The sequence below is a fragment of the Artemia franciscana genome, chromosome 6 (genome assembly GCF_032884065.1).
Source record: "Artemia franciscana chromosome 6, ASM3288406v1, whole genome shotgun sequence".
Taxonomy (NCBI): Eukaryota; Metazoa; Arthropoda; class Branchiopoda; order Anostraca; family Artemiidae; genus Artemia; species Artemia franciscana.
In genome coordinates, this window is record NC_088868.1 from 27,971,858 (window position 1) to 28,033,058 (window position 61,201).

At 34.7% G+C, this 61,201-nt stretch overlaps 2 protein-coding genes across 9 annotated transcripts in view; one reads left to right on the top strand and one right to left on the bottom strand.

Annotated features, from left to right (window-relative positions):
* Positions 1-2,332, top strand: part of LOC136028275 (probable RNA-binding protein 19) — a 112,496-nt gene extending 110,164 nt beyond the window's left edge. For all 6 annotated transcript variants that reach the window (XM_065706016.1, XM_065706014.1, XM_065706015.1 and 3 more), the window contains one exon: positions 2,226-2,332. In XM_065706016.1, the coding sequence (XP_065562088.1) occupies positions 2,226-2,287 (62 nt within the window). In that variant the 3' untranslated portion in view covers positions 2,288-2,332. The remainder of the gene's footprint in view (positions 1-2,225) is intronic.
* A 13,173-nt stretch (positions 2,333-15,505) lies between these two features.
* LOC136028271 (WD repeat-containing protein 89-like) lies at positions 15,506-60,098 on the bottom strand (the record flags this gene model as incomplete). Of its 3 annotated transcripts, none has more annotated exon segments than XM_065706009.1 (8): positions 15,506-15,680; positions 22,878-22,992; positions 30,125-30,219; positions 33,468-33,614; positions 48,526-48,657; positions 54,594-54,772; positions 58,234-58,337; positions 59,987-60,098. In XM_065706009.1, coding segments are annotated over 5 exon segments (623 nt in total), but the record flags the coding sequence as incomplete, so codon positions are not given.
* Positions 60,099-61,201: the final 1,103 nt, after the last annotated feature.

Here is a 61,201-nt window from a genome sequence, read left to right on the forward strand (position 1 = left end):
AGGCCTTGAATAAATTGTAACGCCTGAATAAAAAAACTCTTTGACGCTAAGATGATATAATAGCAAACTTGCTATATCTGTAAGAAAAATAAATAAAATACTGGAAAATAATTATGCTTTCCTTTTTGTAAGCACTAGGTGACTGAGCTTCGGTCGGTAAAAAGAAAGAAAGTTATTTTTCTGTAATATCTTTCACAAAAATCAACTTTAATTTCATTCTTTTTTCTCATAGAAAATGAAAGCATTAGGGCATTGGATGTCTGGGTATTTGTAAGGTCATTCGTGTAAGACTGCACGGAAACTGTGTTTCAATCCCACTTGCTAGGGCTATAACGTGTGAAAGGTTGAGATGGCTATTGCACGTTCTGCGGATGAAGGATGACAGATTCTCAAATGTTATTCTTTTTAGTCATCCGAAAAGGGAATGGGAAAATAAGGGAATGGGAACTTCCTGGGAAGGTGTAAAGAGGAAGGCCTTGAATAGATTGGGATGAATTCGGAGCGGGCATAGCTGTGTTCGCCTCAGGCGGTGTGCTGCTCCAGTGAGCTATTAGTAGTAGTTGTAGCATTAGTATAAAAAGTGTTTTTCCAAAATTAATTCACACCCTTAACAAATTTTTCCTAGGTTGTAACCTATTTAGATGGTTTTTCCCCGCTGGATGATAAACAATTGTATTATTACAATGAACGTTATCAAACAAAATAACATCCAATTGAAGCTTGGTTCCCTCGCATACAGATTCATTATTGTAATTTTCTGCCATAATGCGTAGTATTTAATGCGAAACAATTAAGTGTCCGACACTCACTTTACAGCTATCAAACAGCAATGTCTATCTTTAAAATCTCAGAGCCAACTGATTTTTTAACAAATTAATTGCGTTTTGGAACTCTTCCTGCTTATGCTCAAGGCTTTCTACCTTCAGGGGTCTCTAATCTCAGTCAGCAGGCGATTAGTGAAAATATTAAGGTCAATGGGAAGGGAAAACGAATTTTCCCAAAGTTTGGTAATTCCGAATACTACCCAACGGTAATATGACGCGTTTCAGGGAAAAATATAGAACCATTTTGTAGAAAAAATGAGAGGTAAATAAACATTATTACAATTATTGCTCTTTTAATATGAATACAGAAATATCCAGAAAAGTAAGAGATGAAATTATATTTTAAGCAATACTAACATCCTTATCATAAGTGTGCAAGCAAATTTTCAAAGATGAAGACGGGAGAAGACCAGTTCGACGTTTCAGTTTCTGGGTATATTTGCAGGGACAGAATGCAGGCTTATCGCTCAACTTTGCAGTAGCAGAAACTAAGCCCCAAAGTCCATATTCCCAAGAAAAGCAACAATCCGCTATGCCGCTATAGGATAAAATTATGCTTTAATAAGAATTTGAACCGGGGTCTCTACCCTCTCGTAGGGTCCTAGAACTAGACTATTAGTCTGTTTTTACGAGCTGGAGATCAAAGTGAGCTTAGCTTTCATATGTTTGTTTAGGTTATTCAAGACCAGTAGAAAGCTGTTAGACTGTGTTATCCGCAAGAAAATGAGAATTAGCTAGATATGAAAACGATTCTTGAATGCTAATACAATGTTTCTGGCTAGTAGATTTCAACACTAAATTGAAATTATAATGCTGATGAAGATACAAAAACTTCTAATATTGACTCTTTCCTCTTGATTTTAGTCGCATTATTGGTTACTTCAAAATTAAAAGAATTTTTGAAAATGTTCCAGGATAATGACTAAAATCAATTATTAACGATGTTTTATACATAACCATTGACTGTAACAATGAAAATGTGGTCAGTTTTTAAATAACTTAGTTTTTCTCTCGTTATTCACAACTGGCCGGTGTGATTTGCACTTGTCTGATAAGCCACCTTTGCTTCCCATTAATTTTTGCGACTGGTAATTTTTTGTCACGAGAACATATCTTGTCACTAAAACTCCCTTTTAACGCGCTGAATTCAGTTCTTATAAAAATTTGATTATTGAAAACAACTGAATTTAAGCTTTGGAAAGAATTATAGTTATTTGGAGGCTGGGATGATTTTGTCGTTTGTCCTATACAGTTGATTGTATTGCTAAGTGAACAGCTTGTAAGAGGTAAATAAATATTTCTATGGCCTAAGAGCAAATTTCAATTTTTTTTTCTTGAATGTCGTACGTTTATTTGACAGTTTTTATTTTAAACTTGTAGAATAAATAATTATCGTTTCAGGTCCTAAGAAGAAGAAAACGAAATGGAACAACGAATTTGATGGTGTTTTGGGAGACGAATGATTTATGTTATTTCGATTTTGACAAATAAAAAATTCCTATTGATAAGTTACAGAAGTTTAGCTGACGACCCCTGGCCAATTTTGTAGGACATTTCGGCTACGGTCATACAGATGACTATGTGATTCTTTTGCACAATAATTACAATAGATCTTTTTACCGAATCCAACTTCCAGCTGAGATTAGCAGTGGCCTTTAAAGTACACCCTCTACGGCCAAGCAACTGGATCAAGTGATTCTGTCAATCGATTGACGTTTGTTCCAACCATGCTTCAATCAACCCTTCCATCGGATGCAAACGTATTTTCCATTTGGTTTTCGATTCGGTTTGTGAAGTCCCTGATGTGAAATTCTAACACAGGCCTGGCCTTTCTTGCCTTGACTTTGGCTGTCCCTAAGCCGATAAGAAAGTTGATAGCGTTATATTATAAATTATATTGTGTTATATTATATATATATATATATATATATATATATATATATATATATATATATATATATATATATATATATATATATATATATATATATATATATATATATATATATATATATATATATATATATATATATATATATATATATATATATATATATATATATATATATATATATATATATATATATATATATATATATATATATATAGAGAGAGATACTTTTATTTTTAGAACGGAATCTTTCAGAACCTAAGGAGAGTCTTCTATCCACTGTAATGTGGCAAATTGTAATATGAATAAGCCATTGAGTTTATGGTATCTATATGTAAAAAATTAACCCGTACAACAGTAGAGAAGTTACTAATGGTTGGAGCGACAGCTACAACTTAGAAAAAGCCAAATACGTCCCGTAGTAACAAAACAGCAGCCCAAAGCTCAGAAAAATCGTATTAGATCGAGACACAAAGTACACCATCAGAACTGTCTGGTCAGAAACTCTATAAAGGACACACAGTTACTTACAAAGAAAAAAAAAACGATGATTCAGTATAATTGTCATATACTGATATTTATTCCTTAAAATTGTCAAAGTTTTTATTTATGAAAGTAAAAAAAGTTAAAACATTTGAAACATATTTTGTTTTCAGTAAAGCAAAAATTTCGACTTGGCTATTTATTCTAGTTTCTGTTAGTTTTGAGTTACATTTACTCTTTGATAGTGATTTGTGGTAGTTTTACAGTTGGAAGATTATTTGACTTTATTTCTGCACATTTTTGGCTTAATGGAGCTTTTTTTTTCTTTGAAAAACTTGTTTTGTGGGAATAGTTTTTCAAAATTAATTTTTGTTTGCTTTTATAGACATAGTCTTTTCCTTAATATCATTCCCAAGAGATTGTATCTAGGCTCTTTGACAACCTGGATACATTTACGGTCTTTTTATTTATCCAGACTGTAAGAGCAGAAGTAGTAATAATAATAATAATCCCAAAAGTTTCAACTCGATACCCCCATTCGTTCTCGATATATTGCTGAGATGTCTTATTCGCAACCATAAACACAATGCCTTTATATCCCTAAGAATATAGTTGCTGGACCATTCCAGAGGCACCATTCGGGGGGGGGGGTGGTCAAGGGTGGGTAAATGCCCACCCTAGATTTTCCAGGGGGGCCCAAGCTTCCACCACAAAGGGCCCTTCGCCCCATTATAATCCATTATGTCCAACATAATCCATTCTCTCCAATTGATTTGAAATTACTGCACGCCTATTAACCAAAGAGCGTAATTACTTAACGACCCTTGGGGTAATTACGCTATTTGCTATTAATTATTGTAAACTTTGAAAGTAGGTAAGATACATAATAAAATTCTCGAGTTCTGTCAAATGCCCATTTCCTTGATGATTACGCGACACGAAGTGAGTCGGGGGGGGGGGCAACATGGAGTTTATGCCCACCCCAAGATTTAGTCCAAATGGCACCTCTGAACCGTTCTACAACACTGAACAAAATGACCGTCAAAATTTTGACTGGATGGGTTTGAAAAATGAGTGGGCTTGAAAGACCTATACTGATGGGAATAATGTACAACTTAATTTGAGTCTGGAATTTGATAGACTTGTAGCTTGGTTTACGGCGAATAGGCTAGCATTTAATACTTACTAACAATATATTCACGTACATCACCAAGCAAGAAGGTGAAACCGCCAGACCTTCAAGACCTGCACCTTATAACAGTGAAGCTGCTAGACTTTCTAAGCTCCCAATGCAAGGCCACGATGTGCCCCCGTAGGCCCTCATCATGCAAGTTTAATCTTAATGTAAGTGTAAATTTATTGAGAAGCTTATATTCTCTTTGAATGATTCGATAAGCTTAATGTTTCAGTGGTAGCAACGTAATATTTTCAGCCTAATGTATATTCTAGTTCAGATTAACAAAGAGAAAAACAACTGGAAAGTTTGGGTAGCCATATTTGGTGCAAGTGGAAGGGGGGATTTCATTCCGCATCCTGATCAGTGCAAAAGTAGCACATTCAATTCTCCTTAATAAGGGGAAAATAACCAGGATCTTGGTGGTTCTAGATATTATCCATTCTTTGAAGAGTTTTTCACTAAAAACACCAAATTCCTGGAAACTATTAAGAATATTGATGCTAACCCCCCTCCTATCTTTCAAGAGTAATGCATTCCTTTTAGTTTACTATAGGGCCCCTCGGTTCTAAAGGTAATGGAGTTTTCACAATGCTTTTAGTTATTAACTAAAAGCAAGGGAGTTTTCACAATGGAGTTTGAGGAGGAAAAGGAGTTTTCACGATGTATTGAAAATAAGCTTTTTTTTATAAATCATGCATTCTACTGTAAAAAAAGCTCTAAAATGGTGATTTGAGCGGTGTTGCCCAATAGGTTTCTTTTTTTAGATTAATAATGAGGGAGAATATCAAGGTCACTCAGTATAGTTTTGAGTGGGGCCCCAGGGATATACACTAAAACTGTGACATTCCTTTCAGGAAATAACTAAGATGCTCATGCTACAAAAAATAATGCATTCTTGTGTTGAAAATTCTGAAAAGGAGATTTGGGGAAATTACCCATTAGATTTTTCATAACAATAAAAATACAACATTCTTTTCGGGGTTAAAAATGCCCCCGGCTCGTTAGTTTTGAGGGGACTGAGGAGCCTTAGATTAAAATTCTCTTCACTGCTTAATATCATAAATATTTCAAGAGGGTAATTTTTTCATTCTTTTTTCAGACCACACCCAAATTTAACCATAATAGATGATTTGTTTATGACTTCCCTGGGAACCAGAGTGGGGCAAACACCAAAACCCCTCGGTAGGTTTTTAAGACTCTTTAAAACATTATAAAACCTATAACGTAAAGGGAGACGTCTTATGAGGTAATTTCTGTCATTAGATCTATAGTTCGTAGTACAATGGGCTATGGACCCGAAGGGTCCATGTATTGTATTATTTGTGTTCATTAAATTCTTAACTGGCATTGTGGTCTCAATACATCCGAAAGATCCCTTTAGTGGCCCATGTATGCTCTTTAAAATCTTAACTGGCATTAAATTCTTAATATGGTATTATGGCCTCAATATATCCGAAGGGTCACTCTTAACTATTCTATTCGCTTTCAGCCTAATATAGATTTCTTCAAAGGATGGAATCAAAAGCGTTTCAATGAGCTAATAAGCTCTTATTATTTTCTAGGTTCACATCTTCAAAATTCTGCGACAATCTTTGTGCACCCCTTGAGAATGGTAAACATGAAGATTATAGTGCGGGATGAGCCATTTGAGTGTGCTTTACCCCAACTTTGATTTAGGCACCTTCGCGAGGGATCTTGGCCTCAACGCTGTTTTTTTGGACAACTTGTTTTTGCGAGTGGCGCAAAGCGAGGTCGGAAGGGTACTGAAAGAACAAAGGCCCATCTCTCACACTGATATGGGAGAACAGAACAAACTGCAAGCAGCTCTTCCCACGTATTGCCTGATTTTAATTTAGCCAATACCGCTTTGTGCAATATTTATGTTTTTACAGCTGAGTGTGGAGATCCCTTCAACACTCTTACAAGTGGTAGTATCCAAACAGACCCACTGGACGTAGTACACTTCTGTGTCAGTGAGAATTGGGCCTTCTTGAAAAACACATTTGGGATACGGGAGGTAGAGACAGTGTGAAAACATCCATCGCTTAATTTTTTTTTCGGTGAAAAGACAGATGATTTGTGCTTGGATTACAAACAAACTAAAATGTGGACACTTTACCCGGACTTCCATAATTTTGAGGGTGTTTTTTCATAGTCAGTAGAAAGTATTTTAAGAGGGTAGAATATCATAATGAAAATTGGAGCGGGTCCATAGTTTTATTTATAGAAAATTAAGACTAAAATATAACAACATTTAAAAAAAATATCTGGTTTCAAAAGGCTGGAGGGGAAAGGCCAATTTTAAAAAAACATGACGCATATTTAAAGGGCTATAAAGATGTAAAACATTTCAGTTTTGATACAAAGAGGCGGATCCAGGGGGCCTTAGGCGCCCCAAAATTTTTTTGGTGCCTTAAATCGCATTCCGTTCTTTTTTATTTATTTTTTTTTAAAGTAAACTTGTCAGTTTGATCGATTATACGTAGCTGTTTTACCCAATTGACAACAAACAGCAAAGCTTTCCTATGAATGTAAAGAGCAAAGTTGAAATTTAAACCGAACAAAAAATATTTATCTTCAGCCGGTTCAGTATGTATCTGCAAAATTGGCTTGAAAAATCCTTTAGTGGTGCTATCCTTCCCCTATTTTACGAACACGGGAACTCATGTTGTAGATGAATCAGTCTTTCTTTGTTTTAAACGGTCGGTAACACCGGAAGTTATAGCTATTTGTCTATTCACAATGATAGATTTAAAAATAGGTTTGTAGCTAAAAGTTCAAAATGTATCCAAATAAAAATCTGGACACGAGCATAGAATGGATAAGAGACGAAGACTGATGGCTAAATGTGCCAGGAGACCGAAGGATATTTCCGGATATCTTAGTAAAATATCCGGAAATACCCAGAAATCGAAAGGTAAGTATTTACTAATAATAAACCCCCTACACCCTCAAAAAATCCTTAATTTTAGTTTTGTGACTAGTTAACTAGCGAATGGCCCATTGTTTTTTTTCATGTGAAAAAAAAACTATCTATTTATTTTAGCGATATAGCTAATTTGATTGAAATTGATGAATAAAAGAGTTAAAAGCAATTTAGGTCAGGAAGCGAACCATGGGGTCAGAGGGATGACCCTCCGCCCAAGACCCTTCTGGCAGCCGTGTTCCGTTCTTTTATCTTTTTGAAAATAAACTTGTCAATTTAGCGCCTATTTCGAGTCACATTGGCGCCCTAGACCAACTAGTGACCCCCACGCCCGAGATTTTACTCTTGATCTGTTAGAAATTTAGACATGAAACTGCTCGTACGATCAGTTTACGAATTAATTTGGCATAAAATTACAAGATAAAATTCATTTTCTGGAAAAATTAATCATATAATTAAACTTGCTTGCTAGATCTTCAGATTGTGTTTTCTTTCTTCTTCTTTTTTGGCAGATTTTTTTTATGCTCATTCTTAAGAGTCCATCGAATTAGGGTACGATATCTGGGAGTCATTAATGGGGATATGATAAGGATGGGTCACGGGAGGGGAGACGCATTTTAAAGCGGGGCTAGGGAAATACTTTGTATATTTGATTTTGCCGACTGAGATTTGGGAGAGCTAATTCACATTTCTTCGTTGACTACCCCATATTTTTTGTTATTACCCCAAAAGTATGGGGGATGAATATATAATGAACATATCAGTGTCTATCTCACCGTATATTATTTCGTTTACCATAGCTACAGTTTCTTTGATAAAAACACATTTCTTGATACCCATCTGAAAAACAGGAGTGATCGCCTGCTACAAAGGATGTGGGAAATTTTAGGTCTCGAAACGCCCGAATTTCCCGGTCGGGAACACTTTTGGTAGAGAGAAGGGGGAGGGAATGAGATAGATTATAGGAGTGACATGAAGTAAAAATAAACATTAGTGAAAGATTACACCCACATACACATGAACACTCACAGAAGCACACTCACAAACCCACAAACACACACAAAAAAATTATACATACATATAAATATACTCATACCTACACTCTTTTCTACTCTGGTACTGCTACTACTACTTCACAAAAAACCTGTTTTCCCAATTTAGTAGTTAAGACAGATAAGCACTTGAATGAGACCTTAAACTTACTCATCCATCCAAATACTTACGACAAACAGTTTTTTGAAATTCATATCTCTGAATATCACATAGCTTCATGTTACCATAGAAAATAGCTAGGTGTTTGGAGGTTTGTTGTGTTGTTAGGAGTGTGGGGTGGCGGAGGTCACTCTGGAGAACCATCATGTTGGTGCCCTTGTTACTAATAATCTAACTTCATCATTCAAATTCTTAGGTTACAAATTTAACAATCTAATGCTATTAATGCTATCTAATGCTATTATTTTTTTTTTGTAGTTTACAATTGAAACAAGGAGTAGAAAAAACTTTCAGGGATGGGCAAATTGATCTTTATTCTAGTTTAAATTTCAGATTAAAGAAGGAGGATGTACAAGTTCAAGATATTACATTAACGCTATTTCATCAGAATTCTCCTGCTAAAAAGAAAACTGCAAATGGCTACTACATTGCCAGCTGTAAGATGGATAGAACATGAAATCAAATGAATTTACGAGCATTCTACTGGTGCATGATTGTAAGAGAAAGGTATGTCTAGAATGCCAATAGTAGAAGATCAATAATAGAACTATTTTACAGTATAATATTACTACTTTTTGATGTTATATGACATTATTTACACTAATATACTATATTTTTCTCTATCATTATTAGACTTGTGTGGTTTTCGAAGAAATTAGGAACTTTCAACATATTCAGGTATTAAACTTTGCTGCGGTAGGGGGTAGGGTTTATAATAAACATCATAATATAAAACATTTCCTTTTTGAAAAAAAAATCAGCGTGTGGGACATCACGCATTCCATGTTTTGGTTCTGGCTCTGATTAAAGAATCATCGAAAAAGAAGCTCTTGACAAAAGTAAAAACCAAATATTCCTCTGGTTGTCGTGGAACGTCTTCAAAACATTTTCTAGCTGCCAAAGCAGCAAGACATGACCCCCACATTTCAAGTGCTCCTCAGATATTCCACAGCAATCAGGCGTGTGTTTGGTTTTCAGTCTCTTTATAGAAAATACTGGAAACTTGTAGCGGATCAAGGGGCTGCTTTACACTTCTCTCCCTCTTATAAAAACAGTTCTATTCCCACTCTTAAAAATTAGAGGTTTCTCGATCAATTGATTTTGTATCAAGCTGTAAAGAAAAATACAATAAAAATTAGTCTGTCCTGCTCATTCAAAAAGTCTCAATGGAGCCTTAGTAATTTATTCACCAAAAAATCTGCTGGCGTCTGTTGTTAATACACATTTTATTACTGTAGGAAAATAGTATTCGTTTTCAAAGAGGTTTTTTTGTCATTTTACATCAGTAAAAACCAGATTCACACAAACGAACTGGTCTAAAGAAAGCAATTTTTAGACCCCCACCTATCATTACGCTTGAATCATGTTGGCATCTTTGGTCCAGTGGCCCACCCAAACATTTTTTCTAGATCCGCCCCTGTAGATACAGGCTTTTATTTCTTCAAGTATTCAGCCCTCGTTGCAAGGCATAAACTCCGGAAGGAAAAGAGTATTAGTGAGGCATGTTTGGAAATTTGGCTGTTAATGGTGGTGGGTAGGGGGTAAAGTTTCCTAAAGTCAATTTTATTTATTTAAAGGGGCAATATCCTGTAAGGGGAGATACATTTTTGAATGGGCAAAGACTGGGATTTTAGTGTTACAGTACGATACAAAGCATGAAGAGGGTGAACTGAAAGATACAAAGAGGGCAAAATATACAGTGAGGGTTCCATCCTGTGAATCAGTGAAACGCTCGGCATGGGTTCCTTTCGAGTCTGCAAGAGACCCCAATTCAATTGGACATATCTTTCCAATTACTAATATTAGCCGGGTTTTAAGCAAAGATTTAAAAAATAATAACGGGAGACTTGCTACTTTTGTTCAATGTCCTTGTCTAGATTCCATACAGAATTGAAATTGAAAAATTGCTTGAGGCACTATAAACATCATGTATGCCAGTCCGTGGAAACGGTTTCGGGTGAAAATGCCATCGTGCGGTTTAAGAATTCCCAAATGTCACTCTTACAGAGCGATAAGGTGGGATTAGACATCAAGGCTAAACTCATGGACGTGTGCGAGCCATCAAACTCGAATTGTGTTAAAGAACATGAAACCATTGCGGTCTCTTTTTTTCCACGGGTAAAGATACTCGAGGTAGAGATTTCAAAACACCGTTTGTAGAGCTTTAGAACTGCTTAAAGCCCTATGAATCCATTGGATTTCAAGTCATCTGGGAATAATCAATCATGAAATAATGGATTTAGGTGTTGTCTATGGCTATAAATCTAGACATTTTCAGTGAAATTATAGAAGAAAGTATAAGTGAACAATCTTGCAACTTAACTGCAGTAAAATCACAGGATTGATGATTGCAAGTCTACATGAGACTAGAAGATCAGTACTGAGGGTGTTCTACAATAAAATTTGCAAAGAGGAGAAAACACTGAAAAACAGACAAATCCTGATTCAAACCCATCTGTGACCTATGCTGTCAATAAAAAACTATCGGTGAAATATACAGTATTTTAGATTTTATCAAATTATTTTGGAAAGGGAGCCACAATTTGATGATTATCAAATAGCACAGAATCAAACTCTTTAGGGTAAAGAATGTTAAGAGTGCGTTGAACTCGAATCCTTCAGAGCCGAAGGAGTCCTGTCCCACTGTACTGTGGCAACTTGTAGTATGAACATATCATTCTGTTTACGGTATCTATGGTGTGACAATATGCATAAAAATTAACCTGTATAACTGCGGAGCAATTAATCGTGGTTGCAGTGATAGTTATAACCTGATAAGAAGCAAAAACATCCCATGGTAACAAAACACTAGCCCAAAACTCACAAAAATGTTGTTAGATCGAGACACGTAGTACATAATCAGAACCTCATGGTCCGAAAACTATATAAAAGAAAATTAAAGTCCAATTGCTTCAAAAAAAAAAAAAAAAAAAAAAACAATAAAACACAGGCTTGAAAACAAAGAAAGTGGCTGAAACCCAGATATTCAGAATCAAAAAGTATTTATTTTCCTTTTTTCTCCACAACCAGCGGGGGAGTGGAACATATTAGTAAGCTGAATAACCGGTCATTTTAAAAGGAAACTGCTACATCTACCAGCAATCTAGAAAAAGATGAACACGGCTAATGGTAACGCAACAAAATGGCCCAAAACTTGTAAAAACGGTTTCAAACCGAAATACATAGTGCATCATATAAAATTCAGAAATATTATTAGTTTCAACAATAATTCTACCTTTTCCATTGAAATAAAAAGAATACGTGGAAATTTTAAAGTTTATTTTAATTTAGTTCGCAGTTTAATAGGAAAGGGCGTTGGTCTAAGGAGTAATTTGAAAAGAGGAACCATTTTACTTATGGTCATTTACTTAAAGTTGTACGTGATACTGAGCCAGATGCCTACACAAATTTCATTAGAATCGATACCTAAGTAGTTTCAGAAACTTCAATGCCATGTAGCAAACTCCAGGATGTCATCTGTTGACGCTTTAGACTTCTTTTAATTCCCAATTACCTTGTGATCATGGTTGAATTTTGTTCGTAACATATTTATTTTATTTTTTTTTATTTGGAAACGGTATATTCTGGTTTCAATACCTTTAACGCCAGTACAATCCAGTCAAATTCTACATTATTTTTATTACAGTTTGAGTAGTATTTACTTTTCACCTTCCACCATACAGTGCGATCCCAGCATAGCTTTTTCAATAGACAGATAAACTCACATTCGGACTTTTGACTTTCCAAGTTTTGAGGAAAGGATGTATCCTCCATGGTTGCTGGTAAGTGACTGGCACAATCTTTAATCAAGATGGACAAAGACGGTCAAGTACACTCGTATACTGCATGAGTCATCCAGACTTTTTATAAATCACTGTCAATCAATTGACTAAAGCGCAAAAGAGAATTTGAGGTAGTCAATCGATTAAAGGCCTTAAATTAAAATGCCTATTGTCTGGGGCCTCCTAAAGAAGAAACGGAAAGTCACGAAATAATTCCGAATTTAATATGAGGAGACACAAAGACGGATGAAGAGAGTGATTGCATCTAATGCTTAAATAGAGAGTAATCGGCATAAAAAAGAATAACCCACAAAGTTTTTGCAGAATTTCTCGAGAATATGATTTTGTGTTCTACCGTTAATAACTACTTTTCAATAACGCAGGGAAAAACTGATTAGCTTATTCGATGAGAGCTTATTCGATATTCCCAAGCTACTGAAAGACTTAAATAAAAAGCTACGGTATTTATTGTGATTGGCTTGGCTTTCTTTATTAAATTTAGGCTGATACCTAAAAAGCAGTTGAATTGTTTACCCAAATGGTAAAACAGAAAAATCGTGTAGAGTGAAAAAGAAACAGAGATATGAAAACTGATTAGAACAGTAAAAGATTATTAACAATAAACAGTCAGAAGGAAACAGAGATGTGAAAAAAACTGATTCGAACAGAAAAAAATTATGTGAAACATATGATACCGCTGAAATTCTTTACGATAGCAGGAGTTGAACCTGAACACCCATTTACATCGGACACGCTCACATCAAGTGTAGTATCATAAGTTATCCATGCGGTAAATTTGTCTTAGACTCCTCATATTATTTTCATACAAGAGTTATAATTCATACATTCTACCCTGAAATGTCAGAATAGATGAATAATGCAATCATTTTTGATCAAATGATACTTCAGACTCACGTCAGCTTCCAGTAAGAATCAAAATTATGTTTCTCCTGCTGGGTTTCACGTCAGTTAATGAAGAAATATTATGTTCATGTGATTAGATATTGAACGGAAGGCTTATACAATATTCACCCCGTTCAGAAACCATATTCGCTACAATATACGGGACAGTCAAAGAAGAAATGGGTTCAACCATGCCACGTAACCATAGATGAGAGTCGACTTGCCCAATTCTCTTTCAAAAACTAAGTTAATGTATGGTGATACACTGGTGTTTCTCTTAAGCGATATGTTCGTATTTGTTTTTGTATAATCTAACTCAATACATTAGCTAGCAGGCGCTAATAGTCCCTATGAGCACCGTGTTAATACGCTCAAGATCCAATTTCTTATCAGTTTTCTAAATTCCTTGGAGTCAACATCTACGTTCTGACTTCGATTTCAATGATAATAAAACTTTACAATACTCTTATAATAAAACTTTATAGATAAACTTTTATAAAAAAACTTATTTTTTCAATGTAACCTTCTGTTGTAATCCCAAATATGTAAAATTCATTGGTTTAACGCTACGTATAAACATGTGATAATTTACATAATTTTAGAAAATAAATGGAAAGCGAACATAAAAAAAGTGGAGAGACTTTGATGAAAATTCCGCCAAAACTGAGAACTCAATTAAGGGTATTTCAAGTCTGTAACAACAAAAATGCGAAAGTCCTTCTTTTTCCTCCCACCAGCGATCGCATTAAGCCAGTGGCCCAAAAATACAGGGAGATGCTCATTCGAACTGGTATTAAAACCAGGGTCCACTCCATGTAAAAAAAGAGATCATACACCAGAAAATTGACGTTTTGCCATTTTGAGGCATGAAACAAGTTTGACCCAAAGAGGGCCAACATACTATCAAGTGGAGACCCTTAGATTGACAATCGAAACGAAATTTACAAAAAACAGTATTCACCTTCTCAACTTAAAAGACATTAGTTTTGCTGGATGGCGTATTTGTTCCTAACGTCTTTCTAAAAGTGTTAGCCAAAACAAACTCACTTTTGTAAAATTAATTCATCAAGATTGATTAATCCAAGTTGTATTCATGTTAGTGACGGATTATTTTATTTCTAAAACGGTTACCCGTTCTTTTGCAAAGCGCAGAATATTACCGTTCTAGAGTTATTATAAAAACTAATAGGTAAACAGCAACGTTAAATATTGTCAAATGAAAATTTATTAGGTTTTTAAGTTGGTAAAGACGTTTGCATTGACTATAAATTCCATTCTGATGAGAATATTTCTCCATACTATGATAAAAAACTCTGTAAGGAGAAGTACTTTACCGTTTTAACTTCTGTAAACTCAGGTGTAGAATCATACCTCTTATGATGAGACAAAGAAGTTGTTCGGAAGCTGATAAAAACAAGTTTAGATGGACGCATTTTAACGTGGAAATATGTCATGTCTTATTATTTACATAAAATTATCTGTATTGGAATGCTAATGCTGCGAAGCATGCTGCGCCCGATTCACACAAGAACCATTTCGAGAAGAATCATCTACACAAGGTCTGCATGCATTTTGATTTTACTTTAAAGTCTTCCGATATTTTGCTTTTTCTGTGTCTAGGTAAGATGGAGACAGGCAGAAGCTGTTTACTTCTCGTACATTCACATCTCTTATTATGATAAGATGAAGTTGCTCAGGATCTGATAAAACAAGTTTATATGAACGTCATTTAATGATGAAATACAGCACGTCTCATTATTTAAATAAGGAAACAATCAATGATGGAATACTGATGCTGCATCAGATCCGTAGCGTCATCATTTTTAGGAAAAATTGCCATTTAAGCTGCTATTTAATAAATTTTCACTACCCAATTCAAAATCAATTTCCCCGTGTGTGTTCTTGTGGGATTAATTTGTACTGCCATCTTTGCACGTGATGCATTTACCAAAATCCAGAATTTGAGCAAGATCAAATGATCTTGCACTGATTCTTTGTTGAATGTTGTTATCATTGATTATAACTTAACAGACTGTAACTGTGGTTTGATATTGGTCAATTATGTATATATTACCATAAATATCCGAAATCTGGTTAATGTCGACATTCACCGGTAAATGACCGAAATTTTTTTTTCTCTGCTTGTATTCGATTTGTTTTGTGAGTCAGTTTTTTCACGTCTTAAACAGACTATGGTGGCAAAAGTTATGTTAGTTTAAAGAGCATCGCGTCAAATACGCTACTTTACATAAGTGGCAATGTGATTCCACTATTAAACTTGTAGACCTGCTTTTGGACATCAGTAGATACTAAAACAGTTCATAATTTTATTTTTTTATTCTTACTAATATGGTTTATGTCTTGCATTTTTTAGCACATTTACATCCACTTTACCACTGCTTTGTCCGACTAGCTCTTCTTTCGTTCCCTCTTTCCAAACGTTGATAATGCCATCTTCACCTCCCGTTATAATACAGCGACTCTAAAGATAAAAGGAATAAGTGTTGTTATTAAGCAAGAGAAGGATCAAGAGATAAATTTAGCAAAATGTAGCCCTCTTGCCTATTCCCCACCATCAGTTTAAAACCTTGGCTGACTACACCCTCACAATGAGGATTAAGCTCGGAATATACACTCGGATTATCAGGGTCCTGGAGTTCAAGGACCCCATAAATTGTAGAAACCTGTTTAAGTTCAGCAAGCCTTAAATAAAAAGAGAAAATGGTTAGATAATCTTGACTGAATAGCCAACAACGCACATATTCTTGCCGACTGCTGTCTCTTCTTAAACACCCTGATTGCCACCAAAGCCACCTAACAAGGCACAAGAATGACAGCCGACAGCACTATTCAGTAATGGTCCAAAAAGGCTTAGCAAAATCAAAATGCAAAGTACAGAAAGCAAAACTTAATGCAATATTGGGCAGAATAAACATTAGCCAAAGAGCCTGAGTGAGGAGAGGAATTAATATACAAAGGAAAGGGCAGAAAATAGAATTATGTAATATTAGGCGGAATACACATCAGTTGTAGAACCTGAGAAAGGAGAAGGATTAATATACAAACTTAAGGGCAGAAAGTAAAATTAATTCAATATCAGGCAGAATAAACATCAGTTGAAGAGCCTGAGTAAGGAGAATGATTAATATACAAATTTAAGGGCAAAAAGTAAAATTAATTCAATATCAGGCAGAATAAACATCAGTTGAAGAGCCTGAGTAAGGAGAATGATTAATATACAAATTTAAGGGCAGAAAGTAAAATTAATTCAATATCAGGCAGAATAAACATCAGTTGAAGAGCCTGAGTGAGGAGAGGAATTAATATATAAATTTACGGGCAGAAAGTAAAATTAATTCAATATCAGGCAGAATAAACATCAGTTGAAGAGCCTGAGTAAGGAGAATGATTAATATACAAATTTAAGGGCAGAGAGTAAAATTAATTCAATATCAGGCAGAATAAACATCAGTTGAAGACCCTGAGTAAGGAGAATGATTAATATACAAATTTAAGGGCAAAAAGTAAAATTAATTCAATATCAGGCAGAATAAACATCAGTTGAAGAGCCTGAGTGAGAAAAGGAATTAATATACAAACTTATGGGCAGAAAGTAAAATTAATTCAATATCAGGCAGAATAAGCATCAGTTGAAGAGCTTGAGTAAGGAGAATAATTAATATACAAATTTAAGGGCAAAAAGTAAAATTATGGATCGGTATGGATTTTCCCGTGAGTAGGAAAGGTTGGCGAAAAGTAATCAATTCTGAAAAGTTAAATGATGATACTATGACTAGTAACTGCCTTCCACCTAAAGCTTGGTATACACATTATTCTTCTACTTTTCGGTGATTAACTATTACCATAAATTCTGTATATACTCGCCATCTTAACCCCCTCTGCAGTAAAATCCTAGTGCAACGCCATATAGCGCTCACATCTTTTTCTCCCGTAATTGATGCTGTGAAAAGTTTAAAATCCGATTCAACAGATTGGGATGGTACTTCTAAGATCCATGTGCCAATTGATTGAACCCCCATTATATCTCAACTTCAGCTTCTTTTTCAAATGTGTCTATGTGCTTCCAGTGTACCAGGGAGTTTTCTTTGTGGCATTGTTTTGACAATTTCAAAAAGTGAAAGTCAACAATTGACGGTTTCACAGATCGACCTATTACTGTTTCTTGTACTATTAGCAAGGTTATTGAGTACATCCATCTGCCTTTTCTGACTAAGAATATTAATGAGGGTCAAAACCAATTTGGTTTTTGGCATGGGGTGGGTTGTCAGCATGCCCATAAAATTATGTTTTCTTTACTGGTTGATAATTCTTCCAAGGAAAATGGCCTTTATATGTGTGCTTTGGATCTTCCGAATGCGTTTGATAGTGTTGTCCATAGTCACATAATGATTCTTAGGTTTCGGTGTTCAAATTCTTTTCTTCAATTAAACTGCACCAGACACTATTATAAGGATACGATGAGGAGTTAGGCAGGGTGGTGTTCTGTCCCCTACACTTTTTAAGATTTGTATTTATAGTGTGCTGACTAAGATTTCAGGTACATACCTTTCTGGTCTTGCGGATGTTTCTTATCTTGCGTATGCTGACGACATGCTTCTGATTAGCCTTTCCAAAAATGGTCTTTCCCAAATGGTCTCTACAGTTTCTGATGATTGTTCTGATATTTGCCTTTCACTTAATATAGATAAGTGTGAGTTCATTTCCTGCAACTGAGCTAATGCTACTCCCCTTCACTGTAATAACTTCACTATTACTCTTGTTGATGGTATCCGTTGGCTTGGTATCTCTATTGCTAACAATCTTTCTCGCTTGCGTCAGCGTACTCCTTATGATGTAAGCAAAAAGATCCAGAATGGCTATTCAAAGATTGTTGCAAACAGTGGGAAGTATAATGAACGTGCGTTGGCCAAACTTTATTTTACTTTCTGTGATCATTTCGTCCTTTTTGCTTTAGGTCTTTTCCCCCTTCTTAAGAAAAGTAATTCAAAAACAATCTGGTTAAATTATTTCAAATTTCGCAAGTTTCTTCTGTATTTTCCACCTTGGACAATAAAACAGATTTTTGTTAGCAAGATTTTCAGTTCCTGATATAACATTACAGTTGGAAATTCTACAAAGAAAACTCTCGAGTACAGCTTATGAGCGCCTAACCCCTCACCACCGTCTTATCCGTTTTTTTTTCGTTGATTTTGTGTATTTTTGTTTTTCTCTTTGTGTTTTTTTATTTGTTCTTATTCCACCATATTTACCTTATGTATAGTATGGGTGATATATAAATTACTACTAGTATTATTATTACAAATACTCTTGGCAGCCTTATTTCTAATAAATTTTTTTATCAATAATCCCCTTTCAATTCCATCAAAAACCCCTCTAAGGTCTAAAAACGCTACAAAAAGCTCATCTCTCTTTTTCCTAGTATATTTTCTAATTAAACTATGTAAAATAAATACTTGGTCTATTGTACTATAATTTTTTCTAAATTCTGCTTGAAACTCCACCAGTCTTTTCCCTCTTTCCAACCATTTGTCTATCCTTCTACACAAAATCTTAGAGAATAGCTTACTTGTTCCCTAATGTCATAAGCCTATAATTCTAATGTTCTTCTGTGTTTCCGTTTTTTAAGAGGGGTACCACTATTGACGTAACCCATTGTTTCGTCCATAGGGAAACCTCTATCAACTTTGGAAAGATAGTCGCTATCATCAGTGTTGCCCAAACCCGTGTCAACTTCCAAATTATTGCCGGTATTCCATCTGTTCCAGGTAATGATCAACCTCTCATAATTTATTAGAGATTTCCATACTTCATTTTGGGTTACAGGCTGAAAAAGCTCTTGATTTTAAAAAATTCTGTAAAACGTCTACCTGATCGTTGGTTTTCTCTGCTATGTTCCTAAGATTTACATTTTCATCTAATCCACTGTTCCCTCGCATCTCCGTTTCCTCTAAATAATCTGGTCAACTTTTAGCTAGTGGAATCCTCCTTTCTTTATTCCTACACCCTAACGAACTTTTCACTAACTTCGAAAATTATCTACTATAAAAAGATAGAAGATATGGCATTAGACTTTACAGTCACTACCGACGGTTCTGATCTCCGTTTCTTGGCCCTTCAGTCAGGAAGTGCAATGGGGGGTTGGGAGCCGACCACCCTGTGCTTTCGCACACCCTTCCTGTTTACCTTCCCCAGATTTCTCCAGGTACCCATTTAGAGCTGGGCTCACTCTGGCTAAGCTTAAAGAGTCACGCCACTGACCCCCGTCCCAAACTAAACAATTGGGTACACTGGTATTCGAACCCACGTCCTCTCAGACAAAGGATCCTGAATCCAGCGCACCAATCCACTCAGCCAGAACTTCCAAAATTCTCTACTATCGTTACCTCTAAATGCTTCTCTAATTTCTTTTACCTCCCTGATATTCAAATGACCTCTTTTTCCCCTTTATAAACCTTATCTACTCTCTCCTCTCCATCTCATATTCCTCATTATACTTCCCAATCTCTCCCTACCCTCTATGCTGCTTTAATAACATAATTAAACTATTCAATATATTTCTCCTAGTTCGACACTCGCTGTGAAAAAACTCTCCTCAGACCTCCCTCCCCCATTTGCAACCCTCTCCCATACTGAATACACTAATTGGCTCCATATGTCTAAAGAACCTTCAACTTCCCAATCTTTTGTCAATCCCGGGCTTCTCTTCAAACTTTCTTGTTCAATTTCTTCCATTATTTTCCTTGAAATGACTTTTCCACCTTAGGAGACACATACAGCGGATTTTTCATATCTAGAGACTCTTTTTCTTTCCTATTTTCTACTCCCTTACTCTTATCCTATTTCCCTTTTCTTTTGGTCTCCACCTTTTTTCTCTAAATTTAATTCTATATTGGCTCTGAGTGGCACATGATCAGACTCCACCAGCGCCAGAACTTCAAAATGAACACATGAAGGCCACAGAGACAAATCCACCATAATAGAATCAATCACATTAGGAGACCTCCCACTATAACAAGTAAATTCTCCATTACTCTAATCCATTCCTATTCTCCCATTCAAAATTATCAACTTATCATTGTTACAAAATTCCACAAACGTCCCTCCCCAATTATTATTTTTGCGAAGGTGATCTCTATTCACCCTCTGCGGAACAACCACATAATACCATCCCAATTTCTTCCCACTGGTACATCCGTGCTGTCATGAACAGAACGGAGCATCTCTTGTGTCGATCCAACACAAGCGTTGAAATCACCTTGAAAGCAAAACTATCGGCAGGATACAGTTTTGAAAAGACACATTTTTCCCTTTCAAAAATTGTACAAATATCCTCTTCCGAAAAAGAACTGGACTCAGGGGGAATAAATACAGCACAGAATATAATATTTACTTTTGCAGAACAAACACTAATCCACACTAGATTACACTTTCTAGATTACATGACGCACTTTTCAGGTTTAAAACTTTATTCTCCGCCAAAAAAATTTTTTGACAATATAAGAGCTTCACCTCCACGTGTTCTTCCATTTCTTGATTTTTTTTTCCTGTGGACACCAAAAATATTCTTCTATAAATATAGGACTTTTCAACCAAGTCTCAACTACTGATATCAAGTCCCCCTTGCAACTATTTAATCTCAATAGGCCATGGATTTCGTTTACGCAAACCCTTGAATGTTCCAATGCACAATATTCATAACTTTTTTTCACCATGGCCCGCAAAGTCCTAATTCCAGTTTCCTTTTCCACTATTTTCTCTCCGATTAAACCCCAGATTTCTTGACGTTAAATCTTGCCTTTCATTACTGGGTAAGTTTATACAGTCAGGGAAAAAGGGTCTAGTGTCCCTTCCACTATATGTCGGATCATTAGGGCAAATAACTTCCCCAGTCGACCTAATAAGAGGACTGACTGAGAGCAGCCGGCCCTTTTTATCGGCTGCTCCGGAGTTCTTAAGCCCTGCGGCGGATGGGGTCGACTCATTTCTACAGTCGAAAATGCTATGCGCACTACTAAACGACATCTTCGAATAAGCGCTCTCCAGAGACACTTGGGAAGCACATCTCTCTCTAACTACATTATTTGTCATTTCACTTTCTAAATTACCTCCTTGCTGTTTCCCATTACTTTATTCCCCCCACATTCTCAGGGCTCTTTAATTCTTCAGTTATGCCTATTTCAAAGTTATAACGATAACATTTATTTCTAGTAATCAATTTCAAACCACGTTGCTTTACGTCTAATTGACCATTGTTTTTCATTTTATCCATCTCGATTTTTAGTTGGCTTCGAGCCAAAATTTCTCGTTCTTTGTACTGCGAACTAACTGATAATTTGTACTGACGTGGATAAACATTTGATTTCAATACGAAGTCTATGGCAGATACAGTACCAAATTTTATTAAGACAGGGGGAATACCGCGGGTTATTTTAAGCGAAACACATCCCTAAAATCACTAGGGCGCATTTGTGTATTTGAATAATGGTGTTGAAAGCAGAAATCAAATCATCAAAAAGTGAATGACCTCTTCTAATTGGATCAAAGTTATATAAAATAAAGTTACAGCACTTACTATCAGCTTCAAGCCGCTATAGCTTTGATTTTGTTAGCTCGAGTTCTCTATTTAGGCCAGCTACTTCAGACTGAGTTATAGTGCTTTGCTACTTGAATCCATTCACTGATATGCCCATTCGCTGATATGATATTCCCAGATCCGCACTGATCGATAATACCTGTTGAGCATTGGGTCAATTTTTTATATTTAAGCTCATTTTTTTAATCTTTGCTTGTATATTTGACAAGGTCTGGGCTTGATTCTCTGTCATTATTCCTTTCCTACTAAAAAATTATTTTAACAAAGAAAGATACATAGCTTTCTATGGGCATCCCCACCTACTTTCTTCCACCGTAATTCGACTCATACCCATCTGCTATCTTATCCAATTTTTAGCTAGTAAAGTCCGTATTATACAAGCTGTTAAATATCAGTATCAACTCATTCACTACTATCTGCCAAACATACCTTATTCCACATATGATTGAATCAGATAATGCACAAAGTCAATATAACCAAAAACTGGTTTTTCAACATGTAATTCTCTCAGGATTCAAGATTTGTTCGCTAAATGAATGCCTAGTTTGAACTGATAACTATATTCAGATTAGAAGGTTATTTGAAACTTAATAGAGTTAAATTAGAGTTACAGTTCAAAAACAAGGTTGCTCACTAAGCTAAAGACTTTGCACAGGGCAGCACATATGACATTTTTATGGAGCTTTCGTGCAGGTTATTTGAAACTTATTACAGTTAAATTAAGGTTACAGTTCAGAAACAAGGTTGCTCAATAAACTACTGACTTTGAACAGTGTAGCCAATAGGACATTTTTTATGGAGCTTTCACGCAATCAAGCTCAAACTGACATATGGGTCGTCCAAAAAAGTAACTGACTGATTTTATGGTATAATTCAAATCCATTTTACAAAAAAGTTATTAAGGTGAACAATTTAATCAAAATTCAAAAAAAGAACAAAAAAAAAACATATTTATAAGAATGAAGTTAAAATACCAATATTAGTGCCTTAGATTGATTGTTTAATCTATTAAATAATATTAATTAATTAAAATCACTACCAAGATTCAAAAATCAAGATAATTACCTTAGGGTTAGCACAAACGGCTCTAACAATTTGATTTTTAAGCATATCCTGGTCTATAAGCGAAGAATAGCCTTTCAATTTCTTCTTATGTAATTGCAGCACTCGAAGACAGCCACTAGAAGAGACAAATTTTTTAAAAGCAAAAAGAAAGTTTAAGTTACGCCAGGGAAAAATTAGACACTCTGGAACATGAAATTCTAAAATTTCGGATGATAAAAGGAAAAAGTATTTTTCTACGCAATATAAAATGTTAGTAAATAGCATGAAACCACTACCACCCACACTTGGTCGTTTTTGGTTTCTTTATTCTCAATATTTATCCAAAATTGCCATTTCTAAGTAGGTTGCTCGCTAAATAGTCTAGATGATATTTAGGACGGTTTCTAGTCTTTTTTTATTATCTGCAGTATATCATAAAGCGCTTTCCATGGATAATGCATTCCTAAATAAATAGACTAGTTGGGCAAAAACTTCGTGCTTGTGATCCTTTCTGACAGAATTTAAAGCGTAGATGGAATGTCTTTTTGATGGGATATGCATTTGAGCATTCTTACATTTGAATCATAATTTTTATAAGATCATCTTACTGTGTATTGGGTAACACGTCTTTTTGACGCGCAGTATGGCAGCCAATAACAATAAAGATCCACCAGAACCACTAGTGGCACAAAGGACATCCAATTGACGTTTCAGTTGCTGCTTTTTTTAAGGACAGGTAGCGAGCCTATTGCCCAGCCTTGCGGTAGGCAGAATCAAACCTCAGGCCCTATGTTTCCGAGCAAAACATCAACCTAGTGTGCTAACACACAGTGGAGGCAGAGAAAGTCTGGGGTAAATCCTGAACACGACCTCCTACTTTTCACCGACCACTGCCAAGTGGCAGGAGAAGGTAAAAAAAGAACGAGGAGGAATAAAATTATATTGTGCCTATATATATAAATATATATATATATATATATATATATATATATATATATATATATATATATATATATATATATATATATATATATATATATATATAAGTTTACGTAATTTTTCAAGTAAAAGTTACGTAATTTTCGCTAGTCATGAATAACAAGAGCTAGGGGCACATATGGCACTTGTGACGAGGTCGGCAGAGCCAAGAGCTCATATGGAAGGATTTCTAGCAAAATTCTAAGAATCAATAGGTTTGATTTAAAAGGAAAATCAGAGGCTTAATGTCGGTCGGGATTTAATAAGAGCTCTGAGTCACGAGGTCCTTCTAAACATCAAAATTCATTAAGATCCGATCACCCACTCGGAAGTTAAAAATACCTCAATTTTTATAATTTTTCCTCTCCCTTCAGCCCCCCCCCCAGATGGTCGAATCGGGGGAAACGACTTTATCAAGTCAATTTGTGCAGCTCCCTGACGCGCCTACCAAGTTTCGTCGTCCTAGCACGTCCAGAAGCACCAAACTCGCCAAAGCACTGAACCCCACCACCTAACTCCACCAAAGAGAGCGGATCCAGTCCGGTTACGTCAATCACGTATATACGACATTTATAAGCGTTTTCCAAGATTTCCGGTTTTCCCCTCCAACTCCCCCCCCCAATGTAACCAGATCTGGTCGGAATTTGAAATATGAGCTCTGAGAAATGAGTTCCATCTAAATATCATATTTCATTAAGATTCGGTCACCCGTTCTTAAGTTAAAAATACCTCAATTTTCTGATTTTTCCAAATTAACAATCCCCAGCTCCCTCAAAGAGAACGGATACGTACCAATTAAATCCATCTCGTATCTATAACTTGTGCTTATTCTTCCCATAAAGTTTCATCCCGATCTCTCCACTCCAAGGGTTTTCCAAGATTTCTGTTTTTCCCCTCGAACCCCCTATGTCCCCGGATCCGATTCGAATTGACAATGGAGCATCTGCGACATAAGATTCTTCTATATATCAAGTTTCATAAAGATCCGATAACCAATTCGTAAGATACCTCGATTTTTACTTTTCCAAGAATTCCGGCTTCCCCCTCCCACTCCCTTCAATGTCGATTTAATGATTTAAAATGCGAGTTCTAAGCACAAGATCATTCTCGATATCAAATTTCATTAAGATCTGATAACCCGTTCTTAAGTTACAAATACCTAATTTCTTCTAATTTTTCCGAATTACTCCCTCCCCCAACTCCACCAAAGAGAGCGGATCCGGTCCGGTTATGTCAGTCACCTATCTTGGACTTGTGCTTATTCTTTCCACCAAGTTTCATCCTGATCTCTCCGCTTTAAGCGTTTTCCAAGATTCCCAGTCCCCCCCCCCAAATAACACTGGATCCGGTCGGGATTTAAAACAAGAGATCTGAGTTTCGAGGTCCTTCTAAATATGAAATTTCATTAAGATACGATCACTCTTTTGTATGTCAGAAATACCTCATTTTTTTTTATTTTTTAGAATCTACACTCCCTCCCAACTCCCCCAAAGAGAGCAGATCCGTTCCGGTTATGTCAATCCCGTATCTGGGACTTGTGCTTATTCTTTCCACCAAGTTTCATCCTGATCTCTCCGCTTTAAGCGTTTTCCACGATTTCCAGCCCCCCCCCCCCAAATGACACTGGATCCGGTCGGGATTTAAAACAAGAGATCTGAGTTTCGAGGTCCTTCTAAACATGAAATATCATTAAGATACGATCACTCTTTTGTAAGTCAAAAATACCTCATTTTTTATTTTTTAGAATCTACACTCCCTCCCAACTCCCCCAAAGAGAGCAGATCCGTTCCGGTTATGTCAATCCTGTATCTGGGACTTGTGCTTATTTTCACCACCAAGTTTCATCCCGATCACTCCACTCTAAGCGTTTTCCAAGATTTTTGGTTCCACCCTCCCCCAGCTTCCCCTTCACCGGATCCGGTCGGGATTTAAAATAAGAGCTCTAAGACACGATATCCTTCCAAATATCAAATTTCATTAAGATCCGATGACTCCTTCATAAGTTAAGAATACCTCATTTTTTTAATTTTTAAGAATTAACACTCCTTCCCCAACTCCCCCAAAGAGAGCAGATCCGTCCCGGTTATTTCAATCACGTATCTAAGACTTATGATTATTTTCACCACCAGGTTTCATCCCGATCCCTCCACCCTAAGCGTTTTCCAAGATTTTATGCCCCCCGAACTCCCTCCAATGTCACCGGATCCGGTCAGAATTTAAAGTAAAAGCTCTGAGGCACGATCCCGGATCCAGTCGGGATTCAAAATACGAGCTCTGAGACACAATATTCTTCCAAACCTCAAATCTCATTAAGATCCGATCACTCCTTCGCAAATTACAAATACCTCATTTTTTCTAATTTTCATAATTAACCCCCCTAACTCCCCCAAACAGAGCAGATCTGTTCCAGTTATGTCAATCACGTATCTAGGACTTCCGCTTATTTTTCCCACCAAGTTTCATCCCGATCCCCCGATTCTAAGCGTTTTCCAAGATTTTAGCCCCCCTTCAACTCCCCTCAATGTCGCCGGATCTGGTCGGGATTTAAAATAAGAGCTCTGAGACACGATATCCTTCCAAACATCAAGTTTCATTAAGATCCCATAACCCGTTCGTAAGTTAAAAATACTTCATTTTTTCTATTTTGTCCGAATTAACCGACCCCCCCCCCCCCAGATGGTCAAATCGCAAAAACGAAAAAGCGAAAACTATTTCCAATTTAATCTGGTCCGGTCCCTGATACGCCTGCCAAATTTCATTGTCCTAGCTTACCTGGAAGTGCCTAAAGTAGCAAAACCAGGACAGACAGACCGACAGAATTTGCGATCGCTATATGTCACTTGGTTAATACCAAGTGCCATAAAAATGAAACGACTCGAAATGTCAGGATCTGGATCGTAGTTGGATTCGGAAATGTCAGATAAAGAATTTTTAAAGGGTATTATAAAAAAGGGGGAAAATATATAAATGAATGATAAAGAGGCTAATGCTGGCGCATTAGAAACAGGAGCAGTAGATAAAACAAACAGTAAAGAAATTCATGGCTGCTTTTCATTTTGATGCACAGTCGATTATCCTTTGGAAACAAATTCCACATTTATGTGGTGTTTGGTACTGTACTGGATCATGGGAATTTTTTTCAGGGCGCATTTTTCAATGGTCTTTGTCAAAATAGTATTTTGAAAAATCGCTCAGAATTTATAAAGAAAAGTCTTGTTTGTCATTTTGTATTAGTCATTACAATTAAAAAATAATCTTGCGAATAAACAAAATCTATAAATCAATCAAACCCTTTCACACCCAAACCTAACAAAAAGTTAAGAAGTCGACTAAATCATGTTAACTTCTGAAAAAAAACCAATAGTCTGATTCAAATTTCGATTTCTTAATAATTAATTATTTATTATCAATATTAACGATATTATTTTATATTTTATCTCTTTAAAGAAGCAGTAATTGCATATTTATTAATGGATTTACACATTCTTTCTTGAAAACGGCTCCATATTTTTTTTTTGCCAAAATTGGCATTCTTGGATTTTCTAGCCTGAAAAACGATGTAGATAGGTCAGAAGTTTGACAAATTCATTAAGAGCCTAAATTTTGGGAAATTAATTTTTCTTGTGGTTCATCTTTTACTATTAGAGCTAAGAAAACGCCATGAGGTTTCTTCCTGTGTTTATATATCTAAAGACAAGGTCTTAAGAGTAAATTTGCGTTCAAAATTATGTGTAAAAGAGGAAAAATGAAAATTTTCATTCATGTAAAAGTTTACTGTAAACGGCTTATAGAGCAGAAACCGGAAACAGCAAAAGTATTTCTATATTTTTTAACAAGAGATTACAACTATTCGAAAATCAAAATAAAACAAAAGTTTGAAGCTTAGTAGACAATCGGTCTTTTCAGAATTCAAATTTGTTTCAACTATTTTATCTCTTTAAACGGGTCAGATATGTTTTTGAAAAATATACCTATGAAAAACATAAGTATGAAAAATAAACCAAGAGGAAGGCCCCCCAAAAAACACAACATTGTTATAAATGATAGTTCCTTGGATAAAAAAAAGTTTTTGTACAACCACCTGAACAATCAACAATCTGGACCATCATGTGAGACTAGACCAATACGGGTAGCAAAAGCAAAGGGCGTTGACATATTATTTGAAATACTGAAAATACAAAATGAAGAAGAAAGAAAAATGCGGCTAAAGGACTTGCAAAAACGAGGATCAAAATGAATTAAAAACGAAACTGAAGAAGAAAGAATTATGCAGCTATAAGGAATGCAACAATGAGAATCAGAACGTGTCCAAACGAAAGTGAAGAACAAAGACGCTTGCGGTTTTAAGACATGTGACACCGAGAATCAGGACACGCCAAAAACAGAAGTGAAGAACAAAGACCCTTGCAGTTAGAAGACATGCGACACCGAGAATCAGAAACAGTAAAAAATGAGAGTTAAGAAGGAAAAAAATTAGGTTAGAAGAGCAGCGACGTCACAATCATTGACGCCAACAAGGTATGGCACAAAATCCAGCACAAACTACAAAGATGTCGTAAACTATGTAAATGTTATATATAAGCTATTGACACCCTTCAATAATGCTTGTACTCACTGTAGAGCTCTCCATTTTCCTGATGAAAGAGTAGCAAACAATCATTTTGAGATTCTTGTTTGCAAGGTCGAGTTGCATTGCCACCACCACAATTTCCGAATGAATTGGTTTGCCTTTATTAGGACGTTACTTACTCACTAAACAGCGACAGCGAGAACTAAAAGCGACAGTAAGAATGAGAACGTGTCAATTTTTTTTTTTGACATGCAAACACGAAATACATATATCACGAGTTTGAGAAAATTCATTTGGAGCTTTAATTATGGAAAAAAAAATTTCATGTGCGACGTCATATTTTTGAGAACATTTTGAAAGAGTAGATTATATTATTTCCCTTTTAGGAGTGATCATATCGTTTTTATGTCCATGACGCATGCAACATTACAGAAAGAACATAGCTAAGTATAAAATACCAAGAGTAACGAATCTATTTACAGAAGACGTTTTACTCACTTTCATAATGCCTAGAGGACAAATAAATAACCTAGAATATCAAATGTGACAAGACCAATCCGAACAACTAAGGTAAAGGGTATTGAAAAAACGTCTGAAGTAATGATAAAACATTACAAAAAAAAACAATGAAATACACAGTTAGAATACTTGTATCAACGACAATTACAAAGAGTCAAAAACAAAAGTGACGAAAAAAGAAATATACGGTTAGAAGATAAGCAACAGGAAAAATTAACACGAGTCAAAATTAAAGTGAAGAGCAAAGAAATATGCGGTTACAGGACGTGCAACAAAGAGAAGAAGAGCAAATTAAAATGAAAATGAAGAGCAAAGAAATATGCTGTTGGGTATTATTTGGTGGCAAAAACGAACGGTAATTAACTTCACCATTGGTTAGTATTTTAGAAGCACAACGAAACCTCTAGTGACTGTTGGTACAGTGATCATATATGGTTCTAAAAAGTGGGCACTTCGGAAGAAAGAGGATTTGTTAGATCTTTTCCAGAGAAATTTTCAACGGATAGTTTTGGGTAGCCATTTGAAAGAATGTGTTTCAAGCAGTAAGCTGTACGAAAAATGTGGTTCTATCCCTCTTTCTATGGCTATAATGAAGGAAAGGTTTAAAAATGAAGGATATGTTTTGAAGCTGATGGATAACGGATTGTCAAAGATCATCCTTTTTGGCTATCTATCTAGAGCCAAACGAAAAGCAGATCATTCCCGGATGGGGTAGACAGAGGACATAAGAAAGGCTTCAAAGGAAATTGAAACGTCTTGGAAGGGGGTAAAGAGAGAACAGTTTGAGATGGAAGAACAGATGGCTTTATGTGGCAGTGAGTTGTTAGTTGCAGCAGTAGTAGTAGAATAAACAAAATTAAGGTTATATGAATAAATGATGATTTGCAAACTAAACTAGCTTAGACTAGCGCAGGTACGCTACATAAAAAAAAAAAAAAAAAATCAATATTACAAGAATAAAAACATAACACAAACTAGGTCAAGCATCAACTACTGAGTCTAAGCGTTATTGTTAAAATGTCTGGTAAAATAAAACACAAATTGCTGAACATATTTCTCAATAGTGGAAACTGGGTGTACCATTACATGCGGACAATTCTGTTTCAGTTAGCGTTTTTAATGTTTTTACACCTAGATTTATTTCCGTCCTTAGAAAGAATGGATTTTGAACATTAACTTCAAAAGAAAAGGATATACCAACCCGTGTTTTCTTTTCGATCCTCCAAGAATGAAAACATCATCACTGTCATCAAACTGAAAACTGTCGACAAGATAACATGCTTCTGGGGATGTTCTCTGAAATAAAAAAAGACTTTTTATAAGGAAAATGCTTTTTAAAGTTCCAGGAGCATCAAAATGAAAAGTATTTTCGGCCCTCACCGCACGTATTAGGTCTATCCATAACTGAGAATCATGGTTTTCAAACATTTTTCTTTTGGTTGTTTCAAAATTATGATGCTTCAGGGCAGTATCACATTATTATCAGTGTTGCCACGTAGAGCCGACAAAATATGAATGCATAATAATTTGTGAAATTTGACGACGCCTTTCTTCTGTAAGAATTCAACTCCTGAAGACAACTACACTTTAAAAACAAATCTAAACCTTCTTGAGCTATTTGATGCCGTACGATTTAGCCTATTTATTGCAGATTTTCCGCCCAGATTTATTTGTTTAAAACTGAAGGCATGAAACGCCCTCTTGATTTAGCCTTTTTTTGCTGATTTTCGACCTACGTTTATTTATTTTAAATTAGGATAAATTTACTACAGAAAGCCACACAACTGGATATGGAGGTCCTTTGTCATTGAAATTTTAGTTTCCGATTTTTCATAATTTTTTTTTACATATGTAGGGTCGCGAAAATTTCAACTTGACCAACCAAATAAATCATATTTAATCTTAGATATCCTTTACACCTTAATAATCTTTAAATTTTACGATAAAAGAAGCGTCATTAACAAAATTTTGATATATATTTGTTTATTTTAAATTATATCATGGTTGTAGCAGTAGCTGCAACCTAATAAGGACCTAATCATAGCCCATAGTAACCAAAAACTAAAAACCGCTTTTAGAAACAAACCGCCGAGTGAGAAAAAATTGCCGTTTGACAGTAATTCAGAAGTAGATATAACTACTGTTTGGTTCATCTTAAAGATAAAAGTTTTTTTGCAAAAAGAAATTTATGGTAATTTAAAAAATAGCCTGAAACCCCACAAAAATAGCCCCAGATCGAAATACAAAATGCAACATTGGAGGTAGCACTGATGTGTCTCATTTTTTTTCTCTTTATCCAAGGCTAGCAAGTTTGCCAGAACATCATAGAGATGTTCAATGGCTCATTAAAAAAAAATCCCATATTTATAAGCTTTTTATAAATTCCATCATTGGCAAGTGCCAAATGGCACTAAAATGGCCCTTTCAGTGCCACGCCTCATGTCCGCTATTAGTAGGGGCTATTGGGTTATCAGAACTTCTAAGAGAAATGTTCAATGGCTCACTTGAAAGCTATTGCTCATATATACGTGTTTCAATTCTACCATCCGTAAGTGCCATATATCACAAAAATATATCACAAAAGTGGCACTTTTCGCGCTACTTCTTAAATGGAAAAGCTTGGAAATATAAAACGGTACCATTGTAATCATTATGGTCCAAAATACTTTACAGGAGGTCTACAAGAAACCCTGCTGCATACTCCCTCTCCCTGCCCCCTTATTAATTTTAGCAAATCCTCTACTCACTAGCAGGCTACTGCAACATTAGCAGGATTAGCAGTTAACCAGAACATCAAAGAGAGACGTTCAATGGCTCATTCGAACTAATTTCAACAACTATACCTAACAATAACTACAACAACTAGGTATAGTTGTTGGTATACCTCTATACCAACAACTATACCTGATTTCAACAACTATACCTATGGGGACAAAATGGGTCCCCACAACCCCTGGGAAAAGATATGATTAGAAGAAGAAAGAAGTCATTTCGTTATGACTAAAAAAGGTAGCTAAACGTCTCAGATACAAGATACAATCCCAACATCTATCATTCTCATCACTGTAACCAGTATTTTCACAACATTAACAATACGCTAACGACATTTATTTAAGAGCAAACTTACAACTGATTTTCCTATCAGCTGGAAATGATGTATGCGTTCCTTTAGATCTATATCGATATAGGCCCAAAAAATTTAGTTCTATATCGTTTGTGTCACGTCTAAATGTCACGTTTGAACTTTTTTGGTCTGAAAAACTTTTCCGGTTTCTATCATGTTATTTTATTAAATAATTTATTTGTTATTTTAGGTATAAGCCTATTCTCTAGCTTCAAAAAAATATGCCCTAACTCTTGATTCTGATTGGTCAGTCGAATCTTGTTTGTAAAACTGAACAATGTTGAGCTCGAGAAACTAAGAACAGCGCACATAATTGGGGTAAATTTTAATTCAAGAGCCACTTAAGGTATTAAGTTGAAACTTTCAAGACATGCTGAGAGGGATGTTGAATTGAACAAAAGGCAATATATCAAAAAGCGATGTTAAGGTGAAATATTTAGAGAATGGTTAAGAGATATTAAACAAAATCAAAATACACTATGTGCATGCAGGTTGTCACAACGGATGCCAGCAATATCTCAAAAACTTAGAGCATTAATTTGAAATTATCAGGATATGTTGAACTAACACATGAGGAATTTTGATTTTAGTGACTAACACGACTATAATATGGCCCGAGCATCAATGTTACTAAAATCCACCCCAGTCCAAGGACTGTGGGGGACTAATAACCAAGAAAATGTAAAAATATACAAATGTAAATATGATTATGGTTACAAAACAATATTTGGTTCCTTTTGAGGAGGCAACTTTAATATCTATTATAAATGACCAAACTCACAACTGAAAATCAAAAGACCTGATCAAGATTTTCGTCTAGTTTAATTTAAGACAACGTGTCCACATATCTAATGAAAATCGAAGTTGCAGAAAGGCGAAGTCTATTGCGAGGCAAGAGGGCTTGTCCAATCCAACTGGTGAATTCTCTTTCATTTATTTTTGCTATTTTTTTTCTATTCAGTATCTTTCCTCCTCTTTTTAGGTTCACTTCAAAAAGTTGAATTTTTTTTTATGAGCACTGATAACGACTAGGAGGAGGTCCTTGTAGAAATATTTGCTTGTTTTTCGCCTTCATATTTTGCCGCTAGCTGACACAATTCTCGTTTTCTCACCTATTTGATTTATTTTTCATTTATTATATCCTGTCCTTTCTTGGTTTCATACATCAATGGCTCTGGAGTGTCTTCATCCTTGAGGTATACAGAAAAAAAAGTGAACAAGAGAATGGTTCAGAAGAACAGTTGAACAAGCTCTGTTGAGAATGAAAAAATGATAATAGGCAGATTTGATAAGCTTCAAGGCAAAAGAAAATTACATGGAAAAGGAAGCAAAGAGAAAGGATTCAAGAAAGTAAGGATATAAAAATATGAATAGCAATAGGGATAGAGAGAGTTAGAGGTTAGAGAGATGATGATGTTACCATAAGCGCTTTTGACAATGTTTCCCTTTCAAATTTGAATGAAGGCATACTCTATTCAATGTCCCATAGCTGATATTCTTCAGACTGACAGACTACACCCAAATGGTTATAGATGGCATTGCTTCTTTTCAGCCATTTCAAAGTGTCCTGCAAAACAATGAAATAAAAATAATTTAAAAGCAACTATTAAATTCACTTCAAGTTACTACCTAGCAAATTGTCAATAGCTGCCACCCATTGATAGGGAAGCAGGATATTAACTGGCGTTCAGCCTTTATCTTTATATTAGGTAAACTTCGAAAAAAAATATACAGACCTACTATAGGAGTGAAAACAGTTACTTTTAAATCTTAAAAAAAAAGTTGAAACCGATGCGAGTTGTAATTATCACATTTTTTATCACATAAGCCAATAATTATCACATAGCCAAGTTTATAGACTAATAACCCTTATTTTTATCAATCACCTTTAACGCTGGATCTTTCCACCTCCAGTTTTATTTGAAACTTGAAAGCCGTACTGATATTTTGGGCTAGTTTCTTTAAGGTAGCCTAGCAAAAAATGAATTTAGTTGAAGAAATTAAGAAAAAAGGTATAAACCAAATAAAATTTAGCTAATTTTAAATAGTTTGTTAAATTTGTCCTTTTCAGAAATTGACGAGCTTCGTAAATGATTTTCGCCATATCTGTGAGCAGGCCTCAATTTGAGGGAGGGCATTAGCCCCTTTTCCTAGATTTTGCATATAAAATACTCCAGCTAGGCAGCCTCACTAAGACAGAAGGGCGGCAACAGCCATGTCAACCTAACCCTGGCGGACACCTAACAAGAAGAAAGGGTACCCTCAGACTGGGAACCTGTCGGTTTAATATATTCCTGCGGATCAAAGCAAAGCAAAAAAAAAAAACTGATAAAAAAAAAACACTTCTGGTTTCTACTTTCCCAGCAAGTGATAAATGGGAGATTTCAGCGAGTCCAACAAAATTCAACAAGTCGACCACTTCAAACGTCGACACTTCAACGTAAAACGTCAAAAATACCACACTGTGGGGGCTAAAATGCCCGTCCAAGCCAAGACCTGATAAAAAAAATAGAATGGAGAACAAATACAAACTTGGCTTAACGCCGTTAATTCTGAAATCGAGCCAATCAGTAATTTACAAGGACAAGGTCACAGAGAGGACACTTCATGGCTTGAAATCGCCACCCCATTAACCCGACCCCAACCTGCGGAACACAGAAACCTGTTCTATCAGAGGGGTGAATGGTATGTAATGAGAAGTTTTTAAACAGGTACAAAACTGGTTTATTGGCTGTGTCCTCCTGAAACCCAGGCTCTTTACACTAAAGCTCTATAGTGTAAGAATGTCTTTGAGCTCGTTCTGATAGAATTGAGACAAAAAGTCAAACAGATGACAAAAAGTCCACATAGCCTCCACTATGACCGTGAATTATGTATATTAGACACTACTCGCAAATTGGCTTAGTAGAAAAGCTTTTAAGCATCGTTTGCTATGCTTAGATTCCCAGAATATCCCAAGTGTATGATTTGGAAATGACAAGGATACCTAAGTAAAACAAAAGACACTATGTACATCCAAAACAAAGAAACAAATCTGAAAACGAAAAGCGGGCCAGTATGAAGGAAAAGAAAAGAAGAACAATCAAACGAACATTTCACCCGTATACAACGAGGCGTCTTCAGCATAGAGAGGCAAAAAAGCAAGAAAAAAGAAAAAAATAGAACCTAAAACTGAAATAATATGGATAAAACACATATAAAACCAAAAGAGCCTAACTATAATATCAATACTGACACATAAAATTAGCCAGCTACTTCTATGAATGCACAAAAGCGACTGGCAAAAACAAAACAATAAATTTAAAACTTAAAATGGACTTGATCATTCTCCTGAGAAATAATCTTTGCGTTAGCATGTAATGCTGTTAATCTTGAAAAGAAGTTATGACTAAGAATACAAGAAAAAAAGAAAAGAAAGGAGTCCAAAGGACATTAGAATAAAAGTATTTTGCCAAATCATTCCGATCTTAGTTCTATTCATACTGAAAACCTGGATAATCTAAGTTTTTCTTCGTATTTTCATCAGCATCACCATGCTAACGTAAGAAAATAAATCAGCCAAAAAATGCAAATGGCTAAATTTGAGGACACTTTTTGTCTATAACAATTTATTATTTCCCAAAGACAACTAGACAGGTGCTCCCAAAGACAGCTGTTTGGAATGTATACTTCTAGCTAATTTTTTGCTGATTTTTTCACCCAGCTTTTTTTGTATTTGGCATCACTGCAACCAAAAACTGCACAATTGATAATTTTCTTACAGTAACTTGTTTTCAATAACTCGGTGTCTTGTTTGTACGCACGTATGTATTTTTTTTTCACTTCAATTTTTGACCAGTCATTGAACTCTTCTGAATATTCAATTACTTCTAAATTTTATTTGTAGCCTATATATCTTACCGTGAATGTCCAGAATTGGTGAATGTCGACATTCACCTTTGAATGTCCGAAATACCTCTTTTTCTCCTTGGAATTAGTCAGCGTTGCCCGACAACATTTTCAGTTTTCTACAAGGTTTGATGGTGACATATTAGATTAAGTTTTTAACCCATTTCTGAGATTTATGACCTAATTTAAAATACCCAAACTAACCTAACTTTACCGTTTATCATCAAAGCTTGCATAAAACTGAAAAGGCTGATACGCACCATAGTCTGCTTAAGACTGAAAAAACTGACTTACTATGCTAATTGAATCAAAGCAGAGAAAATGGAATTTCGGACATTAACCAGATTTCGGACATTCACAGTAACATATTCAGTTTCGATGACAGCACAATAATACATTAAAAATATCCCGTCTTGGATGCTCAATTGGTTATTTGTCACTGAAATTTGTGAGCAATTGTGGACTACTTCCGAACGTTCAATTGCTTCCAAATGCTATTAGTATATACACTTTCGACGACAGCGCAGCAATAAAAGAAAATCTCCCCTCTAATAGACTCCCTCCTCACCCCATTTTTGACAAGACTACATCTTAATAAACAAGATGACAGAACAAAGAAATCACATCACTCAATATTTTGCCACTTAGATTTATGAGAGATTGTTAACCATTTCCAAATTGTATCATTACTGACACTTTCCATGACAGTGCAATAATATATCACAAATCCCTTTCCTTATATACCCTCCCTAAATTTTCGAAAATAACTACATCTTAATGCACAAGATGATAGAACAAACAAAGACGTCACTTCATATTCTGTCACAAAATTTTCTGGACACTTGTTGACCTTCGAAATGTTCAATTACTTTCAAATGTTATCAGTATTACACACTTTCGACGACAGCAAAATAATACATCACAAATCTCCAGTCTTATATTCTCAATTTTTGACAAAAACTACATCTTCCTGAACAAGGTGACAGAATACGCAAATGATATCAGTTCAATGAGAGTTTAGTTACTCCGAAATACTATCAGTGTATACACTTTCAATGACATCGCAATATTACAACAAATGACGTCATATATGGTAGGTTATGGCCACTTCATGGATAACAAAGAAAAAGCTAATCATAAGCAGCACAATTGAGCTGCCTATCCTTGACCAGGAAACTTCGCATAGAAGAAGTTGTAGGAGAAACTTCGAAAGGGGTTCATTCGATTGGAAATTGAAAGTTCTATTGTCCTAACTCATTGTCAAAAGGGATTAGAGGAGAGCCTGCCCCCCCTACCCTCATCAGCAAAGTTCTAGTGCCCTTTTCAAAAGTTGATTGTGATTGTACGGCAATCAGCCCCCATCTCGCCCATTCTATCCCCGAGCATATCCAGTCAAACGTTTGAGATAGCCATTTTGCTAAGCATATTTGATTGGTCCAGTAATTATGTAAATAAGAATGCCCCCCTCCCCCAAGACCCTCAGGGCAATAACTATAAGTTATATTAGTTGCCCATATTAAGATTTAATGTTTTTATGGTATGAGTGATCGTAAAAACTTTGGATAGAACTCATTTGATTGTAAATTGGAATTTATAGTGTTTTTTTTTTAGATTCAAAAGTGAATTGAGTGCAACAACAGCCTTTCCCAAGACCGTCAGTTTCTAAAACAAACATCCAATTGAATTTTGAGACGTCTGCTTTCATTAGCATAATTAAAAGATCCTGTAATTATGCCTTTGGGGACATCAACCCCCTCACCGCCCACAGAACAAGGGCTGTAATAACTTACAGCCCTTGTAATTACTTCCGGCAATTCATTCGCTGTTTACATATCTATCTATCTATCTATCTATATATATATATATATATATATATATATATATATATATATATATATATATATATATATATAAATAAGTTGTAAGTTTGTGTGTTTGTCCATGTTTTGTGTTTGTCCGCATATTTGTGTTTGTTTGTCCGCATATGACGTCATTACAAGTATATAATGCTTTGCATGTGACGTCAAGGGCTTTTTATATGACGTCAAAGGCTTTGTATATGACGTCATTATAAGTATATAAGAAGGCAATTCAAAGTAAAATTTTAGTATAAATCTTACAATAACAGAAGAAACAGCCGAGGAAGCTGCTCAAAGAGTTGAGTCAAAGAGAAATTTTAGTATAAATCCTACAATGGCAGAAGAAACAGCCGAGGAAGCTGCTCAAAGAGTTAATACCAAAATTTAAAAATTTAACAGGTAATTTACCTGATAATAATGTGTCATTGAGGGAGAAGAATTGAGCATGTTCGCATTGATGTGATCAGATTGGTTGCATATGAAATTTTATGCATGATCAATTATCAATTAAGACAGTTTAACAACAAAGCCAATGAAATATTACGAAGTCAAAAAGTTATTGTTATTTGCGACCTAACCCACTGCCACCTGCAAAAGGACAGCAATTCTTTCTTTAACCTGCTCAATTTGTGTTAGCGACACATTTGAGGCGATTGTTTCTTCAATGGAGTTGATTGAAAACAAGCGGCAACAGGATGACATGACATTTGCTGGTTTTTCAACGGTTTGCACATTGGAGAAACGCATTGGGGCCTCATCAGATTTCAAAATTGAGAGTTCTAGAGCCTTTTTAATAGTCGAATGTTACTGTAGGGCAATCAATCCCCCCCACTTGCCAAATCCTTTTCCCGAACACATCCAGTCAATTCTCCCATTTGTGGCGATTGTTTTTTTGACGGAGTTGATCGAAAACAAGGGGCAAGAGGGTGACACGATATTTGCTAGTTTTTACACGACTGCGCATTGGAGAAATGCATTTAAGGGAATTTTGAAAAAAAGCCCGAAACCCTTGAAAAATAGCGTCAGATACAAAAATTGGAAAAAACTGGAATCAGAATGGCTCAAAACCCTATTCAGGGAACTTACAGTTTCCTGGCTTGAAAAGAAAAGGCTTTTTCCTCCATTGTTAATGGGGCATTGGAACATCACAAAGGGCTGTTTAGCGGCTAACTTTAAAGGAAATTCATCCTTTGAGAAACTAAGCAGAAGCCCACAATAATTATGTTCTGAAGATGTTTGTTTCTAATGACTCTGTTGCTTAAAATATTTTAGAATGAAAAAGTTGTTCCAAGGTCAAATATTAATACTAAACAAGGTCTATTTAACAGTAAATAACGGGAATAATTTGGGCAAATTTGCGTAGAACACAAACATATGATGGTGAGTCACAGAGTGTTCACATAGAGTTTGGAAAGAATAAAATTCATCTAACAGAACCAGCATCTGTTCTATTTCCTTTAGAAAGAAACTAAGGAACTGTTGAGAGAAGACAACTCCATCTAATTCACTGTTAGGCATGTTCACGTCATAAAATATAAAGATGTGTAGTAGATTAAGCGACTGTCTATCTGCGTAAAGGACTTTTACAAAAGGAAAAGTATCTGTCCGATAGAGCAAATTGGAATCTTTCGAAGGATTGCCAATTGAAGAACTGGACTGTGAAAAGCTTACAGGAAAGATACCTTGCAACGAGGATGCAACAAAACCGAGTTGAATGTTATACCAAAAAATGAAGCGAGTTACCCAGACAGAAAGTTCTCGTTGAACAGCGATAACCTTGTATTATATTAACGAGCAAAGTGAGTTAACGACTTGCCTTTGCCCCTACCCCCAGGAAATTTACTGGAGGTCTACGCATTCATTTATAACATTAGACGAACTTTGTGTTTTCAGTAGATATCGTGTTAAAATGAAAAATACCAAAATAATCTTATTTTAACTCGATATATCTGTTCCAAACAAATCGAATAAATAAAACAGCACAATTAAACAACTTTTTTTGTTTTGTTTTACGAGCAATTGTCATTTTCATGTGAAAGCTTAATCTTAATTATGATAAACCCTTCATGTTAAATCTTAGATTTTATTATGTGGTTCAGAAATATTCGTAGAAAAGTAAAAAATAAATTATTTTCTCTAACAAAGGTTGAAAAGTTAGTTCGGGAGATTACCTGCAACGACAATTCAGAGCCCTCAAAGGACCTAATCAAAAGTTTAATACAACTCTCAAATGAAGATACTACTACTATTTGCCTTTTTTCTGCTGTTCAGAAGCGCTTAACGGACAGAAAGCGTTTCAGGCATGTAAAGAAATCTCTAGATCTAGTGAAAATCCTATTTGTATATGGCAACCAAAAACTTGCTGACTACTTCCGAGAAAAGATGTCGGTGCTGCAACTACTTCAAAAATTTAATTACCCAAAGGATAAAGGCGTGGAAAAGTCTATCCGTAGTACATCAAGATATTTAATATTTTTGCTAAATGATCCTTACCAAATTTATAAATTAAGAAAGTTTCTGTTAACAGCTGACAAACAGCAGGAAGAAAGTCTATATGGTGCTATCGAAGAGACCGATATGCAGCTGACTGAAGTGCTACCTAGCCATGCTTGCATCTCTGCTGTCAGTGCTGAAGTTTCTTCATCATCTATTACAGCTGACTGCACACGCAGTCAAAAAAGAATGAGATCTAAACAATTATCAAAACTTATTGTCTGAGAAATACCAAAAAGCTGCCCTAACCCTTGATCCATTTAGACTAACTGTCCTGTTCTTACACCATTGGGTTGCTTTGGGCAGTGTTTCCTTCCTCACTAGGTCATGACAACCGCTGATATCTATTCCCTCATCTATTGTTACAGATAGTTTTCCTTTTACACGACGTGACCGTCAGGTACTTCGGTCGTAAAACTTTGAAAGAGTGCAACTGAGTTGAGTTCATGCCAACTTATAGCCTCGTTTGTACTTTTAGTTGCGTTTGAACACTCTCTTTTGCCGTCACTAGATGTGTTGCAAAAAACAAGAAATTTCAGCTAGGTTTCCAGAAAATGGGTTATGCTGGAAACATAAACTGGAACGATGACCTCATGATAACAAGTGTAGTACGGCCGAAAAACTAAGATCCAAAGGAATTATAATCGTATCCGCAGCTACTTTTTTAAGTAATTATTACATCCTCAATTGTTCCTGATATTTTTTTGGTGTGTGACTGACCGTCAGGTGCTTTGACCTTAAAACGCGGAAAGGAAGAGACTGAGCGGAGTTCATGAGAAAAATCAGCTAGTTTTCCACAAAAGGGAGAGTTATGCTCATATTGACTTATCGTTGGGTAAAATTATAAAATATTTCTGCCGTCAATAAAATCAAGCATTATACTGAGCAAAATTATGAGATCCAGGCTACAAAAAACTGTAAACATGACGTCATGATAAAAACCGTGGTAAGGCCGAAGATCTAATATCTAAAGGTACTATTATGCTATCCGCAGCTACTTTTTGTATGCATAATCATTGCATCCTCATTTGGAGGAGGCAACTGATTGGAGGTCATGAGAAAAATAAGCTAACTTTCCAGAACAGGGATAGTTATGCTTATATTAACTTATCTTCTGAAAAATTCTGAAATATTTGTGCAATTTAGAAACAACAAATATTATATCTAGTATAATTATGAAATCTGGGTTATAAAAAAACTGGAAACAAGACGTCATGATAACAAACATGGTATAGCCGATGAACGATTATCGAAAGGAGCTATCAAGCTATCTGCAGCTACTTTTTCGAATAATTCTTACATCCTCTGTTGCTTCTGATAGTTTTTTTGGTGTATGACTGATCATCAGGTACTTTGATCTTAAGAAATGGAGAGGATGCGACTGAGCGGAGTTCGTAAGAAAAATCAGCCAGGTTCCATGAAAAGCGAAAAGTATGCTCATATTGATTTATCTTCGGGTAAAATTATGATTTCTTTGTGCCATCAATAAAATCAAGTATTATACTGAGAATAATTATCAAATCCAGGCTATAAGAAAAAAACTGGAAATATGATGTCATGATAATAAGCGTGGTACGGCCAAAGACCTAAGATCCAAAGGAGTTATCATACTATCCCCAGCAACTTTTCCCAATAGTGAGAGAGAAAGATGGGTTTATTAATATAAATAACAAAACAAAACAAGCAAATGGCCCGAAGCAAAGCTTGCTTGGGCTTACAACCCCAATACACATACAAATAAAAACAATACGAAAAGGAAAGAAAAAAAAGAAAAGAAAAGGAAAAGAGAAAAGAAAAGAAAAGAAGAAGAAAAAAAAAATCAATTACCCTGCATTTCAATCGAGACATGTATAATTATTACATCCTCAGTTGTTCCTGATAATTTTTATGGTGTGTGACTGACCGCTAGGTATTTTGATCTTAAAACATGAAGAGGAGACGACTGAGCGGAGTTTATGAGAAAAATCAGCTAGGTTTTCAGAAAAGGAAGTCTCATATTGAATCATCTTCGGGTAAAATTATGGAATCTTTCTGCCACCAATAAAATCAAGTATTATACTGAGCATAATTATCCGATTCAGGCAAAAAAAAAAAAAAAAAAAAAAAAAAAAAAAAAAAAAAAAAAAAAAAACTGGTAGCAGGACCGTTATCATGACGGTCGAAAACCTAAAATCCAAAGTAGTTATCATGCTATCCGCAGGTACTTTAAAAAAAATTATTACATCCTCAGTAGTTCCTGATAGTTTTTTTTTTACTGTGTGACTGACCGTCAGGGAGTTAGATCTCAAAATGTTGAGAGAATGGAATTGAGCGGAGTTAATAAGAAAAATCAGCTAACTTCCCAGAATAGGAGGAATTACGCTCATATTGACAGATCTTCAGCTAAAATTCTAAACTATTGTGCCATAAATGCAACCAAACATTATATCTAGTATAATTATGAAGTCCGGGATGTAAAAAACTTAAAATATTACGTCATGGTCACAAGCATGGTAGGTTTAGCCGAAAAAGGAGCTATCACATTATATGCAGCTACTTTTTCGAATAATTATTACATACTCTGATGTTCCAGATAGTTTTTGCTTGGTGTGTGACTGACGGTCAGGTACTTCGCTCTTAAAAAAGGACAGGAGACGATTGAACGAAGCTCGAAAGAAAAATTAGCTAACTTTCCAGAAGAGGGTGAATTACGGTTACATTGGCTGACCTTCGGCTAAAATTCCGAAATATTTATACCCTCGATAAAACCAAATATTATATTTAGTATAATTATGAAGTCCGGGTTAAAAAAAACGGAAACACGACGTCATGATAACAAGCGTGGTATGGCCAGAGACCGAGTGTACAAAGGAGCTATCATGCTATCTGCAGCTACTTTTTCAAATATTCATACATCCTCTGTTATTCCCATCCTCTATTTTGGTTGTGTGACTGACTGTCCAGTATATTGATATTAAAACTAGGAAAGGAGGCAAATGAGTTGAGCTCACAACAGGTTATGATCGTCAATTCCGCCTTTAGTAGTGTTTGAAACATACTCTTCCCTCCAATAATTGGAGTTACTAAAGATAAAGCTAGGTTTCCACAATAGGAAACCTAGACGTCTATTGTTCCCGGTAGTTTTCTTATTGTGTGACTGATCGCCAGGCACTTTGATCTCAAAATGTGGAAAGTAGGCGAATGAGTGAAGTTTATGCCAGCCTGTAATTGCCCACTCATTGTCTACACTTATACTTTTATACGCTAGGTTTTGAAAGGTTTGACAAACTGAATAAAAAGAATAAAAAAATAAAAAAGACAAAAACTAAAGAAAAAGAAAGAAAAAAGAAAAAATTAAAAAATAAAGAAAAAATTAAAAAAGAAAAAACTAAAAAAGAAAAAAAATGAAAAAACCAAAAAAAAAAACTAAAAAAAGAAAGAACTGAAAAAGGAAAAAATAAAAAGGAAAAAGAAAAAGAAAAAACTGAGCACAATGGCAATCATTAAAAAAAAACTAAAAAAAGAGGTTTCAGTTCTTTTTCACTTTCTCTACCACTCTATCTTAATCAAGAAGTCGATCATACTTTTTTGAATAATAAGTATTCAAAAAAATTAAGGCTCTTCCAATTTTATTAAATTGTTTAAAATGTAAAAACTGGTAATTGCACAGATATTTCAATATATTTTGACAATGGATTAAAGTAATTCGAAAACCTTAAAACAGAAACTCAAAAGTTTGAGGTTTATTATAAATTCTTGAGCTTTAAAATGAATTTACGTCAATGAAGGCGTGTCGAGGAACCACGAGAGCAACGCGAATGTATGCCGAGGAATCACAAGAACAACGTAAAAACAGGCTTGAGGCTCAAATAGAAATTACCGAAAAAAAATCATGCCGAGGAATCACAAGAACAACGTGAAACCAGGCTTACGGCTCAAGGAGATAATACCAAAAGAAAGCGGGCCGAGGAATCACAAGAACAACGTGAAAACAGGCTTACGGCTCAAAGAGATAATGCCAAAAGAAAGCGTGCCGAGGAATCACAAGAGGAACGTCAAAATTATCGCCTAGCATTCAGGTACAGCCCAGTCGATGATTATAGCTTGAGTAGATGTGTTCAAATCGGGACTATGTCTAAAATTTGTCCCTATTGCAAGGCCTTGAAATTTGATGGAGAAACAATGGGAATGTGTTGCGCCTCAGGAAAAGTTAAACTTCCTAAAATGGCTGCACCACCAGAGCCATTGAAGACTTTATGACCTTACAGACTGGGACACAACTACAACGGGGACGCCGGAAGGGCAAAGGGGGGATATATAAATGACGACGGGGACACAGGGAATATTCGATTAGCAATCACCATCAACAAAGCTCAAGGGCAATTTTAGAAAAATGCGGTATATATCTGAATACGGATTGCTTTCCCATGGACAATTATATGTTGCATGTTGAAGAGTCGGTAAACCTGACAATATATTTATATGCACAGACAATGGGACAGCAAAGAATGTTGTATATTCGCAAGTTTTACGTAGTTAAAAACATATATATATCTATCTATATTCACAGGTGGGACACAGTGACACAACTACAATGGCGCGTGACTAATATGGCGCGTAACGACTTACGCGCGGGGGGGAGAGAGCTTGGGGGGCAGTTTGAAGCGCACCAGCCAATTAGGTGTTCGTGTGGCGCGAAGCGCCACACCAACAGCTAGTAACAAATAAGAAAAAGCCATAGGCTTTTCTTTACATTAATTTATAGTAAAGAGCGAACTCTAGCCAAAAGGAACTGAACATTGTGGTTCATTCATATTATCTTCTTTATTTTAGCTAGAACTTCATTAAGAAACGAACTATAGCCCATAGTAACTGAAGTGATAAAAGGAATAATTACAGAAATGATTATTTTAATTATATTACTTAAGAAAACATCAGAAGTAGAAATATCTCATACCCTAAACTCAAGACTTCTGGGTCAGCGCCAAATATCTTACCACTGAACCATGCAGGATATATTAAAATATCTGGTTAATAAAGTTTATGTTAAAGAGCATATTATGGACTTAGTTAGCTGGCCGATTGTTTGCGGATCGTCTCTTACTATTGGAAACAACAAAAAGCCATAGGAGTTTTCCTTTTTGTAATCAAGTTTCTTTATAAGTGATGTACATCCAGGTGTCAGCGGTAACTAGCAGCCTAGCAAGAGACGATCACGGCCCATAGTAATAACTAAAATAATCCATATCTACTAAAAATAAATATACAAGAGCGCTGAAGCATTCGAATTTTGCCGGATATTTTCCTCAAAAACAACAACTGGGCGGTTGCTGTTTGAGATAAAGAATCAAGCCTTGCCTATACTAACTTGTATGGGCAACTTAAAAAAAAACAAAAACAGAATTTGTTCCGTATACGAGGTGCCTGCAAAAACAAGAAACAAAAAACGAAGATAATTGGAGTGTTCCCTCTAGAATAAAGCCAAATTAAAAAGGGGTAGATTAATTCCTAAAATCGAGGTTTTTCTGAGGGAAGTTAACACTTAAATAAAAATAGTACAAATAAACCAACTAATTGTATTTCTGCGTGTTTTTAGGATTATAAAAACTAGCCTTTTGCTGAATACACAAAACAATATAGGAGTTTTGGAACAGTAAATGCAAACTGATTAAGGACACTGTTTTACAGTAAAAAAAGAAAACTCTCTGTGGGGTAGTACCATTTCTTGATGATTTTGCTACCTGATTCCCCATGCTTCATTCATATAACCTTCATTATTTTAGCTAAGAAGTAGCTAAAATGAGCGTCTGTATTAAATTTTAAATTGAAGTCATATCGCTTTAAATTTAATATATAAAAGTTCTCTCTGACGGGGAATCAAACCCTGGTCTCCCACAAGACTGGTAGAAATGAACATAAAGGATCGATACTAGAAATGGCAATTATGCAAGTATCATTGGTACTATGGTTTTATTGATACCTTAAACCTAGTAGAGAACAAACCGCAGCCTATACTAAATTAAATTCAACATAATGCAAGTATCTTTTAAAAATTGTTTTTTTGAGGTTTGGTACCATACTTAACTTATCTTTGCTGCCTGAGCTTCTGATGCTCGTCTCTTACTATTCCAAGTAGGAAAATCCTTCGGAATTTTTCGTTTAAAATAGTGCAAATTCGATTAAAAAGGGGGTAAACTTAATTGATTTGATGAGCGGTCCAGAACACAAATCTACTATACTATTCACGGGTTATTCTTATTTGAAATAGTAACTGACCTTAGAGAGTCAGGCAGCCAACTATATCCAATATATGCAATTGTTTGTTCTTTACCAGGTTTCAGTAATCTCTACAGCCATGATACCAATGGAAATTACACAATGCCTGTTTATTTTTCAGCTAACATGGGTTAGATGTCGTTCTTCACTATAATTAAATATAATTTTTTTCATAATTATATTCAAGTGCCATTTTATAATAATGAAGAACATAACGCCGAACCTTTGTTTTTTTAACAGACTGATTAATAAAAGGCATGTTAAGCATTGATGACCTTATCCATGTCGAAATTCCAAAACCAATTATCATACAATCATTTTCAATTTCGGTACTATTTACTCCCTTGTCGCTTATCTTTTACCACCATTTCTCTGTCTTTTTTATTTTGGATTTTCATTAGTTTAGAAAATTTGTCAATGCCCTTTACTTTAACTACCCCTTTTGGTCTAGTTTTACATAATTGTCTAAGTTGAAGATTTGTTAATTGTTTGTTGGTGGGACAGAAACTTCTTTTTCTTCCAACGAATTATCAATTTAGTAAATTCTTGTTTTTAGAATCTTCTCTAATTTGATAGTCCAGGTTGTCGATAATTGCACGTTGTAAATTTAATCTATTCGGAGTTTTCTCTTGGTCTTACCACGTTTGATAGTTAGGTGGTCCAAAGAATAATCATTTTAATTCTCAAAGCTATTTGATTATTCAAGCAAGTACGATTTCTAGCGACGATTTTTACTAGCCTCAAACTTTTGGTTTCGGTACTTTTTACTCCCTTGTCGCTTATCTTTTACCCCCATTTCTCTGTCTTTTTTATTTTGGATTTTCATTAGTTTAGAAAATTTGTCAATGCCCTTTACTTTAACTACCCCTATTGGTCTAGTTTTACATAATTGTCTAAGTTGTAGATTTGTTAATTGTTAGTTGGTGGGACAGAAACTTCTTTTTCTTCCAACGAATTATCATTTGAGTAAATTCTTGTTTATAGAATCTTCTCTAATTTGATAGTCCAGGTTGTCGATAATTGCACGTTGTAAATTTAATCTATTCGAAGTTTTCTCTTGGTCTTACCACGTTTGATAGTTAGGTGGTCCAAAGAATAATCATTTTAATTCTCGAAGCTATTTGATTATTCAAGCATGTACGATTTCTAGCGACGATTTTTACTAGCCTCAAACTTTTGGTTTTCTTTGTTATTTTATTCAGACTGACAATTAATATTTATTCATCCAAACTTGTTCACTTTTATGATATTTTTTAAAGTTGAATTTAATGTTGTTCTTCCTATGCATGGATGCTTATGGCTAGCATATATTAGATTTACATATCATAGCTAATAGATTCTGAAATTTTGTTTCTCTTTTTAACAAATGACATGCATAAATTAGCAGAGAGCTGCGAAAATGATGTATTGCTCCCACTCTTCTCTAATTTAAAAGTTACAAAATATTTAACCTTATTAAGGATGGTAAGGTAAATCTAATAAGGATGGCAAGAGCTGGGCCTAAACCTTAATTTCTGATATCTAAAACCTCAAGTACAACCCTCCACACCATTAGGGGATAATTACTATAGAGTAATATGACTTCACTGAATTATTATTGATTTTTCCCCTCCCTAGTCATTTTGTACAGAAGATTGGCTGTTGGACCCCCCCCTAGTTACAAATCAGAATAAAAAGTATTCCCATGGAAAAGTAAAGTGAAATTCCCACGTCCACAAACCTTCACTGGAAGTTTAAAGCAGAAGAAAACCTATAATGTTAAAAACAGAAGAAAACCACACCTTCACCTGTGCATCACTGATATCTCCTGTATTTGGCATTACTAATGAGGCACTGAAACATCGAGGAGAGCTGTTTAAAGGCTCATAAGAATGATAACGTTTGCATGCGGACTTTTATAAATTCATCTTGACAGCACCAAAGTTAAATGCAATATTTCACAAAAAAAATTGTTAAGTCCCAAAATACAGTTAAAAAACTTACAGGGGACACCTCAGAACCAAGAGTATAGAGAAGGGCGTCTTCTTCTGAATTTTTACTTATGTCAAACACGTTGATTAAGCCATCTATGGAAGAACTAGCCATATAATTGGCGTCGTTAGGATGGAAACGAACCTAAAATTGGAGACAATACTGAATATGATAGAGTAATGTGATTTGGCACCACATTTACATCATCGCGCAATTTTTATGATATTAGTGTTGGGTATTTTCAAGTCAAAAGGTCCAACTCTGGAGAGTTGTTTGCGGAATCAATGGGTCCACTTCTTGTAACGATAGCTACCAGTTGGACAGATCATTTTTTATGAAACTGTTAGCACCACACCAACTAGTTACAAAACGCCAACTAGCTGCACCACGCCTTTTTACATCGCCCCGCGTTGCCATAGCTAAATCCTTCATCAAAATGTGATTTCACTCTTCTGTGTGTAGCTGAACCATAAAGAAGTAATTCGTTTATACTTATGACTTCTATTTTTTGGGCATAGTTGCAAAATAGGTCAGTTTAAACAAACATTCTTGAACACTTTCAGATTTCTTGAGAAATAGGGATCATTCGTGCGACCCGTCTCAATAATGTTTGTCAGTTATATGGGTTACTTTTGATTGGACTGATAATTCTGACTAGGTCCACAAGGCCTTTTTATCGTCCCATATTACCACGGTTTGGTCCTCCATCAGGATTGTATATCCGACGGAACGGAATTGCGATTCTTTTGAGTTTAGCGGAAGAGCAAAGATTTATTACTTTACGTTTATGAGTGCCATTCCTCTTAATACCTTTAGGGAATAGCTGGGTTACAGTTGGTTTACGTTAGTATACTATAAACCTTTGAGGTCGAGTATCTTTCAGCAGGGCTAAGTTCAAGGTTTTGTCTGTATTAAAGATAAGGATGGAAATTTCCCCCGGGGTTCAACTTCTTCTCGGTTAAACCTACCTTATCCATCTCTATTAAGGATGCCAAGTGCAGATCCTAAACCTTAATTTTCAGGATCAAACAAGTGCCAGACCTTCATTAGAGAGTATGTGGTAAACTTTTGACCTTACAACACATTAGATTAGCAAGTAATTTTTTAAACGATGACCTTATTTGAAAACTGCATCCATGATATTCTAGGCAAAGACAAATTTCCCCCGAGTGCCTATTATGATTATACGCATCAAACACACTTAAACGAAGGCCCTGCTCCCTGTTCCAAAAGAAAGCTGAAAGTATTCAAGAATATTTGTTTGCAGCTACAGCTCCGTTTCTTTTTTTCTTTTTTTAATTGTTATGGAGACGCTTTCTCATTATCTCATCACCGCAATCCAATTGTGGGCCCTGCAGTGTGTTACTACAGTTAAGTTCGATCTCTGGGTTTCCAAGCTGAGGATATACTCACTGCGCCATTACAGGACTCCACCCATTTTACAATTATACCCCACAAGTGTGATGCCGGTAAGCAGTAAGATAAGGCGGGAGTTTGAAAAGTAGGGATTTAAGAACCTGATATTTTGCTTAGTCAGTCTTTCTCTGTAAAAAAGATAATCAATTTTCTATTGGTCAATTTTTCCTTCTTACTTTTTTTCGACTTTGTTTTTAAAAGTATTTTCTATAATTACGATTGCACAAGTTTTTCAATATGAGTACTAGCTGTCCCTGTTGCCATATGGAAGCTGCAAGAACTAGACACCTAGCGTGTCTAAATTGAAACAAAAGTACCCAAATAGTTTAAAGTAATCTAACTCCTTGATACAAAAAAAAATGTATAATCTAAATATATTTATTCATGATCAGCCAGAAGTAAGCCTTGGCATTCTTCTACTATATAATTGGTAGATATATCATAGTCATGGTTGCGGCAGTAGATGCAACATAGTAAAGAGGGAATCACGGCCCATAGTAGCCACAATTTCAAAAACGAGATTTTAAAGGAACTGCAGGGTGACAAGTATATACTATAAAATTATGTTTTGAAAATAGTCATTTTCATTCAAATGTAACTGAACAGTATCTTCTTATAATAAGAATACATTCTCGAGAATTTTGAATAAGAGTCTGAAAACCCTCAGAAATTAAATTATATTCGTTATATGATATCAGAAGTTAATTAAAAATTATATGGAATACAAAAAAATAAACATAAGTAAAGGTTTAAATAGCGACGAAGATCACGCTGCCTTTCCATCATAAACAACAAAATACAAGTAGAACAATAGGGGATTTTTTTCTATAAGACAGTAGAATCCGAGCTTTAAATAAATATTTCAAACATATATCCAAGATCATCCTCAGCAAAACAAATAAAAAAAATACAGTAATACCTTAAATATACATTAAAATACATATTTTAATGTGAGTTTCCTTTATATTTTTTTCATTTGATATGCTGAGGATGGCTCTTGGATAGATGATTAAAATGTTAATTTAAAGTTCGCATGCCACTGTTTTATAGAAAAAAAAGATCCCTGTTGTTCTACTTGTAGTTTGTTGTTTATGACTAAAGTGTTATGCTTTCCCTTAAAACAAAAGAGTAAGACACATTTTTGCAAGCGTTGCGCCTCTTTGTCTCTGTATTCTTTTACCCCCAAGGCAAAGAGTATAGGCAACTTGTCAGAGCAAAATTCGGATAAGAAATCATCAACGCTACCTACCATTTGGCGTTTCTTGGCAGTTTCGTATAACTTCACAGGTGTATTTCTTCTCAGAAACTGAGATCATACAAATTTTGCCAATTCACTAACGAAACTAATTTGCATTATTATTACATTAAATAAACGACAAAAAATGCTCAAGGCTAGGTAGCGTTGGTGGTTGTTCCTACAGTTGTACCTCACAAAAGAGTAGCCTTAGCCGGTCAAGAGTGGCCACAGCCACTACAGAGTGGCCATATTTACAAAAAAATAACCGTAACCACACTTCTAGTCACTTCTTTATAAACATCTAATGAAAAAGGTACAACGTGTAATGTCACTGATTTTACCCTAAAATAATATCTAGGCAATATTTATACATTCAACAGAAACTCAAGAATACACTAAAATTATAAAGAACTCATAAACTAACCATGATATGCAGTTCAGTCTGAACTCAATGAGAACAGGGGCAAAACTGAGATCAACTTATTATTACACTAAATAAACACGAAGAAATGCTCAAAGGTAGGTAGCGTTGGTGAATGTTTCTACACTTGCGACTGTTTTCACTCTTTTGAATTAATCATAGTCTTTATGCCAAAGAATTGTATCGATCCAGTGACCTATGATTGTATCGATCGAGTACAGTAAAATGATGATTGTATCGATGCAGTGGCCCTAAAGTAACGGATAATATCTACTTTTAAAGACTATCACACGCTCTAATAGAGCAAAATTCACCTCTTATGTCAACGAAAGAGAACACAAATAAAACAAAAATCATAAAAACAACAGACAAATATTATATTTAGCTAAAAGAGCTCTATTATATAAAAATGGCCATTAGAAAATCAAAACACATTATAAGAATATAATGTATAAAAATAATGAATTCAAAAGTAAATAAACAAATAAGTAAATAAAAAAGCAAATCCCAAGTATAATGCGGGTCGAAGTTCTAACTGTATGAGAGACCATTGATAAGTAGAAAAAAACTTTGCATAAAAAAACTAAAAAAAAAAAAAAAAAAAACGACGGTAAAAATGCACCACATTGAGGAAAAAAGGAAAAAAATACCAATATAAAAAGGGGCAACTACTAAAACTAATTTTTATATTCCTAACTTGAGAAAATTTTTAAATAATTAACCGTTCTAAGAAGATTAGCAACAGTAGAAATAACAACTACCTCCTCTTGCTAGAAAATTTCAATTCAGCTGTTTTTTTCTTTCTTTCTATTTTTGAAGTGGCTGTTTTCTATTGCTCACCAACACTTTCTACAAATAATAACAATGATTGGATCTATAACCTATAATAATAATGAACTTTTCTTATTGGTCGTTGAACCTATTCATTTTGGACCTATTTTCATTGAACTTATAATAATAATGATCTTTTCTTGTTGGTCGGGACAGACCCCCCCCAAAAAAAACTGTCCAGCTCACAAAAACGTAACATAACTGCATATAAACAAATTCTGGGTGAGTTTCCTAAAATTTTGCCCCCCCCCCAAAAAAAAAATAATGGCTATTAGCGCCCGTAGTTATTAAGCTAAGAGAAGAAAAAAGTGAATTTTTAGAAAAAGGGGGAAAAGGTGTGTAGACCAAATTTTTACGAATGTAAATTGAAAAGTGTCTAAATCATCGGACCCCTTTCGTAATAAGCTTTATAGTTTAAGAACGGGCATTTAATTTAGTCAATAGAAGAGCTTTAGAATAAGCTCCTTACCTGGAGGGTATGAAGTGAGGTTAGTAGTTGGTTTTGTTTAAGCAGGGTTGTGTCACACGCCTGTTGATTATTTTGATGGAGCTTGTCCTAAGGAACGCAGCAAATGCAACAAGAGAGCTTATCAAATGGGAATGTATAACTCTTTTAGACTTGGACTATGCACATGGTTTAACTATCCTATATAAAAATGTTGACGAAATAAATGAATATTTGAAGGCGTTGAGATTTCTGGGGGCAAAAATAATTTTGAAAATTGATTTTAAGAAAAGGGAGTCACTTATACTAGGAATAGGTGAGAATGAATAGGTAAAGTTTTGAAACAAGAAACCTGATCAAGTGGATCAACCCGATCCTGTGAAGTATCAATATCAAACATGGTGGATGTAGTGAACATGTAAAAAGTCAAATAGAAAAGGGGAACCTTTAACAATTGATAAAGGTTCAGAGGAAAAAGAAGATAAGTCTGTAGACTAAGATCGGAATATTAGAAGTCAGGGCAATGGCAGCACCCAGGTGAGGCTCTGAAACGTGGACACTTTGAAATATAAAAAATATGTTATATATAAATATATTACACTGTAAATATTTTTGTTGTATATCATAAATACATTATTTATAGAAATATAGAAATTATTCTAAGTGCCTCGACTTGGTCTGCTTTAACTGGCGTTTTCAGGCTAAATAACCTCTTCCAAACAAATTTATCAACTATGGGTTGCCTCCCCATAGTAGCTTAACATTTGTAAACAGGAATATATAATGAGTCAGAGGTAATAGGCTTGGGACTGTATGTGCACGATTTCGACTAATGTTGATAGAAGAGCATCGCCAAGTGCTGAAAACCATGCTGTGACCAAGATGGGCCCAGGATTGCAAAAAGTCTTCATTCAATTTGGAGGTCTAAGGAACTCCTTGCTGTCCGGTTCCAAGCCGGCTTAAGCACTTCAGTGTAGACTTGCGGATATATGCTTATTCCCATCCTCCATCGGTATCCAGGATCATTGCTTTTTCCGAGGCAAACATAATTTCAATTATATAAAGAACATGAAAGTTCTTCTGAAAAGAACAAAACGGAAAGGATGTCGTCTTCTTCTGGGGTGGGGGGATGTCATAAAAAAGATTTAAAGGAAATGGGAACTTCTTGGGAGGGTGTAAAGAGGGAGGCTTTGAATTGATAGGGATGGTGGAGGAGTGTGCATAGCTGTGCTGACCTCAGGCAGCTCGGTGGTTTGGTGAGTTATTAGTAGTAGTAGTAATCTAAGCGTTAAAAGTTTACTGAAGGAATTGTTCGAGGAAAATCTCAAGTTCTAAATGAAAGAAAGGCTAAGAAGACTAGGCCAAGTTTGATCGATGAAGGTTAAAAATAATTCTCTTCGGCCCTAAATCCGAGGCATAGCGAAAAACAAGTCATCCCCAAATGAGGGGGAGGGACTCCTTAAGTCTAAAATGATAATGCCGTATCCTTTACCTTTACATAAATAAGGGGAGGGAGATGTCGTAAAAATGATTTAAAAGAAATTAGATAAATGGGTAAAGCGAGGCTTCAAACAGATTTGACTGAAGGGGGAGCGTTTTGCAGCTGTGTTACCTTCAGACGGCCTGGCACTGCAATGCGTCATTAGTAGTATTGGTATTCATTAAAGAAAGAAATAAAACTACAAATGTAGCAAAAAATATTGAATAAAAGGATATTAAACCTTAGTTACATCTTCCGAGTGTGACTCCCAATAGCCTCCAAGAACTTTAGGATTTCTCACATCAAAAAATAACAAAAATGAGTCATCTCCATTCTTCTCAGTTCCTCCACATATAAATGTGTCACTGCAGTTGACATCCATAGTTGAAAAGGGTTTCCATTGATGTGGTTCAGGTCCCTCAGTATTGTCTATAATGAAGATAAATAAATAACAGGTAAATCCAATCTAAACGTTTTGAACTAGCCACAGAACCTGTCAGACGACAGAAAAAACAACAACAGCGCGTATAATCTTACAACGATTGGAAACCTACTTGGTACTATATCTGATTACATAATAAAATCATAATCAGGTATTCTAGCATAATATCGTAAGACATCAAATTCAGGATTGGCTAGGAGATACAGACACTTGCCAATTCTATAAAATAGGATATCTAGAGAAGATATCCTCATACTTGAAATGAAAAGGGTGCATCTTACATGTTTTTTTTCTTTTTCAAAAATGAGGTAACAAGAAGAAAATATTCTTCTTGTGAATAATTACCTTTGCATAGGTGAGATACACAAGATTATATTTATCTCGCCAGTCTATAACAAGGTCTAATAGAGCCAAATTGATTTTATATAGCAGGTAAAGAAAAAAAAAGATCTGGAAGACAAAGAATAACAAACAAACCGGAAAAATTTATCAAAACAGAAAAATGTCATACGTACCAGTATAAAAAGTTAAGGGATTTAGTAATAGAGACTTCGAAGGACATGATTGGGATATGACTAGGATAAAAATATTTAAGGACGTTCAAGACCATAAATATCATTTGCAAGTGTCAGCGTCGGCTGACAATTTAGAGACAAGAATCAGCGCAAAGTTTCCCAACAAATTGATAGGGGATCTTAAATATGTTAACAGTTTAAAAAACTAACGAGAGGCTACTATAAAACAAAGAAAACCCATAAACTCTTATTAAGTGATTAACAAAGAACCGCATATTCAATTTACAAACAGCATAAATAATATGCATCCTATGCCAGTAAAGATTTCTATTAAGGCGGTTAGCACAAGAGGAAACTTCCGAAGCTGTCAAATTATTTAATGAGATTTCCTTTGAGCTGAACTTAACATTTTCCAAGCAAATATAATAGAATATTTTAGTGACTACCCTTTCCTGAGTTTTAAAAAGAAAATTTTTCTGCTTTGTTCAAAAAAGAGGAAAAATCATGCTTTCTTATTATGTAAGGGTCATTAAATCTCAATATCTCTGTCTCCGGCACAAAACATTTATTCTGATCGTTTATCAAAGATGTACGAGTTATCGCCAAACCAAGAATAGTTTGGTCATATAAACTAAAAAGGTTTATAATGTAAGATATAGAGTGATCATTTATGGTTTTGAATGGCATCTTTTGCTCTAACTTTACCTATCAGATATTTTTAGACAAAACACCAAGATAACGCCATCTAATAAAGCTAAATAATTTAATTTACATAATTTATTCATTTAAGTTCTTGAACAAATAATAATTATCTTTGGAGGAAACGTGGATTCAAACCTAAGAACTTCTGCATTAACAACATAATAAATGTTGTATTTTCATCACTTAATAAAGATCTTTGATCCAAACTTGAACTATCAACTTGGACGGGATTTAAAGAATAATAATGGGATCAAATTTAAGATTACAAAGGGGGATTACAAAAATACACAGAGCTTCTATAAATGAGGTAATGGCAACCGTCTTCAGGGAATCTGAAGTTTTATTGTTGACTTCTTCAAATTTTTAAAGACTGTAACATAAAATTGGTGTTTCTTTTTACAGAAAAACTACCAAAAAAAAGTTTTGTCTTTTTTCTGTTTTGCGGACATGACTGTTTTTTTGTGTCAAATATACAATACTTTAGGGGGCAAAATTAGCTAAAATTATTAAGGAAAACTCCATAGTGGAGTTTTCTTTCATGACAGTGTATTGTCATGATTCTTCATGCATTAAAAAAGAAGGTTTAAAATGATTTCCGTGAGAAATGCTGTAACAATTTAATAGCACATATCTAGCCCATTTGATCATTTTTTATTCCCCAAAGTTCAGTTGAAAGGTGTCCATTTCAATGGCATTGATAAAGCAAAAACATGGCTGATAAAGGGGTGTCCAGATTTTTTCAGAATCGGTCTAAAAGAATGGAAGCACCACCTGTGGAAGCACTAGCCTTGATCATGGTTGAAAATTTATTATGGATAAATTAATTGTAATAGAGAAACCATAAAAAAAAAATTCCATGTGTTTCTTGAATACCCCTTGTACTGTGTTAAAGCGGAATGAACCGCAAATGCCCAGAAAGGCCCCAAACTTAGCTTTAGCTAGTAAGAATACCAAAAATTCATTATTTAAGTCTTTTGGAAATAGAAGATCTGAAATTGTCCTCTAAAATTTTTGGTAGAAGCCGTATGGAACCTGAAAAACAGTTTTAGATTAAAGTAAACTGTTTTTACAAATAAAAGTACTGATCAAACTGTCTTTTAGAAATTATGGCAAAATCCCTGTGGCGGCTCTAAGCGGCTTCAGACCAAAGTCAAGGTTTTGATGAAGAAAAACGGTTTTGGACAACTGTCCTATAAGAATTTTGGCAGAAGCCGCATGGCACTAGAAAAACAGCTTTAGACCAAAGTGAACTGTTTAAATAAAAGAAGTGCAAATCAAACTGTCTTTTATAAATTACGGCAAAATCCCTGTGGCACCTCTAAGCGGTTTTAGACCAAAGTCAAAAGTTTTGATAAAGAAAAACGGTTTTGATCAGCTGTCGTATAATAATTTTAGTAGAAGCCGCATGACACTAGAAAAAAAAGCTGTAGACCAAAGTCAAATCTTCAAAAAAAAACAAAAAAAAAAAAAAAACTGATCAATCCGTCTTTTAAAAATTGTGGCAAAATCCCTGTGGCACCTCTAAGCGGCTTTAAACCAAAGTCAAAAGTTTTGATAAAGAAAAACGGTTTTGATCAGCTGTCGTATAATAATTTTAGTAGAAGCCACATGACACTAGCAAACCAGCATTAGGCCAAATTGAACTGTTTTAGTAAAAAAAAGGGGGGCTGATCAAACCTCTAAACGGCTTTAGATCAAAATCACAGGTTTTGATCAACTGTCGTTTTTGACCGAAGCCGTATATTACTAGAAAAAAAGATTTAAGCCAAAGTCAGCAGTTTAAATTAAAAACAAGGCTTTGATAAAACTGTCTTTTGAACATTTTGGCAGAAGCTATGTGGCATCTCAAAACGTTTTTAGAAACGGTTTTGATTAAAATGTCTTTTCAAAATTTTTAGTAGAGGACATAGTACGTGAAAAATGGTTTAGACCAAAATCAACAGTTTGCTTTTGATAAATAAAACAAAATGATTTTGATAAAACTATCTCTTAAAATTTTTGGTGGGATTTGTATGGCACCCGGGAAGCAATTTTAGATCAAAGTCAATGCTTCTGGTAAAAAAAATAAAGATTTTGATCAACTGTTTTCTAAATTTTTGGCAGAAGCAATGTGGCACCTGAAATTTTTTTTTTAGATCAAAATCACCGATTCTGATAAAAAAAGACATTTTGTCAAACTGTCTTTTAAAAAGATAGATTTATCTACTAAATAAGAAAAGAAAAGAACTGACCTTTGAATGTATTCACACAACTTTCTTTTATTCTAATATCCCAACGTTTTATAGTCCGGTCCATAGAAGATGTATAAATTAAATTTGAATCCAGTTTTGAATATCTGCAAAACAAGTTTATTAGTAGGTAGTTTGTATTAGAATATAGTTAATACATCAAAATACATCTATATGGTTAATATAGTTAGTTGTTAGTAGTGTATGGTCGGAATATGGTGTATTAGAATTTGGTTAATATAGTTAATATAATAGAGTTTGTATTACAAGTGGTTAATACATTAAAATGTAGTTAATACAGAGTATAGTTAGTAGTTTGAAGTTTATAAGGTATAGCAAGTAGTGTATAGTGCATAGTCAGAAAATAGTGCACTAGAATATAGTTAATATAGTCAATATAATAGTTTGTATTAGAAATGGTTAATTTATTAAAATGTAGTTAATACAGAGTATAGTTAGTAGTGCGTAGTTTATAAGGTATAGCTAGTAGTGTATAGTGCATAGTCAGAAAATGGTGCACTAGAATATAGTTAATATAGTCCATATAATATAGTTTGTATTAGAAATGATTAATTTATTAAAATGTAGTAAATAGAATGCATAGTTTATAGATTATAGTTAGTAGCTTATAGCCAGAATATAGTATGTTAGAATAAGGCTAACATAGTTAATATAACGTATTTTGTATCAAATATTTAATATATTAAAATGTAGCTAATATAGTGTATAGTTAGCAGTCCATAGTTTATAGTGTATAGGCAAAATATAGTGCATTAGAATATGATTAATATAGTTAATATAATATAGTTTGTATTACATATAGTTAATACATCAAAATGGGGTGTATTGTTAGTAGTGTATAGATAATAGGGTATAGGTAGTAGTGCTTAGTGTATGGTCAGAATATAGTGTATTACTTAATAGTTAATATAATAATAAAAAATAGTTAATATAATATACAGATAGTGTATAGTGTGTAGTTTAGAATTTAGTGCATTATAATGTAGTTATTATAATATAGAATGTATTAGAAATAGTTTAATAGTTAGGAGAATTTAATTAGAAAATTCTGCATTCAAATGCACATAGTTCATTTTTGACAGTTAAAAAAATATATAGGTTGTGATATATATATATATATATATATATATATATATATATATATATATATATATATATATATATATATATAAAAATATATATATATATATAGTTTTTAATCTGGCTACTATTTTTTATTGGCCAAAATTTTTGGATGTTTATTATATTATTATCCGTTTATGATTTGCCTACTATTTTTTATAGGCAGACAAAATTGTTATCTTTTTAGTTTTTTCATACCAGAAAGAGACGTTAAGCGCTCTAGAAAAAGTTCAGCCCAAAATCACTCAAACATCCCCTCCACCCCACCGTAAAAAAAAAACTTAAAAAGGGGCCTAAAGTAGCAATCCCAGCCATAAGGAAAAAACGCAAGACAATACTTCATCCGCTTTCAAGGGTTGACGCGCAGGCACTTTTTAGCATTAATATTTGAGATTTCTTATATACTCAAAATCAGGACATGATTCTTGTAAGGATAGCTATAATCGGGTCTTAAATACGTTTATTTGGAGCCACTGGCCAGCCTTCTATACCCCTAGGCTAAATGTTAGCCATAAGTAGTATGTCGGACAGAATTTCCAAACTTCACCAAAAACATTAACTAGATAAAATGATACCTCTAGGTAGAAAAAAAAGAACTGATAAGGGTACATACCTAACTTTAGTTACTACATCTCTATGGCCCTTTAAGTTATTAATTGTTGCCAAATTGTCTGTGTTGCTTATAATCACTGAGTTGTTGGAAAGACCAACAGCAACTGAGCCAGATATTCCAGAATACCTAAAAATCCATTATTTGTCATCAATTACAAAGAATAGCGCATTATAAAAGTGAAAGTGTATAAACAGTATAATTTATTATTTCCAAAACTAGGGTAATAATCTCACCAAAAATAATAAAATGACAAATCCTTACCAAATTATCAACAGAGCTAAAGAACACATCTGACAAATTTGTATCATCTTGTAAATCTAAAGAAATTCCAGTTTACGAAGAATAAACCAAAAGTAACTTTCTTTTCGACTTTTATTCATTTAAACTTTTTAATTAAGGATACCGTTTTTGGATCATGTGTACCTTTTTTCAATAAATGATTTGATATTCAAGGAATATAAAATAAAAAAAAAAATAATAAAAATATTTCCAGAATAAACGAAATTCTGCTTCCAATTACCTACTAAATCCGAAATTAGAAAGGTCAAAGTCCAAAATAAACTTAGGCCGAAATAGCCAAGAAAATAACCGATGGACTTAATGCAAAAAGCCAATTCTCCCAGAAATTTCACATAGAAACTCCTATAAAGTAATATACTTTTCGCCACCCTTTCAATTTCTTTCATAAACGTATCCCTAAAATTGTAAGCAAAAGAGTATTTATCTCATATTTTTTATAGCAAAAGAATATTTATCTTAGTCTACATTATCCAAGGTTAGGTGGTGACAATCATAAAATTCTCAAATGAGATAGCCATATATGGTTTATACATTAAATGCTTCAACATTTGACTAATATTAGCAAATTCTCCTCGTACACCAAATTAATATGTAAAATTACCAGTCATAGCAAATAATAAGCCAAGGATGAAAAATTAAAACCTTGTTCAGTTATGGCGAGGATGAGATAAAAACTAGGGAGAGGTGCTTTCAAGGTCGTATCAAGGAAAAGTATAGGGTTTAACCCCCCCCCCCCCTCCCATAAATTTTTGTCCTACTTGTAAAATGTAACAAAAATACATATAAACAAATTTTTGATGCGTTTTCTAAAGTTTATATAATTATTAACTTTTATGCAAAATGACAAACTTAATTTTGCTATACAAATTCAAAATTTTTCATTGGAAATTTTTTTAACACTTGCCAAAAAAAATC